Source organism: Solanum verrucosum, unplaced genomic scaffold, assembly GCF_900185275.1.
Source record: "Solanum verrucosum unplaced genomic scaffold, falcon-dt-bn FXZP01000199.1, whole genome shotgun sequence".
Lineage (NCBI taxonomy): Eukaryota > Viridiplantae > Streptophyta > Magnoliopsida > Solanales > Solanaceae > Solanum > Solanum verrucosum.
This window is the reverse complement of record NW_026020049.1, coordinates 1,714,909-1,786,997: the sequence shown is the minus strand read 5'-3', so window position 1 is coordinate 1,786,997 and position 72,089 is coordinate 1,714,909. Positions and strand designations below refer to the sequence as shown.

The following is a 72,089-nucleotide window of genomic DNA, read 5'->3' as shown; positions in this document are numbered from 1 at the left end:
AAAAGTATGTATTAGCTTCTTGACAGACCTTTTGCTTGGGTAAATAATTAAACCATGTAGTCTGAGAAACTATGTTAAAATTCTTGTGTATTTCGATTCTTATGTAGTTGGACTACCTCTAAGGATATTGACTTGCTTGATCTATGACTGGGCGGACCACCGCCAAGTCAGTGATCCTGTATCATTGGTATCAAAGCCCTACTTATCAAACTCAATTTCGGGCTAAAAACCACGGCTCATCAGACAGAGTCATAAAGATAAAGCCAATAAAAGTAGTACTAGATCTAACTGTACCTCAATCTCAGAACCAAGTCGAGAAGCATACTAAAATACTTCTATATTTAAATAAAGCTTAGATCCGTTCATGGTCTATATAAAAGAGAATTTAGTTATCCGGCATAGATATAAATTTTTAGCCGAACATAGTCACAACTTCCAGATCAGAGATATAAAAAGATTTAAAATTAAAAGATGAGAATTAAATTACCTTGTAACAATGGCCAACAGGGCCGATGAGAAATATCAACAACTTTATTTACTTCCGGCGAACATCCGGCAAACCAAGAGCTTTACAAACTAAGATAAACAAACAACTTAAAAAAAACTTTAATGAAGAGAGAGTGTTTTTCCCGACCCCCTCCTTCACACTACAAAAGACCTTATTTATAGAAGAAAAATGGATCTATCTACAGTGACCGATCTACAGTGACCATGGGTCCCAAATGTACAGTAACAGTTTTTCTACTGTGGTTTAACAGTGTATCTACTGTTAATCAATAGTGGTCATCTTGTCTTTCTTTTTCAACTCCCTAAGTAAACCTTCTGTTTTAGACAACATATCTTCTGTCACGGGTTTCGCCGATTCACAAGGCTGGGCCTCTTGAGCATCATCTGCGATATCATCACTTGTTTCACTTCTCATTGAAGTGTCTGATTTTTCATAGTGAGTAATATTGAGGAGTAGATTCCTCCTAATTTCATCCAAATACTCCTTTATCATTTCTTCTTTATTTCCATCTTGAATGAAAATTCTTCTGACAATATGTTTGACGGAGTTGTCAACAATTATTCCCTTTGTGAGGAATAGTACCATAATCTTGGATTCTTTGAGAAAATAGAATCCAATAATTCTTGGCCATATAATGATTTAGTCATGGGATCCTTCTTCATTAATTTATCCCAGAAATTATTATAATAAATCCGATATAAGCATGGAATTTGTTCTTCAGTAAAACCTACTTCCGGGGTCCATTTATGGATCCATGGAATCGAGAATTCTATGAAGAAATAAATTTGTTCAATTTGTTCTATATAACAAACATGATCTGAGTGGTATAAATCATTAAGGTCTGGTGAAACCTTAAACCAGTTTTTGTATAACTTTAAAAAAGGATCAGGTAAAATCTTTACCGTCGATCTGTGGTATGACCACCAGTTCAAGAACCAGTTAGGAATTGGGTCAACAAATATCTTTGCACACACCTTGATAAACCAAGTATGTTTATGCCTTTCATTGTTATAATAAAGGATTTTGCTGAAAGCGTTAATATAATCTCAATAAGTGAAATTGGTAGGGATAAAAATAATAGACCTATTTAATTCATCAAACTTATGTCTCTACAAAACAAATTTATAAATTACATGAAAATTTATAAAGATTATAAAAAAACATTTGAAAATCTAATTCCTTTATATATTTTTACCAAACAAAACTCAATGAAAAAAACCTCTATGCGCAATTATTACCTGGTAATTTTTAAAATTCCTAAGTATATTATTTAAAAAATTTAAGCAATTCTTTTTTATAAAAGTACTCATATAAATTTGTAAGGTTGACAAAAAAAGTTGGTAAGAAAAAGAAAATTATTATTTAAAATTTTTTAATTTAATTTTTTGTTTTTATTCTTTTATTCTATATTATACTATATTATATTATATTATATTTTAACTTCTCATACAATTAAGCACCAATATATGTTCTTATCTCATCCCAAATTCATGAAATACAAGTAATAATTAATTGAATTTCCTATTTTAATTCAATAATATACATATTATATGAGATTAATATACTGATAAATAAAGATCAAAATTTATTTTCTAACATAAATATTATTCACTTACTACTTTCTTTTCAGAAAAAAGAAAAGACATTGCAAGTATATATGTATTTCAAAGCACCCAATTAATTAATTTTTTAATAGTTAATTGACCTTTAATATTATTGATCCATTATATAATATATGATTAATTGATGTAAGTTGATATTCATAAGTGATTTTATATATCAATATTTTTTGAATATATGTGTTTATAATTATTCAAAATTTATGGCATTATGGTAAGTTTTAAAAAACTATTCTTCATGGCATTAAAAAAATAAAAAATTTAATTATGATAAAAATTCTTAAGTATGAAAATTTCTTCTTAATAAACTAATATATATTTTTAGAAAATAATAAAATCATTATTTTAGTTAAATGGGTTTGATAAATTAAATAAGTCTATTATTAAAAAAAAAAGTATCAATGACATGGCATGATAACTAGGAGAGAGTGAACTTTTGAAGTGCTAAGTATATTTGGAAGAAAATAATAATAGTTGAATGATATTTTGGTCCTAAATGAAACATAGATGATATTTCAAGGCAATTCTCTGAACTTTGGTGCTCATTTGGGGAATTGACCCAAGAAATAAACAGTTTTTAGCAGCAATGCAAACATGCTCTTAATATGCCGATTAATGTTTATGGATTATTTTCTAAAATTTTACCACAATTTTTTCATCAATCCGGAAAATCTCATTTCAAGAAAGTTGAAATTTGTTTTCTTTTCGAAAATAAACTTTTTCTTCCTAATGTAGCCCAACAGAGAGAATATTGAAAAAAAGGCTCACATTATTTAATTTTTTATGTATATTTTAATTATTATAGGTTGTATGCTAGTTCATAAACCTTAATTATTTTGTGATAATTGATATTGAGTCGTGACTTTATGTTTGGTGGGTCTAGTGAGGTGGTGAGTGTTGGCTTAACCTAATAAGTCTCATAACATAAAGGGTCACTAGAATTTCACTATTTACAGCTAGGTCACCTCTCTAATCCTACATAAGATACTTTTATCTTCTCTTATGGTCATATCAAGAGAGAGATAAACAAGTGTGTGATAGCTATCACATTGACGCCATCATCTTGAAAATGGATACTAAAAAGGAATGTCTAGCATGTTTTATAATTCGTTATAATTCAAACAAGTACATCATTCAATACAATTTATTTTATAACTTATAATGTTCATCTAGGAAATTATTATGTTAAGAATCTAACATGGTAAACAATAATAAGTAATTCAAAATCAGTGCTTGATTATTCGTTGAAAACTGGAGTGAGTGCTTCTGGTGCTAAATTTATTTTGTACATTTGTATTAGTTGATTCGTTGGAGGAAATTTGAAAGGTACTACTACTATAGTTCTTCAGTTTTGGAAGCTTGAAATTTTAGTTTGGTCATGTATATGCCTAGCAAGGGCCGGCCACACGTTATAGCAAGGGGTGTTATCCGACACCGCTTGGTCGAAAATTTATATATATATATATATAAGAATTACAAATGTAATTGAAAAAACAAAAAAAATTGACAAAAAAGTAAGTCAAAAATACATAAATGAATTACTAGCAAATAAAAATTGCGAGTAAAAACACCTATCAAAAAGGAAGTATGGATGAAATATCAATCCAAAAATTCTTAGAAAAACAAAATACTGATAAAACAGAAGAACATCTAGATGAAAATATATAGAAACCAAACTTTATTTCATATGATTATTTTTACAATCAAACCATACTATATCTTACAAATACTCACGACATAAAGAAATACTTTTTCCTGACGGAAGAAGTTACTACTCACTCATACTCTTAGAAGTACCTAACATTTTTCCTTGATTGGTGTTTTCTCAGAAAATGTAGTCTACCTCTCTAGTCTGAAGTTTCTCTCATTTTATAGATGGAAGGAGGGACTTATTACAAAATATATATTTTTAGGGACTTCCCTAAACTTCTACACATTTTCTCTTCTAGTCCTTCACTGATTGCCGACAGGCTAATGTGATAGCTTTGAAGATTCTTTGTTGATAAGATGATTGTTGTCTGTCTTATTTTGTAATTGGCCGACAAATTGTGACCTTTCTTTTTTACTTTTAGAAAAGGAAAAGATTCCTTTCTTCGTTGATATCTTCATGACGTAAGTGCTTGCGTCTTCTGTTTTGTCTCCTTTTGACAATTACATTATTCTGCTCTTGGATGATTATGGTCTAACGCTAGCTTTCATGTTTCTTCTGTTGCTCCTAATCTATGAAGCTCTATGTCAAGAATTCTATTTTTTAATTCTTTTGATTTGGATTTTCCCTTGGTTATCAAAACCCAATCATGGTCTTGATCTAAGACTTTGCAGTCTTCATTATAAAATTGTTTAAGAATAAAATATAATGTTTTTATTCCTCATGCTCTCCTGATTTGAATCAACTTCTTATTAAGATGAAGAAGTTTCTTGTCCACTCCTGTGGCTTTGACATTAAAATCTTTTATTTTTTCAACTGATATGTAGTTGAGTGTTGGATAATAAGCTTGCAAATCCTTGCATTCCATAGAAATGCTGTAAAATCTGTAATAAACGCCTTCCCCTTGGGTATAATTTTTAATTGAATTGAACAGTTTTGGTGGTAATTGTGATATTTCATTTAGATCTGGTTTGGCATATACTCGATCTAAATATCCAAATTCAAATAATTGAGCTGTAAAGCCCGGTGATCCATTTGAAATATTGATATTCTCGAAAACAAACTTGTTGTTCCTAAAACAACAAATGTTTCTCCACTTTCTTCAGGGAGGTTGTAAATGTATCTTGTAAAGGCCAGATACTCTTTTTCCTTAGGGTGTTGTTTTCCAACCTGAAAAGAAGAAAACACTTTTACTCCTGACGAAACTTTGTTAGTACTGCTTTCCCAGAGATAATTTTTCCAGCTTTTGCTGAAGACATGCTTATTTCTTCTTTCGAAGTAGAAGCGTCAATTATTGCTCGACTTTTTCCTTCATCTTTCGATTTAGGATTAGACATATCCGTGCTTACCTTTGAGATGTTTTGGCACTAGGTGTTAGTGGGACATCTCCTGCCATTTTGTTGGGATTAACATTCCCCTTTAGAATTGAATTCTGTTTTGGATATGTATCCAAATGTTCAAACAAGAGTAAAAATTCTCTCATATTTTCAGCTTGTGTTGTGCTGAGCTAATTTATTTCAGATTGTAAAATCCTTGCTTGTTCAGATAGCTTTGACAGCTCATCTCTGATTTTGAATAGCCTTTGACTTTTATTATCTATGGACTCATCCACAGTTTCCATTTTTTCATATATCATGTTATAGAAATTAGGAAAAATGCATAAGTAGCCCCCCAGCCTATGCCCGAAATCCCAGAGACACACCTAACCTTTACTAATGTCCTATTACCCCCCCCCCCGAACTTATTTTATATGTAATATTCTACCCCTTTTTGGCCTACGTGGCACTATCTTGTGGGTCCAACGCATGTTGATAAATTTTTCAAGGATAGTGCCACGTAGGTCGAAAAGGGGTAGAATATTATAGATAAATTAAGTTCGGGGGGTAATAGGACCTTAGTAAATGTTAGGTGTGTCTCTAGAATTTCGGGTATAGGCTGAGGGGTACTTATGCATTTTCTCTAAAAATTACACAAACAACAAGAAAACATATATTAAACATGTTAACCAAACAAATGATAGATCTAATCCTTAGAAAAATTCTGGAAAAGAAAAGAAAGAAAATGAATTATGTTCATTTAGGAGGAATCCAATTATTAGTCAAATCGACTTTTAAAGAAGGAATTAATTGTCCAATAGTCACAAATCTATCAGACGAAAGATTTATGAAAACAAGAGAAGGAAATCTTGGTATAGTAGAGGGAAACCTAGCCTATACAAACCTCCTCTCTACATACTACCCAATGTATTGTATTTCACTCAAAGATGTTGATTTTAATGATGCATTGAGTCTATATTTTCAGATCAAAAGAAAAGATCTATTTAAACCAGGTAATCATATAATGAGTATTTATTACCAGACCTTGTATACAGTTACAAACTCCAATTATGGAAAGGTCTATAAGAATAAAGAAATGATCGAAATCGATCAAGAATGCACAGGAATTGCAGGAATTGTTGAAGCAGAAATTCAAAATGCTCAAATTCCAGAAGAATATGAAATCTAATTTGGAAAAACACAAGAAATCGGAAGTTCTATTAATATTAATCCTAGAGTTTCTATAGATTATGAAAGAAATTCCATTAGGAAAAAGTATATCAAATAGATATTCAAAAGAGAATTTTAGAAAATCCTAATATCACCAAAATCATGGGGAGAATCTATAATGGGACAGAATGGAAATCCCAAGAAATCCTAATCCAAATAGGAGCTACAGCAAACCATATAAAAGGAATTCTAATAGAAGGATTACAAATCTACGAAGGAAATCCTTATAATTACAAAAATTTTAAAGGTAATAATTTTAGTTGTAAAAATATGGTAGACCTACCAATACAACTAAACACAATAAAAACAACAGTTCCATGCTATATTACGAATCACGAAGGTGATCAAAATCCTATCCTAGGAAATCTTTTCCTGAATAGTCTAGAAGACTATAACATAGGAAAAAATGGATAGAAATTAATAAAAATGAAACCTGCTTTATACTAAAAAGATAAAATGCCAAAAGAGACATCTTTTAAGGTTTCAGTTTTTTCATAGAAATCACTATCTATGATACAAAATTAACAACTTGTTGTCAGATAGACAATGGATCTGAAGCAAGTCCAGCAAAATCTTTTTTAATAAAAGATTGGGACATAAATATAAACAACATATCAATGATTGGAATCACAGGTGATAAAGAAAGACTTTCAAAGTCTAAAGAAAAAGTAGAAATAATTTTAGGATAAAAAATTGTTTCTATAAATAAATTATTTGCTTATGATAAACTGAAAACAGATTTATTATTAGGAAATGATTTTCTATAACAATTTCAGAATTATCATCAAACTTTATACATGATAAGCCATAAAATACCTTGCGGATACATTATCAAAGTCCCAAGAAAAGAAAATTCATATAATCTTGAAAAAGATAATGGAAATTTCAAAAGAAAATACTTAGAAAATCTAAGAAAAATTACTTGTAAGTGTCTTAATCTTGAAAGGATTAAAGAAAATTTACAAAAATTATATGGAGAAAATCCATTAGAAAAATGGGAACAAAATCATAAAAGGGCCAATTTAACCTTAAAAGACCCTAGCGTTATTATTAGAGTCAAACTCATGCTCTATAACAAAGACGACCAAATTGAATTTAAAATTCAAATCAAAGAATTACTCAACTTAAAATTAATAAGAATGAGTAAAAGTCTTCATAGTAGCCCAGCTTTCATGGTAAGAAACCATGCAGAAATAAAAAGAGGAAAAACTCGAATGGTAATAAACTATAAAGAGCTAAATAAAAATTGTATTTTTGATGAATATTTTATCCCAAATAAGAATAATCTGATTAACCTTGCAAAAGGAAAAACTTATTTCTCACAATTTGACTGTAAAAGTGAATTTTGGCAAATAAAATTATCAGAAAACTCCATTTCGTTAACAGCATTCAGTACTCCTAACGGACATTATGAGTGGTTGGTAATGCCTTTTGGGCTAAAAATGCCCCACAAATATTTCAAAGAAAAATGGATAAAATATTCTCAGAAAAAGAATTTTTAATTATCTATATAAATGATATACTAATATGTTCTAAAACATATGAAGAACATTTGAAACATCTAAAAGAATTTTCAGAAATTTGCCTTAAAAATGGAATTGTTTTAAGCCAAAAAAAGGCTAAATAAAAATGAAATATAATTCTTAGGAATGATTATTTCAAAAAATGGGATAGAACTTCAAGCACATATATCAAAAAAAATTATAGAATTTCTTGATAAATTAATAATAAAATTGGAAATACAAATTTTTTTAGGATGTCTAAATTATGCAGGAGAATTTATTTCAGATTTTGCAAAAAAAAGGAATATACTGCAAAAATTAATAAGAAAATCCAACAGGCTTGAATGGACAGAAGAACACACTCAGTGTATGAAAAGTTTAAAAGAAGAATGTTCTAAATTACCAAAACTTAGATTGCCCGAAGATAATGACAATATGCTATTACAAACATATGCATTTGATTATCATTGGGAAGCATTATTGCAAACCAATTTAAATGAAATTTGCAGGTACACAAGTGACACCTTTAATAATGCAGAAACAAGATATTCAACAAATGAAAAAAAAATTATTAGCCATTGTTAGAGGAATTAGAAAGTTTTCTACTTTACTTTTACCAAAACAATTTGTTATTAAGACTGATAACACGTATGTGTGAAGATTAATATTTAACAAGCTTCCTTCTGAACCTCAATACAGAAGATTGCATCAATGGCAAGTGTTATTATCCTTTTATTCATTCATAATAGAATATATTAAAGGAAGTGACAATTTTCTTGCAGATTTTATCTCCAAAAATGTCCAATATGGACAATCGGACGAAAATCCTAATAAACAGGATATATGAAAAAATGAAAATTGTGGATGAGTCCATAGATAATAAAACTCAAAGGCTATTCAAAATCAGAGATGAGCTGTCAAAACTATCTGAACAAGCAATGATTTTACAATCTGAAATAAATCAGCTTAGCACAACACAAGCTGAAAACATGAGAGAATTTTTATTCTTGTGTGAACATTTGGATACATATCCAAAACAGAATTCAATTCTAAAGGGGCATGTTAATGCCAACAAAGTGGCAGGAGATGTCCCACTAGCACCTAGTGTCCAAAACATCTCAAAGGTAAATACGGATATGACTAATCCTAAATAGAAAGATGAAGGAAAAAGCCGAGCAATAATTGAAGTTTCTACTTCGAAAGAAGAAATAAGCATGTCTTCAGCAAAAGCTGGAAAAAATATCTCTGGGAAACCAGAAAGCAGTACTAACAAAGTTCCGTCAAGAGCAAAAGTGTTTTCTTCTTTTCAGGTTGGAAAACAACACCCTAAGGAAGAAGAGTATCTGGCCTTTACAAGATACATTTACAACCTCCCTGAAGAAAGTGGAGAACCATTTGGTGTTTTAGGAACAAGAAGTTTGTTTCCGAGAATATCAATATTTCCAAATGGATCACCAGGCTTTACACCTCAATTATTTGAATTTGGATATTTAGATCGAGTATATGTCAAACCAAATCTAAATGAAATATCACAATTACCACAAAAACTGTTCAATTCAATTAAAAATTATGCCCAAGGGAAACACGTTTATTGCAAATTTTACAGCATTTCTATAGAATGCAAGCTTATTATCCAACACTTAACTACATATCAGTTGAAAAAATAAAAGATTTTAATGCCAAATCCACATGAGTGGACAAGAAACTTGATCATCTTAATAAGAAGTGAATTCAAACCAGGAGAGCTTTAGAAATAAAAACATTATATTTTATTCTTAAACGATTTTATAGTGAAGACTGCAAAGTCTTAGATCAAGACAATGATCGGGTTTTGATAACCAAGGGAAAATCCAAATCAAAAGAATTAAAAGACAGAATTCTTAACATAAAGCTTCATAGATTAGGAGCAACAGAAGAACCATGGAAACTAGCATGCAAAATGTTAGACCATAATCATCCAGGAGCAGAATAATGTAATTGTCAAAAGGAGACAAAACAGAAGATGTAAGCACTTGCGTCATGCAGATATCAACTAAGAAAGGAATCTTTTCCTTTTCTAAAAGTAAAAAAGAAAGGTCACAATTTGTCGACCAATTACAAAATAAGACAGACAACAGTCATCTTATCAACAAAGAATCTTCAATATATACATAATAATGGCTCTGATACCATTATTTTCGGGCTGTTTTTTAAACAGGGTGGCGGATAATTTTATTGCTATGCAGTAAATACTATATAATTTTTTAAAATTGATTGAGCAATTTGATATTCAAAACATTCTTGTCTTCTATATATCTTCATTTCATTTATTGAAAATATTAGGGTTTCATAAAGATGACTAGCACTTGAATATACTAGTTTCATTTCTTTGATCGTCCTATTCATATGAAATAAAGTTTTTTTATGCTTCCAAGCTCTGTTTCTTATGCTATGCAAAAATCTTTATAAGAATTTCATTTTTATGCTAATATGAGCATGAAAATATGCAAATAGCATGATTGATTTTATAACACGAATTATTTTAATTCCCTATAGGTACTAAGCATATTTTTGATGTTTTAATTAGCATAATATTATATGTGTATTTTGTAAAAATATACTATGTTAACAGAAGTTTGCGTGTATACCTTCCTTCTCTTTAGTCGATGAATAGTCCTATCACCGCCTCAACAGCTCTACTTTCAGGCCATGAACAGTTTTCGCCCTAACGACCTCAGTCTTTGGCTACTCTTTACTGTTCCTCCTTTAGGCTGAAGATCGCAACCTTCACTTAAGACTACTATTGAAATTTTGAGAAAGAGGGTAAACAAACCAACTTTTATTTCATAATATAATTTTTACATACATATAAACATATACTTAATCAAAACATAAAATATACTTTTCCCTGGCGGGAGAAGCTACTACTCACTCAAACTCATACTCTCGAAGGTACCTAACAATTTTCTTAGATGGATGTTTCTTCGGAAAATGTAGTTTGTCTCTCAAATATGAAGTACCTCTCCTTTTATAGATAGAAGGAGAGACTTATTACAAAAGAAATTATTTTAGGGACTTTCCTAAAATATTACATAATTATCTTCAAGTCCTTCTGCTTTTTGAGTGCTAATGGCTGAAGATTCCTTGTGATAAGATAATGGACGCTCCATTGTCTTCTTTTGAATAATTGGTCGCTGAGGTGACCCTTCTTGTTTTTTAGGAAAAGAAAAGGATTCCTTTTCTTTATTGCTTCATGACGTCACTGCTTACGTCATCCTTTTTGTCTTTTATCTTTATGCTACATCAGGCATGATCATGATCTAGCATTTTGCATGCTAATTTCCATGTTTCTTCAGTTGCTCCTAGCCTATAGAGCTCTATGTCGAGTATTCTCTCTTTTAGTTCTTTGGATTTAGTTCTTCCTTTAGTAAACAAAACCCAATCATAGTCTTGATCGATGACTCTGCAATCTTCTTTATAAAATCTTGTAAGAATTGCGTATAAGACTTTTATTCCCAACGCTCTTTTGGTTTGGATCCATTTTTTATTAAGGTAGGGAAGTTTTTTATCAACTCCGGTGGCCTAACATTAAATTCCTTAATTTTCTCAACTAAAATGTAGTTGAGTGTAGGATAATATGCTTGCAAATCTTGACATTCCATTGATATGCTAAAAAATCTACAATAGACTCCATTGCATTGAGCAAAATTCCTAATTGCTTCGAACAATTTTGGGGGTAGTTGGGACAGTTCTTTTAGATCTAATTTTGTATACACACGATCTAAATAACCAAATTCAAATAATTGAGCCGTAAAACTCGGTATTCCATTAGGGAAAATTGATATTCTAGGAAACTAGCTAGTTGTTCCTAAAACACCGTATGTTTCTCCACTTTCTTCTGAAAGATTATAGATGTATCCGATAAAGGTAAGATATTCTTCTTCCTTTGGATGTTGTTTTCTAACCTGAAAAGAAGAAAAAACTTTTGTTCCAGATGGAACTTGGGGGTTAGTTTTACTTTCTGGTTTCCCAGATATAATTCTTTCAGCTTTCGCCGAGGAAGAGCTCGAAGTTTCATTTGCTCGGCTTTTTTGTTCATCTTTCGATAAAGAAATAGGCATATCCGTACTTACCACTGCGATGTTTTTGGCATCAGGTGCTAGTGGAACATCTCCTGCCACTTTGTTGGGATTAATATTCCCTTTCAGATTTGAATTATGAAATGGACGTGTGTCCAGATGCTCACATAAGAGTAAAAATTCTCTCATGTTCTCAGCTTGAGTAGTGCTAAGCTGATTTAATTCAGATTGTAACATCCGAGATTGTTCAGACAGCTTAGATAGCTCGTCTCTAATTTTGAATAGCCTTTGGCTTTTATCATCAATGGATTCATCCACTATCTTCATTTTTTCATATTACTATTTTTCTTTTTAGATTTTCATCTAAGCTTTTTATTACTTGTAAAATTGTTACAAGAGTATTTATTTCTATATACCATATAAGGTTTATAGATGTAAAATCTGTGTACATTATTTTAGTTACTTGGAATCTTCAGCCATCAGCACTCAAAAAGCAGAAAGACTTGAAGATAATTATGTAATATTTTAGGGAAGTCCCTAAAATAATTTCTTTTGTAATAAGTCCCTCCTTCTATCTATAAAAGGAGAGGTACTTCATACTTGAGAGGCAGACTACATTTTCCGAAGAAACATCCATCTAAGAAAATTGTTAGGCACCTTCGAGAGTATGAGTTTGAGTGAGTAGTAGCTTCTCCCGCCTGGGAAAAATATATTTTATGTTTTGATTAAGTATATGTTTATATGTGTGTATGTAAAAATTATATTATGAAATAAAAAAGACGAAGAAAGATATAATATTATAAATTATAATTTCTTTGATACTTCTGATTATTACTTCTCAGAATAAAATGAGCTTAAAAGAAGTCTCAGAACTTTTAAAAGACTTAATAGAAAGTCAAAAGCAATTAACCTTACGGTTGAAAATGATAGAAATAGAAATAATTTATATAAAAGAAAATCTTCCAGGAAGAATAACAAACATTATTGAAAAAACAGAAAATTTTGACAAAAAAGTAAGTCAAAAATACATAAAAGAATTAGTAGCAAAGAAAGTTGCGAGTAAAACTACCTACCAAAAAGGAAGTATGGACGAAATGTTAATTCAAAAATTTTTAGAAAAACAAAAAATTAATGAAGAAGAAAATCTAGAAACAACAGAAAATTCTGAAAAGAAAAATGATGAATGAACTAGATGAACTAGTTTATGCTATGGAAAATCTCAATCATTCAGAGCAAGAATTAAAGGTTTTCATGAATAAAGGGGAAACAGGAGGACCTCAAGGAAAATTTGAAGCATCAACTTCTTCAATTAAAGAAGAATTAGAAGGGCAAGAGCCAGAAAAGGATGATAAAAATTTTGCAAATAAAGCAAAAAAGAATAATGATTTCGTAAAACAATATCATAATAGTAATAGGTCAAAATTTATGTCAAATCGACTCCCAACAGGAGATATTGGAACGCAATTCTTAGATCTCGATTGTAAAAAGAGATCCAGAAAATAATCTAGACCTTTGGTCCCAAAACATGCTTCTCTATTTCCTACTAGGAAAAGGGAATTATACAGATGAAGAAAAATATATCATTATGATAAATACTTTCATAGGAAAGGTAAACGACTAGTTCATTGGATTAACTGAAGATTCAGAAAAAATAAAAAAAAATGATACCATAGAAGGACTGAAAAGATCCTTACAAGAAGGTATTTCAAATCTAAAGCAATATGTTGCTAATGAATTCTTTGGCGGACAAGGAAGTTCCCCAGCCAACAAAGAAAAAACAAGAATAATTGCTAAAGAGCAATTAGAAAAATTACAAATTTGTAAAATGAGTCATATTTAAGAATATACTTGTGAATTCGAAGAATATTATTACAAAGTCTTTGATAGTGGTAAAGAAATGACTTCATAACTAGAAAAATACTATCAAAAATTACCAGGCTTCTGGGCAAAATACTTTAGAGAAGAGTATGAAAAAGAAAATAAAATAGGAGACACTTTAGGTCAAAGAATCAGTTTCCTTAAAACAGACTTGGTCAGCTATGTATGTCCCACAACATACAAAGAAAGGCTAAAAGAATTAACACACAGATTTATTGTCTGGATACAAATGCTGCTTCCCAATGGGGATATAATGATAAACCTTATAAGAAAAGAAAACTTAAAAAGAGTTTAATAAAAAAGAAAAAAAATTCTAGAAAAGATTATGTATCCAGAAAAAAATATTACAAAAAGAAAAAAGATTTTTCAAAAACAAAATCTGCAGATAAATGCAAGTGTTACAATTGCGGCGAAAAAGGCCATAAAAGTTACGAATGTAACAAAAGATGAGTAAAAATCTCAAAGATTGATAGAAATAGAAATTGATTCTGATCTCGAGTCAATAAAATCAATTAATAGTGAAGATTTCTTTGAAGTAATCTATGAAGAATATTCAACCAGTTCAGAAGAATCTGACTAGATGAATAAGAATAAAGAAATTCAGGAAAGAGAATCTGTTCAGATACTTGAAACAGAAGAAGATCATCGAGGTTATGCTTTAAAAACGACTTTCGATGGAAAAACATTCAGAAAAATCCAAGGATTAAAACTAAATCTTAAAGTAGAAGACAATCTACTAAGCAGAATGCAAAGAATGTTTGCAAGAGATAAAATTTCTTATCATGAATATCAAGAAATTGAAAAGTTAATAGAAATTACCCAAACAACAGGAAAATATAAACTAAACTTATTAACAAAACCTATGATAGATCAAATTCTTAAAAAATTCCTGAAAGAAAAAGAAAGAAAATGAATTATGTTCATTTAGAAGGAATCCAAATATTAATAAAAGAAGGAATCAATTGTCCAATAGTAATAAATCTATCAGATGAAAGATTCATAAATGCAAGAGAAGGAAATCTTGGTATAGTAGAGAGAAACCTAGCCTATACAAAACTCTTATTTACGTACTATCCAAAATATTGTATATCACTCAAAGATGCTGATTTTAATGACGCATTAAGTTTACATTTTCAGATCAAAAGAAATGATATATTTAAACCAGGTAATCATATAATGAGTATATATTACCAGGCACTATACACAGTTACAAATTCAAATTATGGTAAAATATACAAAAATAAAGGAATGATCGAAATAGATCAAGAATGTGCAGGAATCGCAAGGATAGTTGAAGCAGAAATTCAACAGGCCCAAATTCCAGATGAATATGAAATTCGAGTTGGAAAAACACAAGTAATAGAAAGTACTAGTAACCCTAGACTTTCAACAGAATATGGATGAAATTCCATTAGAAAAAGTATATCTAATAGATATTCTCTGAAAAACTTAGAAGTTTCAAATATCACCAAAATAAAAGGAAGAATCTTCAATGGAGTTGAATGGAAAAATCAAGAAATCTTGATACAAACTGGAGCAACAGCTAACCATATAAAAGGAATTTTACTTAATGGAATATCAATATACGAAGGTAAGCAATACACCTACCAAACCTTCGAAGGAAATAACTTTAGTTGTAAAAACATGGTAGATTTACCTATACAACTAGATACAATAAGAATAACGGTTCCTTGTTATATTACAAATCATGAAAGTGATCAAGATTTAATCTTAGGAAATCTTTTCCTAAATAAATTAGAAGATTATAGCATAGGAAAAAATGGAATAGAAATGCTATATAAAGGTGAGACTTGTTTCATACAAAAAATAAAAATGCCAAAGGAAACAATTTTCAAAATATCGGTTTTCATAGAAATAACATTCTATGATACAAAACTAACAACCTGTTGTCAAATAGACAATGGATCTGAAGCAAGTCTAGCAAAATCTTTTTTAATAAAAAATTGGGACATAAACAAAAACAACATATCAATGATTGGTATTACAGGAGATAAAGAAAAACTTACAAAGTCTAAAGAAAAGTAGAAATAATTTTAGGATCAAAAATTGTTTCTATAAATAAGTTATTTGCTTATGATAAACTGGAAACAGATTTATTATTAGGAAATGATTTTATACAACAGTTTCAGGACTATCATCAGACACTATACATGATAAGCCTAAAAACTCCCTGTCGACATTTCATAAAAGTCCCGAGAAAACAAAATCCATATGGTCTTGAAAAAGAAGATGAAAATTTTAAAAGAAAATACTTAGAAAATCTAAGAAAAACTACTTGTAAGTGTCTTAATCTAGAAAAGATTAAAGAAAATTTACAAAAATCTTATGGAGAAAATCCATTAGAAAAATGGGAACAATATCATGAAAAGGCAACTTTAACTTTAAAAGACCCTAGTATAATCATCAGAGTTAGACTCATGCTCTACAATGAAGAGGATAAGGTTGAATTTAAAATTCAAATTAAAGAATTACTCAACTTAAAATTAATAAGAATGAGTAAAAATTTTCATACTAACCCAACATTTATGGTAAGAAATCATGCTGAAATAAAAAGAGGAAAAGCTCGTATGGTAATAAACTATAAAGAGCTAAATAAAAATTGCTTATTTGATGGATATTTTATCCCAAATAAAAATAATCTAATTAACCTTGCAAAAGGAAAAACATATTTTTCAAAATTTGACTGTAAAAGTGGATTTTGGCAGATAAAATTAGCAGAAAACTCAATTCAGTTAACTGCTTTCAGCACTCCTAATGGACATTATGAGTGGTTAGTTATGCTTTTTGGGTTAAAAAATGCACCACAAATATTTCAAAGAAAAATGGATAAAATATTCTCGAAAAAAGAATTTTTAATTGTCTATATAGATGACATTCTAATATGTTCTAAAACATATGAAGAACATTTAAAACATCTGAAAGAATTTTCAGAAATTTGTTTAAAAAATGAAATTGTGTTAAGCCAGAAAAAGGCTGACATCAATAAAAATGAAATAAAATTCTTAGGAATGATTATTTCAAAAAATGGAATTGAACTCCAATCACATATATAAAAAAAGATAATAGAATTTCCTGATAAATTAACAACGAAACAAGAAATTCAAAGATTTCTAGGTTGTTTAAATTACGCAAGAGAATTTATTCCAGACTTAGCAAAAAAAGGGAATATACTACAAAAATTAATAAGAAAATCCAATAGACTTGGATGGACAGAAGAGCACACACAGTGTATCAAAAGTCTAAAAGAAGAATGTGCTAAGTTACCAAAACTCAGATTACCAGAAGATAGTGATAATCTAGTTTTACAAACTAATGCGTCTGACTATCATTGGGGAACACTATTGCAAACTTATTTAAATAAAATTTGCAAGTACACAAGTGGTACTTTTAATGATGCGAAAACAAGATATTCCACAAACGAAAAAGAATTACTAGCCATTGTTAAAGGAATTAGAAAATTTTCTGCTTTCCTTTTACCAAAACAATTTGTTATTAGAACTGATAATACACAGGTGTCAGAACTAATATTTAACAAGCTTCCTTTTAAACCACAATACAGAAGATTGCATCGATGGCAAGTACTATTGTCTTTTTATTCATTCTCTATAGAATACATTAAAGGAAATGACAATTTTCTTGCAGATTTTATCTCCAGAAACGTCCAATATGAACAATCAGACGAAAATCCTGGTAAACAGGATATATGAAAAAATGAAGATAGTGGATGAATCCATTGATGATAAAAGCCAAAGGCTATTCAAAATTAGAGACGAGCTATCTAAGTTGTCTGAACAATCTCGGATGTTACAATCTGAATTAAATCAACTTAGCACTACTCAAGCTGAGAACATAAGAGAATTTTTACTCTTATGTGAGCATCTGGACACACGTCCATCACAGAATTCAAATCTGAAAGGAAATATTAATCCCAGCAAAGTGGCAGGAGATGATCCACTAGCACCTGATGCCAAAAACATCTCAGTGGTAAGCACGAATATGCCTATTTCTTTATCGAAAGATGAAAAAAAAAGCCGAGCAAATGAAGCTTCGAGCTCTTCCTCAGCGAAAGCTGAAAGAATTATATCTGGGAAACCAGAAAGTAAAACTAACCCCCAAGTTCCATCTGGAACAAAAGTTTTTTCTTCTTTTCAGGTTAGAAAACAACATCCAAAGGAAGAAGAGTATCTTACCTTTACCAGATACATCTATAATCTTTCGAAAGAAAGTGGAGAAACATACGGTGTTTTAGGAACAACTAGCTTGTTTCCTAGAATATCAATTTTCCCTAATGGAATACCGAGTTTTACGGCTCAATTATTTGAATTTGGTTATTTAGATCGTATGTATACAAAACCAGATCTAAAAGAACTGTGCCAACTACCCCCAAAATTGTTCGAAGCAATTAGGAATTTTGCTCAACGCAATGGAGTCTATTGCAGATTTTTTAGCATATCAATGGAATGTCAAGATTTGCAAGCATATTATCCTACACTCAACTACATTTCAGTTGAGAAAATTAAGGAATTTAATGTTAAGGCCACTGGAGTTGATAAAAAACTTCCCCACCCTAATAAAAAATGGATCCAAACCAGAAAAGCGTTGGGAATAAAAGTCTTATACGCAATTCTTACAAGATTTTATAAAGAAGATTGCAGAGTCATCGATCAAGACTATGATTGGGTTTTGTTTACTAAAGGAAGAACAAAATCCAAAGAACTAAAAGAGAGAATATTCGACATAGAGCTCCATAGGCTAGGAGCAACTGAAGAAACATGGAAATTAGCATGCAAAATGCTAGATCATGATCATGTCTGATGTAGCATAAAGATAAAAGACAAAAAGGATGACGTAAGCAGAGACGTCATGAAGCAATAAAGAAAAGGAATCCTTTTCTTTTCCTCAAAGACAAGAAGGGTCACCTCAGCGACCAATTATTCAAAAGAAGACAATGGAGCGTCCATTATCTTATCACAAGGAATCTTCAGCCATCAGCACTCAAAAAGCAGAAGGACTTGAAGATAATTATGTAATATTTTAGGGAAGTCCCTAAAATAATTTCTTTTGTAATAAGTCTCTCATTCTATTTATAAAAGGAGAGATACTTCATACTTGAGAGACAAACTACATTTTCCGAAGAAACATCCATCTAAGAAAATTGTTAGGTACCTTCGAGAGTATGAGTTTGAGTGAGTAGTAGCTTCTCCCGCCAGGAAAAAGTATATTTTATGTTTTGATTAAGTATATGTTTATATGTGTGTATGTAAAAATTATATTATGAAATAAAAGTTGATTTGTTTACCCTCTTTCTCAAAATTCCATTAGTAGTCTTAAGTGAAGGTTGCGATCTTCAGCCTAAAGGAGGAACAGTAAAGAGTAGCCAAAGACTGAGGTCGTTAGGGCGAAAACTGTTCATGGCCTGAAAGGAGAGCTGCTGAGGCGGTGATAGGACTATTCATCGACTAAAGAGAAGGAAGGTATACACGTAAACTTCTGTTTACATGGTATATTTTTACAAAATACACATAATATTATGCTAATTAAAATATCAAAAATATGCTTAGTACCTATAGGGAATTAAAATAATTCGTGTTATAAAATCAATCATGCTATTTGCATATTTTCATGCTCATATTAGCATAAAAATGAAATTCTTATAAAGATCTTTGCATAGCATAAGAAACAGAGCTTGGAAGCATAAAAAGGCTTTATTTCATATGAATAGGGCGATCAAAGAAATGAAACTAGTATATTCAAGTGCTAGTCATCCTTATGAAACCCTAATATTTTCAATAAATGAAATGAAGATATATAGAAGACAAGAGTGTTTTGAATATCAAATTACTCAATCAATTTTAAAAAATTATATAGTATTTACTGCATAGCAATAAAATTATCTGCCACCCTGTTTGAAAATTATCCGCCACCCTGTTTAAAAAACAGTCCTATATATATATATATATATATATATATATATATATATGATATGTTAAAGATGAATAGATAAATAAAATAAAAATAACTAATCGATTGAGCTTCTTAGTTCGGTAGTCAAGTGCTCTACCAATGAATTGTGCGTCGCAAGTTTCGAACCTTCACAGTGTTGGATTTTATTTTATTTTTTGTTTCTTATAAAATGACCCCTTTATCTTAAAAAATAAATATGATTTTAAGTTAGGCTCGATCTGATAACCTATTTAAATATGGACACCATTTACATCTTATTTAAATGTCGACACCACTTACAAAAATGTGTATGTACGCCATTCTGCCTATCTGTAATGTATGTGTGTATATATATATACTAGGCATGGCCCGTGCGGCTACAGGCCCAATATATAATTTGGTGTATTTTTTAAAATATTTATTCAAAATGATGAAACATCATAAAGAAAATTTGAGTTTTGATAAGATGAATACTTGGATCAAATTAAATTATTTAGAAGTGACAGTTTAAGCAGACATCACTACATTCACTAATTGTAAAATATGTAATGAAGTTAAGAGAATATTGATTTTTCAATTTAATTAGATGAATATAGTATAAAATGATCAAACTTGAAGTGTAAATTTCTAAAATCCACTTAAAAGTAAAACAAATAAATTATGTTATCAAAGTATTCAGAAACCTTCACCAAATAGAGAGTATATCACACTTTTCAGTCAATTTTTTTCTGTCGAAATCTGAAATAGTCGCTTTCCAGAAGAAAAGAACGTGAGGAAAATTGATGTACATTATTAGATTAATAGAGGAACAATTCAACTCAGCAATTTTCATGATTTCTACTTCCTCAACAACCATGAGAATAAGAGGCACAATAGAACTTAATTTCGTCCTACAACACACTCTTAAAGTTAACAACTTCTCCAGAAACTATGTGAAGATGATTTTGATGCAAGTTTCTTTTGCTTCAGGCCATTATTTTTGCTTCTGAAGGTATCATTCTCAGAATAATCATCACTCTTATCGACATGTTTTTTGCTACATTTTTTACTCACCTCCCCACATAATACCATCTTTTTTCTTCTCTAGGTTGTGCCGTGTCTAGCTTCTTAGGCCTCAAAATGAAAAGAGACCTGAAGTACATTTAGTGCTAACTCTAGGATTATTTTTTTTACCTTTTGAAATTTTCTCAGTTATTGTAACAAACAAATTTCATTATCTATCAATTATCATACTATATTTTCACGAAAATATACACAGAGAGGAATCATAAAGGTACGGACAACATTTCTATCAACAATAATAAGAAAATCCACTAGGACTTGGGACCCTCGACAAATCAACTTTTGTGAACTTCCACTTTCATGCTTGGCTATAAGATCAGAGTATCTTGAGCAACAAATTTGTATTTCTGAAAGTATCATGTATTTAAGAAATGTAATCATAAATTAAGTTTTGAAGCATCTTTTACTACGATGTTTCAAATTTTCAAAAATATCATGTATTTGAGAAATGTTGTGAAAAATTGAAATAAGTTCAATGTGACGTTGTTACAAATTAGAAAGGATCCATGAATATGTAAGAAGTGGTACAAATATATCGGATAAAAATAAAGTTCAAATCGATATCCAACTTCAGAGAACAAAAAAAATATTCATGGCAGTAATAAACATTTTATTTTATTTTTACACTCCACACTAGGTGGTTTTTTGGGATTTAGGCATGAGTCATGACCCTGTTGGGATATATACTATTAACCATATGTTAAGATATAATATTTATTATAGAATACATATTTGCTCAGTTTTAATAGATCATATATTCGTTTATGGTGTCTATTTACTTATATAGTAGATGATTTAGTGTGTAGAGTTTTAGCTTATACACAGAGGATTAAATCATCGGTTCTTATAAGTATAAAGTTTTTTGTTCACAATCTAGAATGAAAATTGGACATGCTATTGTAGCACAAGATTATATGTAATTTATCTTGATTATGGGAACAGTATAGTTTCAACTTCTTGTGCTAGTGCATTTTGTATGTATGAAACGGGATCGAGTAGAGATAGTTGTTTTAGACTGACTGACAAAACATATTCTCTAAACTATTAAATGTACTTATATTCTTAATCCTGATATAACTATTATGATCAGTATATATTAATTATCGTTTTGATTTATTAAAAGGTGAGATTCTGAGATTGGTCCATATGCCTGATAAGTTGGATGATAACAATATATATTGATGAAATAATAAGTTGGTTGATGAAATTCATGTCTCGTTATAGAGATTGATTGATATGCCTTTTTGAGAAACTTATAGTTTTCATCGTGTCAAGCTTTGCAAGTGGATTTATGAATCCGACACATGAAATAAGTTAAGTAGTGATCTAAAGGAAATTAATCATTAAGTTAAATTCGTTAGTAATTTAATTTATTGATTAGTATCTGAAATCTTAACATGGTGAATTACATAAGTTTTAATGGGGAATTACGAAATATAAATAGAGGAGTGCAATTACGAATTTCTAGTGGAATGATTTGTAATTTATTATGGTAAGAATAATTCAAATTAATTATTTAGAATTATTTCCATAATAAGAAGCATCAGTAATTAATTATGTGGTCCCTCCAGTGCCTATATTTAACTAGAACTCAGAATCCTATTTCTTAGGGAAAAAAGGAGTAGGCGTGTGTTTTCTTGTTTTTCAAGAAAACTGGGTTTTCTTCTCCTTTTTGGATTGGGGAAGAAATCTCTATAAATAGAGATTCTCCTAACCTAGAAAAAGATTGCTTAGTTTTCTATTTGATACTTGCCCACCCAAGTATTGAGAGAGTTCAGATGTGAATTTGGGATCACTGTAGAAGATCATAATTGTTGTCTATCTTGTGGATTTGCTTGAAGGTCCGTCTAACTTGGAAATTCGCTTGAAAGTATCTGCTCACGCTTCAAGAGGTATTTATCGAATTAAATTCAACAAGTTTATGTGTTCTAGCATGATTATGTGTTCTAGTGTAAACGATTTGGTTATCTATTATTCAGGTAAGCAGTAAGATTTTGGTATGCTTCCACTATGCATATATGTTTTCCAACAAACCCTAACTTGTAGATATATCAAACAAAAGTAGTACAGTGATGAGTGTTAGAACGTGATTTTCTCCAAAAGCAATAACCAAAGGATATATTATTTATATTGCTCTCTTACAATGTGTTATGTCTATTCTCGTATTTATATACAATGATAGTAGTATGAGTTATATGTGACTTAGAAGATCTAATTATACTAAACTAAGTTATCCCTTGTCATTAGGATTACTAGTTGACGTAGGAGTCGAACTCTTCAAAGGAGTCATAACAGTAGTTCCAATACTCCACTTGCAAGCTGAAGGTGGAGGAATGACATTCAGCTTGGAGCAAAGAAACTCAAATCGGGCTGAAGTAAGAGGCTTGGTAAGAACATCGGCAAGTTGATCTTTTGTGGATAGAAATTGAACAGAGAGATCCTTGCAAGCTACCTTGTCACGGACAAAGTGAAAATCTATCTCCACATGCTTGGTGCGGGCATAAAAAAATAGATTGATGGACAGATAGGTTGCACCAAGATTGTCACACCACAACATAGGAGATGTGCGAAGCGGAATGTTGAGCTCAAAGAGCAAGGACTGCAACCACGTGAGCTCAGATGCAGCATCAGCAAGAGCTTTATATTCAGATTCGGTTAACGAGCGAGCAACAGTCCGTTGCTTCTAAGATGACAAGAGATCAATGCATTTCCAAGAAAGATTGCGTAACCACCCGTGGACTTTCTGTCATCCAAAGAGCCTGCCCAATCCGAATCGGTGAAAGCTTGTAGCACTAAGTTGGATGAACGAGGAATGACAAATCGATGATGCATAGTGAGCTTGAGATATCGAAGGACACGTTTTATAGCAGACCATTGATTTTGTCTTGGAGAGTGCATAAATTGACAAACCTTGTTAACAACAAATGCAAAATCCAGCCGAGTCAAGGTGACATATTGCAACGCTCCAACAATAGTTCGATACAAAGTTAGGTCATCAAATAAAGGACTATCACCGGCATGGAGCTTAGTATTTGGTGCCATATGAGTGCGCACTGGTTTGCAATAGTGCATTGCGGCCCGGGTGAGCAAGTTTGCAATATATTGTTGTTGAGAAAGATAAAGTTTGGTGGCAATATGCTTCACTTCAATACCTAAAAAGAAACTTAGGCAACCTAAGTCACGAATAGAAAATTCATCTCCTAACTTGGATATGATTGATTCCAAAAATGAGGGATGGCTACTGGTGACGATAATATCGTCAACATAAACAAGCAAATAAGTTGTGACACCATGAGCTTGATAGACCAATAGAGATGTGTCTGTTTTGGAAGGAGAAAATCCGACAACCATGAAAAATTGATGAAGGCGCATGTACCATGCTCTCGGTGCCTGTTTGAGACCATATAGGGATTTCTGTTTCAAACATACATGATTAAGGAGGGATGGGTGAACAAATCCAATCAATTGAGCGATGTATACACGTTCTTGTAGGTGTCCATGTAAGAATGCATTTTGGTCATCTAACTGACGCAATTGCCATCCTCTAGACGCAGCAACAGTGAGGACAACTCGAATGGTTGCAGGCTTGACAACTGGGCTAAAAGTCTCAAAATAATCTTTGACCTTCTAGTTGGTGAAATCCTTTGGCAACTAAACGAGTTTTGTAACGCTCGATATTTCCCAATGAATTTTTCTTGATTCGAAAAATCCACTTATTGCCTAGAACATTCATGGATGAGTTAAAAGGGACAAGTGTCCAAGTTCCATTGCGTAGAAGAGCATTCATCTCTGCAGACATAACATCTCACCAAACTTTATGTTTATTTGCTTCAGTGAAGCTAGTAGGTTCGGTAGATGGAGGGGATGATAACTTGGAAGATGGAACTATGGATAAATAGGAAGAGGGAGTCATATGTCTAAGACGTATGTGGTGAGTGTGTTGTGGAGGTTCTACGGGCTGAGATGTATGTTGCATCGATAACGAAGTAGATTGGTGTAGCAGGGAGAAGTCTGTAAGATCGACAACCTAAGGAATGATCGGCTGGGACGATGGAGCATTGGTGTTGCTAGATGACTGATCGATTACAGGGCTTCGAAGAGTAGATGATGGACTAGGCAAATTTGAGGTAGGTGGTGATGCAACTGGATTAGCTAGTCGATGGGGAATTGTGATAGGGGAAGATGCCCAAGGGATTGAATATGCTAGAATATAGGGATGAGGACCTAGAATTGAGTCTGAAGTAAATGGAAATATGGTTTCGTCGAAGCGAACATGCCTGGCTATATAGAAACGGCTAGAGACTCTATCAAGACAACGATACCCGAGGTGTTTGGGGCTGTAACCAAGGAATACACAAGGCGCACTACGAAAATCAAATTTGTGTTTGTTATAAGGTCAAAGATAGGGAAAACAAAGGCATCTGAAGGCTCTTAGGAGAGAGTAATCTGGTGATTTGTGAAATGCAAGTTTAAATGGAGACTTAACAATATTCAAGGGTGATGGAAGTCGATTTATTAGATATACAGCGGTGTCGAAGGCAAAGTGCCAGTAACAGGATAGGGTGGAACTATGAGCTAAGAGACTTAAGCCCGTTTCAACTATATGGCGATGTTTCCGTTCAACTTTGCCTTGTTGTTCATGGGTGTGAAGGCATGAGACTCTATGAGAGATTCCGAATTGCGAGATAGGGGAAAGAGCATGAAACTCGCTGCCCCAATTCGATTGAATTGACTTAATTTTGGTGTGAAATTTATTTTTAGCCAGAAGCTTAAACTGATGAAAAGTTGAAGTGACTTCTGATTTTAATTTCATTGGAAATCCCCATGAAAAAATTGAAAAATCATCAACAAACACGAGAAAACATTTATGACCATCGGAAGATAAGTGAGGAGCAAGACCCCAAACATCGACACAAAATAAAGGAGCTTTTATTAATTGAAGGTGGAAGATGCAACTTTTGTGACTTGCCGAGTTGGCAAGCACTACAAATATAATTAAAATTAAACCTAGAACAAGGTAAACTATGCGTCTGGATGACTTGATGGAGCACTCGTTTGTAGGGATGACCTAGACGAAGATGCCAACACGTGGACGACATTCTGGAAGATATAAAAGCGAATGGTGACTTGGAGATTGCTCGTGGTTGGGAAGGTTGAAGCTTGAGTGAGTACAGACCATCATTACTCTGCCCTGAAAGAAAAGGCATCTAGGATGCTCGATCCTTAACAATAAAATGAGAGGGATGAAATTCAAAAAAGACATCATTATCACGAGCAAATCTCTGAACAGAAAGTAAACGTTTTATAATTGAAGGGACATGAAGAATATTAGTAAGAGCTAAGGATTTGGAAGGGAGAGAGAGCGTGGAATCACCAGTGTGATGAATAGGAAGCCCTTGCCCGTTCCCAACTTGAACTTTATCCATACCGTTGTAGTCCTCCACATGATGCAAGTTAACAAGATCGGGTGTGATGTTATGGTTGGCACCTCTGTCCGGATACCAATTTTAGGGTGCGATATGAGGTGATTGATGAGTCAAATAAGCTGACGGATTAGCAAGATGATTTACACCATTACAAATTTGACAACGCGAGCGAGAGTCCGATGAGGACCACTGATTTTCAGTGGACGAATTGTTGCGATAACCTTGTCTGCCACCACGATTTCCTCTTGTACCTCTCTTGTTGTTGCGACCTCGTCCTCTGTGATTTTGCTGGTTGTATTGGCTCTCGTTCTAGGAAGCACATTGGTTCAAATTTGCAGAAGGATTGACAGGCAAGTTCGACATAGTAGATGGTGAAATAGATAAGGACGAGAGTGCCTGACCGTAAATAAATTCATGGCTTAACAAAAGGTTGTGTAGCTCACTAAAGGTGACAGGTTCTTGTCGAGCAAAGAGAGCAGTTACAATATCTTTGAATTCACTTTGAAGTCCGTTGAACATGTAAATATTTTGATCAGGAAGGCAAACTGGACGACCAGCAACTGCTAGTTCATCGATAAGTAGTTTGACCTTGTGAAGATATTGAGTGACACTCAAATCCTCTTGTTTAAGATTCTGAAGTTGCATACGAAGGTTTAGAATTCGAGTATTCGATGGTGACGAGAAGGCTGCCTCTAGAGCATCCCAAATAGATTTTGTCGTGGGTAGCCCTATAACAATTGGAATAGTCTCCTCCGAGAGAGATGAGATTATTAGATTCATAATCAATTGATCTTGTTTGATCCACCGAATATATGTCGGATTGACAACATCTTGTTCGCCATTTTTGCCTGCCATATGAGAGGGCGGGCATACATAACTTCCATCTACATAACCAAAAAGCTCTTGTCCTCTAAGAAACGAACAAACCTGTGTTTTCCAAAAAAGATAATTTGAAGATGTTAGTTTTATGGAAATAAAGTGATGAGCATTGTTGAGAGGAGAAGGAGATGGGTTGCTTGCTTGAGCCATGGCTGTTGTTTGAGAAGTGGACGATGAGTCCGAAGTATGGTCTGATATCATGTTAGAACGTGACATTCTCCAGAATCAATAACCAAAGGATATATTATTTATATCGCTCTCTTACAATGTGTTGTGTCTATTCCGGTATTTATATACAACGATAGTAGTATAAGTTAATGTGACTTAGGAGATCTAATTATACTAAACTAAGTTATCCCTTGTCTTTAGGATTACTAGTTGACATAGGAATCGAACTCTTCGAAGGAGTCATAACAGTAGTTCCAATAATGAGGACATAAACCATAGCCTCACTACGACAAGGAAGAATGTAACTAATCATTCTTAGGTGTATAGAAGATAAATGAGAGTTGTTAGAATGAATATAAATATCCATATTAGAATGAGAGTATTCATCTATACAAAATGAGGCTAAAATAAGTAGTTAAGACTAGTGGAAGTACATTCTCATCTATCATTAATAACAAATTGATTCCTTCTAAGTTTGACCCTGAAGTTTGGTGTGCCTTCTCTATCCATTGTGATAAGAGCCTTAACCATACAAAGCAGAGAATCAACTAATTGAACTTCATGAACATTTGGTTTCTTTTCCCAATGTTGGCAAGATAATCTGTAACCATGTTACCTTCTCAATAAATATGGACAAAAGAGCAATTGAGATTCTTAGAGAATTTTTTTTTATATTAGTAATAATTTGTTGCATCTGTCAAAACATCTTCATTTTGTGGTTAATCATGTTGATGATAACTTAGAGTCAGACTCAACAATCACAAAACTATAACCTTTATCAAAACATATATATATCTAGTTAACTAAATAAGAAATAAAAATCATTTTTATACTAAAAGAAGTGCTTCTCAAGTATCCCTAAAAAACAGAGGGAATAAAATGAAAAACATTATTTGACATTCTAGTTTTAATTTTGAGTACCAATTTCACTCCTAATAGTCTCACGCAAGGAACCATTTACTTTCAAAATACTTTCTCCCACTTATATGAATTTTGTTGTACTAATTGAAAATAAAGACCCAACAACTATACTTTTTTCAAATTATATAACAGAGAATAACAAAATAAAATTTAGTTATCCACTGAAATAGAAATCCAATTTGAATATTGAACTTCAAGCATAAAGAAGACAAAGGAATTTGAGAAATCTTAATAGGCCGATTAATGTTTATAAATTATTTTCTAAAAATGTGACCACAATTCTTTTATCTATCCGAAAAAATCTCTTTTCAAGAAAGTTAAAAATTGTTTTGTTTTCAAAAATAAATGTTTTTATACTAATGTAACCCAAGTGAGAGAATATTGAAAATGGGATTATATTATTTAAAATATTTTATTTATAATAAGTTGTATGCTTGTCCGTAAACCCCATTTACAATGTGATAATTAATTTTGAGTCATGACTTTATGTGTTTGGTAGGTCTAGTGAAGTGATAAGTGTAGACGAAAAAGATTACTAGAATTTTACTATTATATCTAGGTCCCCTCTCTAATCCTACATAAAATATTTTTGTTTTCTCTTGTAGTCATATCAAGAGAGTGATAGACAAGTATATGTTAGTTATTTCATTGACGCCGTCATCTTGAAAAAGAATACCAGAAATGAGGCCTAATCTATTCTATAAATCGTTAAAATTTAGATAAATACATCATTCAATACAACTAATTTTATCCTTTTTGTATCTTATCATGTTCGTCTAGAAAATTATTAAGTTAAAAATCTAGTATGATAAACAATGATAACTAATTCAAAATCAGTGCTTGGTTATTGGCTGAAAACTGGAGTGTAGTTGTTTCTCTTGCTAAATTTATTTTTCACGTTTGTGTTTGTTGATTGGTTGGAGAAAATTTGAAGGGTGCTATACTTCTTCATGAGTTTTGGAAGCTCGAAATTTTAGTTTGGTCTTGTATATGCCTAGTTGTAGTGTGTGTATATTACTTAAGTCAAATTTCCTCCAACCAATCAACCAACACAAATTTATAAATTAAATTTAGCACCAGAAACAACTACACTCTAGTTTTCAATTAGTAACCAAGCACTGATTTTGAATTACTTATCATTGTTTATCATTCTAGATTCTTAACATAATAATTCACTAGATGAACATGCTAAGTTACAAAATAGATAAAATTAGTTGTATTGAATTATAACGAATTATAGAACAGACTAGACCTTTCTTTCTAGTATCCTTTCTCAAAATGATGGCATCAATGTGATAGCTATCACGATCTATCACTCTCTTGATATGACCACAAGAGAAGACAAAAGTATCTTATATAGGACTAAAGGGGAGACCTAGCTGTAAATAGTGAAATTCTAGTGACCCCTTTCGTTATGGGACTTATTAGATTGAGCCTACATCAACCATCTCACTAGACCCACCAAACACATAAAGTCACGACTCAATATCAGTTATCACACTATAACTGAGGTTTATCGACTAGCATACAACCTACGATAATATTTAAAATATAAATAAAATATTTTAAATAATGTTAGCTCATTTTTTAATATTCTCTCACTTGACCGGGGCTACATTAGTAAAAAAAATTATTTTCGAAAACAAAATAAATTTAACTTTCATGAAAAGAAATTTTCCAATTTGATGAAAGAAAATATTTGTAGTCACATTTTTAGAACATAATTCATAAACATTAATCGGCCCGAAAACGTAATATGCCTTTTTTTAGTGGACAAAAAGTGTTATTATTCAGTGTCTTACAAAGCATAGCTATACATGTTTTATTTGTTATTGTTCCTCCTAAATGTGTGGTGAAAGAGCTCCATAGAATATTTACAAAGTTCTTTTGGAGTAACAAGCTAACAGGAAGGACCAAACATTAGGCTCCTTGGGAAATTGTTTGCCTACCAAGAACTGAAGGTGGATTGGTTTTTTGGTCTATGATTGGTGTGTCTAAAGCTATGTATGCTAAGCTATGAGTTTATTATAGTTTTATCTTAAGCCTGAAACAATTTCATTTGGTTGACATTACTTGCACCTGGTGAGAGAATGGAGGTGTTCAAAGGGTACTAAATTAGGGCTTAAAGAGATCAAATAATTTTTCACTTAAACAAGGGTGGGTAATTCAATTCTTTAACTCAAAACAATTTCATAAGCAATAAACAATTAAAATATCTAATCTTTTTATGGTGGTATAGTTCTGTTGCCGGATTCAATCCATTGGAGATTAGATAATGAAATTGCAAATTACCTGGATTGTTTCGGCTGCATAATTGATTACAACAAAAACAGGTGATTCGATACATGGTTTGAACAATCAGAAATAGTCGATTGGTTCAATCTTGTCCTCAATCACCATAAATGAAAATGTACTAATGCCCCAATGGAGATGTTAGTTACCTCATTAAAGTTAAATCAATCGGTTTAGCTACAAGGGACAACTCTCAAAGAGTGCAAATCAACTAAACAAGCGGTGGATTAAGGGTCTAGAAATAAAGATTTTCAAAAGACATTGAGTTAGTTCCAGCATAGATCTACTTCTTAGATGGTCCTTTTTGGAGATTCAATTCATTAAAAGATAGATTTAAAACCAGATTTAAGAGTTTACCTGATGAATGTCATTGTACAGCAGAACAAATAAGCTTCTTTTGGTAGTGATTGGAAATGATGTCCTCTGCGGCACCATTATTGTGATAACTTGAAGCTCTTGAGATGTCCAAAACTCGATCTAATCGGCGTCGAAGTTCCACCATCGTCTCCGACAAGCTTCAACTGAAGTGAAGATGAGGAATTGTGAGATTTCTAATTTGGTCTAGATGCTTCCCACTTTTCTTTTATTGATTTTTTTTTCTAGATTGGGTTGGGCCATTTGGGCTCAATTTTGGACGTTTATTTACCTTTAGTTAGAGGTTTATTTTGGTCTTTTTCTGTACAACTTCTATTATTTATAAAAGGGTCATCTTTAATTATTTTTTTAAAAGGGTCAAGATGGTTCAAAATTAAATCAAAAAAATGTTATTGGCTTAACATTTCGATAATAGTTTAAGATTGTTTTATAAAATTATTAGTATTATTATAATTTAAGGTTTTTTCAATGAATTAATTGATAATTCGATAGATATTAATAAATTATAATTTTAACCTTTGATATATAAATACCTTCTCTTGAGAATAATTTTATCTTTTTACTTCTCACTGTCTCAAACTTTTAGTTATACTATATCTCAAAATAAATAAACTATTTGAAATAGGACTCGCTCTAACATGCATAAGGAGTCACTAGTCATAACAAGATTCCAAAAAAAAAAAACAAAAAAACTACACAAGAATAACAATCTGAAAAAAAAATATAGTCAGTAGAGAAACAAGACAACTACCAAAAGGAGATCACCGAAAAAGACTATTTCATGGCATGGCAGCTAACTATTGAAGTTGTGTAGACCATTTCTTTTGATTCTTACCTGTGACATAGACATGAAAACAACTATCTTCTTACAATTTCTGTCAACTTGATACTTACTTCTTGGAAACCTGATCATATTCCTTTCTCTTTAAATAACAGTGATCCTAATGGCAAAGACACAACATCATGTGGTAACACCTTTTCTTGCTCTCTTTTTGCCCAGCTGGTGACCCAATCTACCTCATGTTGCCAAGTTCCTATAGGCCTCATAAAGCCTATCCATTTCAATATCATGTACCACAAAGTCCTTGTGATAAGGTAGTCAAAGAAAAGATGATCCTTTGTTTCCATAGCATTGTTGCAATAATGATGAGTTTATTTGCACCTCATATTTGACAAATCTATCAATAGTATTTAACCTCTTTAACAAGCCCAACCAATAGATGAATTTATGTCTAGAATGAATGTTGGCCTGAAGAATAATGCATTTTCATGATGCTTTTGGGAGTTGTGAAAACAAAGTTATGTAAAGTCTTTTATGAAAAATTTAGCTCCTACTGTCAACAGATCAAATCTAGCAAAGAGATGACCCTGAATTCTGGTGCCTACATGACAATTTTTTTGGATTCTATTATCTTCCTAATCACCCAGGTAGCATTTTTAGGAATGTTGCATGTATCCACAGTCTCCCGGTTCATATAGTAAATATTCACTCATTTGATCCATAGGATGTCCTCCTTTAATTTGTAGATAAAATTCATAATTGTATAGCTATTACAATCCTGTTTCAATTACATAGACTCAAAATATTTCAACCCCCCAATTATTTGGGGATGCAAAATCTTTCCCAGGTGACCGGTTCTCTCTTGGATGGGCATATAGAACTTGTCTATAAGAAGATCCTACAATGATTATTAATCAACTTTATGATTCTCTTTGGGATGATGAAAATTTGAGCCCAATATGTTTGGATACCAAACATTTTAGATTTTATCAATTGAAGCCTGCCAGAGTAAGCTAGTAAATTTGTTCACCAACATCTTATTCTTTCAAGTATTATATCAACTAGGGGTAAACATTGGTCTACTGTTATTTTTTTTATATAGACAGAGTCCCTTTACAATAGCTAAGTTATTGTAGTAACTGATGTTTTGCTACGTCTTGACCCCGACATAAAAATGAAACTATTGTCTATATTTTCCTATAATCCTGAAGCTGCAGAGAATTTTTGAAAGGCCCATTGCATCAACTCAATAGATGTACTATCAACTTTGAAAAACATCAATAAGTCATCAAAATATATGTGCAGTAAACCAAGCTTCTTACATTCGAGAAGAAATTGGAATTGTGGGTTCATAGTAAGTATACTTTGTTCTTTGTGGAGGTACTACATTATAATTACAAATAGGTAAGCTGACTTGAGTCACATTTGTCTAATTCATCTCATACCCAAAAATGATTTGGTTAATCCCTCATTGAGCACAAATGAATAAGAAATTGTAGTGATACACTCCATTATTCAGGTAATGAATTTCTGAGGGAATCCCAATTCTGCCATCATACTCTTTAGGAAACACCATTCAATAGAGTCATATTCTTTCATCAAATCAACTTTCAAGACACATCTAGGTGAGATTCTTTCATAAAGTACCACTTTATCAATTCATGACTAAATAAAATATTATCAATAATAGAGCTTCCTTCAATGAAAGCTGACTGGGATGGGCTAATATAGTAATATTCGTTACTATCCTCTATGTCCAGACCTCTACAATGATGATTTTTTAGACAATATTACAATAGGCAATAGGTCTATAGTCTTTGACCACAACAGGGGAAGACACCTTTGGAATACAACTAAATGACTTTAGGAATTTACCTGAGTGGAAAAATTCTTGTACACACAAGATCACATTTGCTTTAACAGTGTTTCATAGGCTAGTGTAGAATTCAATAAGGAAGTCATCCACTTCTGGTGCTTTATCAATAAACATATCCTTAATTCCTTCTCTGTGACCTTATAGATAAGAACAATTTTTTGTTGAGTAGATAGGCAAGGACCTCTTTGATCACCACTGAGTTTGGGCATGGAACTTTATTTGTTGCAGAGCCCAACAATTTGGAAAAGAATTTGACAAATGCTCAACTAGCCTTGGGTCTGATATCTTCACTCCTTGATCATCATAGACAAATTTGATAGCATTGCTATTAGCTCTAATCCTGCATTACCATAAAAATATTTAGAATTTGAATCACCAAAGACAACCTAAGTAGCTCTAGTTTTTGTGATAGTGCTTGCTCTTCTACTAAGCGCCACTAGTGTAGGTCATGTATGAGAACATTGTTCCTCCTCTATCAAAAACTGGTTTAGAGGACTAGTAGCCAACATGTCTTGTGTAACCTCTAGCTTTTGTCTAATTTGTTGCAGATTCCTAACATAGGAAGCTAGATGCGTATTGAGATCATTTAGGTTACTCTTCAATGTTTTGAGCTTGAGATTCAACTAATGCATCCTAGTGCCATTGTAACTTTGGGTGTATGTGCTAATGACAATCTCAACAAACTGGGGGTGATAATCTTAAATAACTTGAAAGGCTTTGTCCTAATGATCACAACTGGTGTGCAATGAAGCAATACTGGGGAATGACCAAACACATCTGGGCCAAATAATAAGCCTCAACATTCTCATAGTCTTGCATCCATTTATAGTTCCCCACAACCCAATCTATCCTTGAGTGCACCCTATGATTTAGCTCCTGCTTGTTACAAAAAGAGTAGAAACATCCTTTAGACATCAAGGGAGTAAGTTGCAGAGAATCAAGACAATCTCTAAAATTCTGAATTTCAGGCGATGCTACATGGATTCAATCTATATAAATTCATATTTAGTTTCATGGAGATTCATATTCAAGGATATTTTTTCTCTTCTTCATCATAATGGTTTGTGAATGTATTCCTCTATTTTACATGTATAAATTCATATTCAGTTTCATGAAGATTCACATTCAAGATTATTTTTGTTTTTCTTCATCATATTGATGATTTGTGAATGAACTAATATGTAATAAAAAAAAAAGTATATGAAGGTAAGAAATATTTTAATTCTCAAGTCTTTCTTTTCATTTTTATGTAGTTAGACGTGCTTTTTACGTATGTATTATCATCCTTCAATCCCCCAAACAAGCAAAATTAAGAAAATCTTCGTAAAAATGAACAATGTGTTGCCACTATGTGATTGTTCTCTTTAAAAGTCAATTTACGGGTGACACTAACTTTATAATCATATTAAACTACAATATTTGTTAGATTTCAAGAGATGATGATTATTTATTGTAAGTACAATTGAAAAAATAATGTACAGATATATTATATAGTTAAGATTTCTTTCTTTTTCAGATATAATTATTTTTTGATTGATATAATATTTTATTTATTCATAATTATGTTAAAAAAAATTATTCAATTGGTAGCATATGATGAGGAGTTTGACATAGGGAGCAAAATATGGTGACAAAGCGACTTGCAAAGTAAGATGTTTGAAGAAACACATTTTTGAAGTATAATTAAGAATTTTTTTTGCTAGAATTTCTTTTTACTTTGAATTGTATTAGTAACTTAGCTACTTTTGTTAGAATTTTTCCAAACTTTGCTTGTATTATTAACTTAACTACATGTATTGACAATGCTACTCATTTGGTCATCTACTATCCAACTCTTTTTGTTATGAAACACAATTAATATAATTATTTTATCTCAATCAAAAGAATTATGATGAGGAGTAAACCTAGAAAAAAAATGATGTGACACCTTCTTATTCATATTCTTTGGTACCCCCCCCCCCCCCCCTCTTTTTTTTTTAAATTATTAATATTGTACAAAAATAAATGTGTCAATTATTGCTCCTTCATTTATTCATATTTTTTAGTACCCCCTTCCCCCTCCCTATTTTTACCATTTATTTATTAATATTTTTATAAATAAAATTAATACATAATTATTAATATTTTTAATGACTAATAAAAATTACATATTCAATTATTTATAACTCATATCTCTTCATCTTACTTATAACTCATATCTTTTCATCTTACTTATAACTCATATAAAATAATATAATAACAAAGAAACAATGAAGAAATTCAACAATATTTTAAAAAGAAATTAGAATTTGTGTAGAATGAAGCACTCCTACAAAATATAGAGAAAATTAAAATATAAAATAACATTTTCAACGTACAATATATAATTATTTCAAAATATGACTTCTTATTATATTTACTTCACATCATAAATATTTTGTTTTACTATATACATATGAATAGTTTGTACTTAAAATAATGCACAAAATCTCTATTTTATATACCGAAAAATGATTTAAAAAAACATATCATATAGTATATGAAGAGAAATATCAATATTGTCTTATCTGACACTAAACCTGAATATAAAATATTACATATTATGTTATTAAATAAGAAATTATCTATTTATAAAATTAATATATTTTAATATATAAAAGTTAAAAATATATAAATTTATTAATTTCTTTTATTTCCGCGCAAAACATGGACAATTTCACTGTCCATGAAAACTCATTGGCCTATCAAAATTCTTAGCCCATTGGCCTATCAATATTCTTAGCCCATTGGCCTATCAATATTCTTAGCCCAGAGGAGAAATAGGAGAATTTTCTGTAATAATTCAATAAATCCGGGTTGAATCTGTCATTTCGCTAATAGGGTTAGCCGCAGAGCTTCTCCATATTAAAACCTAGAAACCCTAGCAGAAACTCTATAAATGGATAGTCACCGCCCACCTTCCTCCCATCATACACTCAGTGAGCAACATCAAACTTCTCTTCTTTTTCCTCTTTTACTGTATTTTCCATTAATTTTCTTTGCTTTGATGTAGAAGGAAGAGTCGCTATGAGGACTCTGTAAAAGATCAAGCTCAACAGACCGGATTGCCAGGGGCGTATGCCTTTGCATGTCGATCTCCTTCTTCCCTGAGCCATCTCTTCTTACATCTTTCATTTTTTGTATGGGCGTATGCCTTTGCATGTCGATCTCCTTCTTCCCTGAGCCATCTCTTCTTACATCTTTCATTTTTTGTATCTATTTATTTTTAGATTTTGTAAACAATTTTTGGGGAGGTTGATTTTGCTATGAGGATTCTTAAGCTCCCTCTTCTGAGTTAAAGTTGAGGACACTTGCTGGCAGAATCGAACCAATAATAACTAGCCACTACTGAGCAATTTCAATCCTCCCTCAGATTTACTTTTTTTTTTTAAAAGATCTGTTTGTACATTTGCCGTTTAATTTTCTTTGTTTTTGTGCTAATTTATTGTCACGGTGACGACTCCATAAAATTCAAGCTCAACAGACCGGATTGCAGGCTTCTCTATTCTTAGAGTAAGTTTGCGTGTCGAGTACCCCGCTGAACTGAGTGACATTTTTTAAAATTTATTTATTTGTGAAATTGAGATCGTGATGAGGATATCTAAGCTCCCTCTTCTGATATCGGTGAGGAAAATTGCTGGCAGAATCGAACCAATAAATTAATTTGCCATTACTGAATGATCTTTTAGTTTTTGTTGTTGTTTTTATGGTGATGATGATGAAGCAATTATTATTATTCCAACACTTGGACTGATTTTATACGAGTGATTACATTATTGCATCTGAATCACATACTGCCTAATATTCAATTTTTATTACTAATTTTATGGAAGTAGATATACTTTGTTCAAGTTTGAAGTGTCGCCAGAAATCAAATGATGATTTACATATCAATCTTAGGACACCTTTGGACACAACCAGCTATGGTTGTGAATGAAAATAATTGTTGTTCTGATGATGATGGCGACTTCAATTATACCTGTTGCTTTATATACATGTAAAATTACTCTGTTTTTCTTAATTTATTACACTACTATTTGGGTAAGAAGGATCACGATGACGACTCCATAATATTCAAGCTCAACAGACCGGATTGCAGGCTTCTCTATTTTTAGAGTTTGCTTGCGTGTCGAGTACCCCGCTGAACTGAGTGATTCTTCTTTTTATTTTTTTTTCTTTTATAATGTTTACAAATAATTTCTTTTATCTTGTTGACTGATATGATTTTACAACTGTTTTAAATTATTGTTACAATGATGATGAAGCAATTCATTTTATTTTAATGCATGGATTAGTTTTTATATACAAGTGGTATTTGTATTGCAGTTGAATTGTATACTACGTACAAATTAAAATTTAATTTGGAAGTAGATAACCTTTTTGCAATTACTAATTGATGTGTTTGGATTTTTTCATTGTTACTCTAAAAAGTGATTGAACACTACAATTATTATCCATATTCCAATTTGCTTTAGTAGTCAAGAATTGCTACTACTAAATAAGATGAAAAATGAAAATTAAGTTAATAGTAGAGTTTGGAGAGATTGAGGGTGAGCAAGATACAGAGTCAAGTGCGATAGTTGGTGTATTGCAATTACATGTGAATTATATTGTATGCAAGTATTTAGGATATTCTGGAGCGTAATGAGTGAAAATGTAAATTCATTTGAATACAATTAATTTGAAATAAATTACATGTAACTTTGATCTATTTGTACAGGATAAGTATATCTGCCCAAGCTATGTGTATTTGGAGATTGAAAACACTTGAAAAGAAAGATAATTAAATCTTAAATTAGTGGAATTTGTGTTTGCTTGTCCTTTACAAATTACTTTATTAGTTGCAAATTGCCTTTTAATTATAATGACTGTAAGTTTTTATTACTAAATAATTAACTTTAGAGTTGTCAACTAGGTTTGTTATACTTATTTGATCTAAATAATGATTTGATAAGATTAGACTAAGATTTTCGAAACTCATTTTAATTATTATTTTTTATCTCGGTTGAGTAAGTTTATTAATTTGAAGAGCTTAATCAATGTGAGTTGGCTTAACTCGTGATTAATATGGAATGGAGGGAGTAGAATACTAAAATAAGCCAATAACAAAAGAAATATTATGTTTTTAGAAGGGCTACAATAAATTTAGTCCAATTTTGTCAAATCATAATTTGTGTGCGGTAGGATCAACCGTCCATATAATTTGGCTCTACCCAATGGGTTAAAAACAATATAGACTGAAATATTGGTGAATGATGGTGTATTCAGTGATGAATTAAATAACTATCCAACTACACAAATAATTGTCACAAATTAATTTTTTTGGACTAATTTGGTCCCAAATATTGAATTGATAAGATTGAATTAAGATTTTTGAAACCCATTTAAAAATATTTTTCTTAGCTCGGGATCAATATGTTTGTTAATCCAAAAAACTTGAGCAATATGAATCAAGTTATTGTGGAGTAAATAATAAAATAAAATACTAAAAATAAGCAAGAAATAAAAGAAATATTATGTTTTTAAATGGCCCACAAAATTCTTAGTCCAGTTCTATCAAATCATAATTAGGGTGCGGTTGGATCAATTGTCTTAATCCATATTACTAACTCTACTCAATGGGTTATAGACGATAACAAACTTGAAATATTGATGAATGATAGACCTGGTGATTGAATACCAAATAATAATTTTAAAACAACTTAATTACACAAATATTCTTACATAAACCAGGTTTGTTGGATCAATTCGACTCAACTCATGATTTGATATGATTGAGTTATGATTTTTGAAATCTATTTAAGAAAAAGTTTTTTAGTCAGGCCTGAGTAAGTATGTTGTTCGTGGGGCACGAGCAATGTGGATCGGACCAACTAGTGAGCCAAATAAAAAAAATAAGGACAAACAACATAAATCTTAATAGTTTAGAAGCAAATAACTTCCCTTCACGTGAATTTTTATGAATCTAATCAAAATTTGGAATTCAAATACATGTATCTCGAATAGATGAGGTTAAAATTAGATGCAATTTATTCAGATACACTATGTTCATGTGAATTAACATATATGTGATTCTTTCTCGCCTCTCTCCTATCTCGCTCGCCTCTCTCCTCTCTCGCCCGTCTCACTCCCTCTCTCACTGCCCTATCTCCCTACGTATTTGCATTAGAATGTCGATACACAAATATTCCTATCTAGTATCCCAAATACATATATCTAATGCGATTTGCATGTATTTGGATACATAGACTATCTTGCTCGCCTCTCTTCCTATTTCAGTGTATCTTATAACAAAAATACATGTATCTAACAAGGGCGGCTGAACGAAATATGTGGCCTAAAGCTAATTCTTAAAAACGGCCTGATCAATATATTTTACTCATTTTATTTTATATGTTTTGATTTGACTCAACATGAAATTTCAGACATATAAAAACATATATAATACAATTGTCTAAAATTAAAAGTGTGTATAACATACAAAAAATATTTTTTTGAATTGAACATAATATTTATTTAGTAAAATTTTAAATTCATGAGTGTGTGTGTATGGCCTTAAAAATCTCGGGTCCTAAAATAAGTACTTTACTTGCTTTAGGCCTCAGCCGACCCTAGTAACTATTGGGAGATTAGTAAATATGATAGAAATATTTGTGTAATTAGATAACTTTTGGATTAATTATTAAGAAAATTTTATTAAAGCTAATAGTATAGGTGTATATTATATCGTTCAACGGGGCTTTCGTTGTTTACATAACATTGCTACTATTTTTTTTTTCTGTATTGAAGTTATGAAGCAATTGTATATGTTATCACATATACAATTAGATTGTTGTCATTAAATGCTCAATTCTTTAACTGATGTGAGTAGTTAATTACATTACTTTACGAAATTTATTTATCGTAGATTGTAAATGAGATGGCACTAATAACCTATCCTAAAAAGTTTTAAAAACAAAATTTGCTATTTTCTATTTATCTCATTGACTTCGTTTTCTTTTTGATAGAGTTGCCTGGAAAAAGGCTAGATATACCCTTCAACTTTGTTATTTATAACTGACATACCACTCGTTGTAAAAGTGACTCACATATACTCCTATCATTACAAAAATTATACGCATATATCATTTTCATCTAAAGAATGTGAAAAAATAATTTTAAATTTATTCTTTGACTTTTAATATTTTAAAAATTCATGTAGGGAGATATATGATTTTTTCACATATGAATTATTTTTTGACTTCTTTAATTATCATTATTTAAGTTTCTTATTCTAATTCATTTTTTCTTTCATTCTTTAGTGTAGAAATATGAGAAATAAAAAGAAAGAAGTGTGAATGGAAAAGGAGAAAAAAATAACTAAAACTAATATTTTTTTTGCGGCTATATTGTAATTTAAAACTTTTTTTTGCGACTATATTTTAATTTAGTCTTGTATTTGTAAAAAACAAAAGATGGGCCAACTATGATAAATTTTACAAGAAAATAAGTGAAAAAAATAGTCAGATATAATTTCTAATTCCGCGTGAAATAGGAAATTGAATATAATTGTATAAATTTTCTATCAAAGTAATATTATAGCTTTGTTGGATAGTTATTTTAAAGTAGGAAGATATAGAACTTATGTTTGCCTAGTTATATAGATTTTCCAATTTTCAATTCCAAAATTGAAATTCAACCCATTAATGGGATATTTCGAACAAAACCTAAAATCACATATATATTTTTGTGTATAATATAATTGGCTTATTGATTTTCTATGTAATCAGTGGCATTGTAAATTAAAATTTGATGCAGAAACGTATGTTATTACGTACATCATAAGCATACTCATCTAGCAATTGCAATAAACAAAATGGAAATGATGAAAGAACAAAATAATTACACTTGGGAGAGTAAATTTCTCCCTCTCCAAAGGCGATTTCATTCTTTGGCATTAATTTAAAGTTTCTAATTAAGAATGAAGTGTTATTTATAAAATGCTAACCCCTACCTATAGATGGTATTAGTTCCAAAATATAAACTTTATCCGTTTGAGTTTCAAATTCGACCAATTTTTTATTTATTAAGTTTGAGATATAATATTTTTATTTAGTTAACAGATCTCTTAACATATGTATATATTGTTGGGTTCTGAAGAGTGATTAGGGCGTCATGCGGAAGCTTACAATTACAAATAATATGATTGATAAATTAGATGACAAAAACTTATATATACTAAAAACTAATATTATTATATGAAAACTAATATAAAGAAAAAATATTAAAATTGTTGAGAGATTAAATCTCCCCATAAACAAAACTCACTAAACGACTACATTGTGGATTCTATTGTATTATGCTATGAGAATATGGATCTTCAATTTATAGATCTCCAAACTATTCCTGTAAGGAAAGAATAAACCAAATATGGAAGAAAATTATATTTTTCTTTCAGAAAAAGTTCAAGCATTTATGGTAATACTTTGACTTTTCTTTAAGGAAAAAAAAATAAACTTCAAATAATAAAAGAAAATCTGGGCAAAACCCTAACATATATTGGGGTTAAATCAACACTACATAATCGAATAAATCTATAAATTGTACATTACGAAATGTTATGGACAAACAAATATGTGAAAGTTGGCTAAAATGGCTCTGAAATTTGTGTCCATTCAACATTGAGATATACTCACTTCTATTCAAATAAATGTATTTTTGAAGTTTTGACATATTCATTAAGAAATTTATTTAATAATATTAATTATATTAATTATTTAACTATATTATTCTTTATATTTCCTCAGAGTTATTAGATAATTTATTTTTAGATAGAGTAATAAAAAAGTAGTTTTGAGACAAAATAATTAACGTCTTCTTGGTTTTCTAAATTGTTTTTTTTATTATTAAATTGGTTTTAAAAGGAGGAAATTTAGAAATAGCGATACTTTGAGCCTTAATTAACGATGATTAGCGATAATTTGACTAATTATCAAACGTAGCATTAGTTTATTTTAAAAAACTCGCGATATAACATATCGATTCTCTCTGTATCAGTGTATTAATTCGCTATGTATTTATTATACATGTTCGCATTGTATAGATTCCCTTTGTCATATTGTATAGATTCCCTCTTGATCAAAGTGAACAAATACTTAACGAATTGACACTGATACCAAGCGTATCAATACATCTGAGCGAAAAAATACAACAAAAAATAGATTAAACTTAAAACTCTCGCTATGTATAATAATTTTTTTAAACTCGTATTTCAAATACATACAAGACATACATTTGCTATGTCAGGTAATTTATGTTTTCTAAAATGACTCTTTTTTTGGACCAGAGATTATTTTCCTAAATCATGATCTTTTATTGTTGTGTTATCTCTATTCAACGCTTCAAAATTGACAGGTTAGGTTAAAATTAGGAAAAGTAGGTCTCTATATTTAAAAATGATAAATTTTGTTGGATATCTAGGCCAGGAAGCATTGATATTTTGAATTGGTTTTTGACGGGAGGGATACAAAACACCCCACCAATATCTCAAATACTTTTTTTAAAAGGAAAATAATATAAATATACTGTATTAAGATTCAATATTACAAAATCTAACAGTAGTTTTTACTTTTCAAAATAAAAAGGGAAAACTACCTAATTATACCAATATTTCTATCATATTAATTTTTTTTATATAGTTTGAAATAATTACGTACATATCGTCTCACAATTAATAATTTCATACCATATTTCAAGTTAGATACAACTAGATACATGCATTTTTGCTACTAGATACACTAGGGGGAGAGGCGAACGACAAAGCGAAAGAGTGAGAGCGAGCGTGCTAAGAGGGAGGAGAGCGAGAGAGTCGATTTATCCCAAATACATGTATGCGAATCACACTAGATATATCAAGGATACCAAATACATTCTGAGAAACAGATACATAGGAAGATAGGTGCGCGAGAGAGGAAAGAGGCGAATGAGCGAGTAGTGTATCACATATACATACAAATCTACTTAAATACAGTGTGTCTGGAATAAATTATATCTAATTTTGACCTCATGTATCAGGACATGCTAGATGCATGTATTTGGGGACGACAATCTAACACGAATGTTAATTACAAAAACTCATGAAATAACACATAATTAAATCCTAAACTAGTGAAATTTGTATTGTTCGCCCAAATAAAAAAGGTATGATAACCATGATGGTTGGCTTCTTGGTATAAAAGGTGGAATGGACTAGCCCACCCCATTTGGGCCATATTGGAAGTTGGAAACTCAAGTTGTTCAGTTGACATATTGGGTCCATCCTACAAACAGCAACAGCTTCATCAACTTGGCCTCTTTACATTCATCAACGCTGCGCCAACAATTTCTAGATATTTTTTTGAGCTTTGCCACAAAGTTTCTTTGGTCGGCCACAACATTAGTTTCTTACTTTCTGTAGATTGATAACAATGTGTTTGAAAATATTGTGGGTAGATCTCCAATAATTCTTTTGGCACTACTTACTAGTATACATATGTGTAATTATTATGCATATATACCAAAGATTAAACATATAAAAAAATTCACCTAGCTCCACCGTGGTCTAGATTAAAGTTAACCTCGGCGCCCGCTCCGCTAGGCCAAACTTCTCGGGTCAACATTGGCTTTTCAAAACAAAAATTAGGTGAAACTAGGTAACTACACATATTTCACTATCATATATAGTATTATGGGGAATTATTCACAAATAACCACTATAATAAACTTAATTATGATTCATAACTATAGTTTGCATATTTACGGGTTGTAGCTACAGTTTAAGTTGTCTCGTCGTTTGTATAACTCACGGATTTGTATAATTCGTGGGGGGGGGGGGGAGTGGGGTTTATATATTCACGGATAGTATAATTAAGTTATTTTTTGTATAAATTCGAAATAACGAATTTATAAAAACACAAAGATCTGAACTTTAAACATTTATACAAATTATATTATACAAAATTACATTATACAAAAGTTATACAAATTATATTATACAAATTCTGAATCATATAAACGTGCGAATTCTACAAACTCGAAACCTCAGTCCACGTTATTATCACTGAGTGTTGGTCACGAGTGGTAATTAACTAAAACTATAACTATGATGACTAATTAATTAGTATATGTTTGCTTAACCATGTAATTTTCTCTATTATTAGTGCCTATACTTTCAAAATATTATGTATCTTACCATTAACTAGGAGTTTCCTATCATGTATTGAGAAAAATACACTTAGATACATGTATTTTTACTATCAGATATACTAAAATAGGGAGAGAAGCGAGCAAGATTTTGTTATGTATTTCATATACATGGGAATTATACCAGATACATGTATCTGGTGTGATTCACATGTATATAGAATACTAGATACATAGAAAAGTGACGAGCGAAATGGGAGAGATGGGAGCGAGATTTGTTATATATCCCATAAACATATGAATCCATGTGGATATAATATACATGCATCTGAACATATTTGGATTCACTAAAATCTGATAAGATACGTAATATAGTCTAGAGTGTATCTAAGTAATTAACTCCTAAATTAGTGAAATTTATGTATGTTTTCCAAAAATTATATACTCGGGTCGTTTTGCTTTTGTCTTAGTTCAATCATGAATTATAAAGTCCAAAAGTAGAATAAGATGTAATTTTCAGAAGCATTAATGGAGATAAATTAGTTGAAAACTTTTCTGGTTTTGGAAGCAATACGACAATAATAGGAAAAAATGGATATTTGTTAACAAGATCATGGGATATTATGAAAAAAAAATGTACACGTGTTAGGTCCCACATCTTTTTCAACAAAAACTTTTTTAGATATTTTTGAATTTTCTTTGGTCTGGTAGTGGCAAGATTTGCATTTGAGGCCAGAAATTTTATCCACTATACAAAGTAGTTGTAGCTGTAGTAGTACCAAGAATACAGGTAGAAGGGCATAAAGTTTTGGCCCTTAATTCCATTTCTTAAAATTATCTAAGTGAGTGCTGCTATGATTGCACCATAGAAAGCGATGTACTTATTGATTAGCCATCATCTGTTTTATTAGTTCACAATAAAAAATTTGAAATTCAAAATAATTAGTTATAATTATGAAAGATGTACTGAAAATATCTTTGAACTTGACTCAAATTATTAGTTTCGTCTTTAAATTACTGACAGTCTTAAAAATACTCATCTACTTGATTAACTAAACTTAAGATACACCTCCGATCTGTCACATGATATAGCAAATGGTTTTAAACTCTTATAGAAGCATGAAACTCTTAATAAAAAGTCGAGAGAAGTGTTAAAAACACCTCTAAACTTAGCTTGAAGAGAATTTAGGAGTGTATTTCACTGATGTTGTAAGATGCATGGGGGTATGTCAATAGTTCAGAGATGTTAATTAATACTTTGTGCCGAGTTTAGACGTGTTTTTAGTACTTCTTGAAAGATGAGCTTATTTAAATTTCAAAATCTAAAAGATGCTACATAAATTAAAACAAAGATTACGTCAAATGGAAATTTGCTTCAGTTACGCATTTGAATTACCTGATTTAGGATTCATCATCCTCCACTATGGGAAGGTAACATAGAGGAATTTGCTTCAATTACGCATTTGAATTGTGGACTCAAGTAATATACGATTACGACATATTTTTATTTTATATTATCAGTATAGTTTGGTTTAGTTTATTATGGCAGGTTTGTTTCCATTTATCAAATTACTGATGGATATTAACTAATATAAAACTCAAGAACTATTTAAAATGGGCTCAAAGTGGGAAATTGGTGTAATTGGTTTATTTTGGTATTAAACATGAGAGACTATATTATATACGTTGTTATACATTTCCCTTGATCAATTTTCATACAATCTGTCTTTTTTGGGATGAAATAAAATGCAAATTAGTCATTAGCTTATTTCCTTTACAAAGAACATTTGGCTTAAGGAACGCTTGAAATTTTATTAGCTACATAATAGTAGTACTGTCTATTGCAATTTGAGATTGGGGGCCCGTTTGGCCATGCGATATGGTATCATGATATGGAATCATGAGATGAAATTGAAGATTTGTTTGGACATGCGATATGAAATTTTTGTGTTGTATATTTTCTCATAAACATAAAAATCTCATAAGTTCTAAAACTATTAAAATAGCCCCAATTGTTTATTCAATCTTATCAAATAAATAAAAAATTATAAAATCGCATAATAAATTATTACAAAGTTATTTGTTCTCCACTTAAGTAATTGTTTCATCTAACTTTAATTTAATAAAAAAAATTGAACATAAATTGTAGTGTACTAGTCTTTAATATAATCCTCCCATCGTACGGACAATTTCTTCACGTTGAACTTGCATTTCTCGATCATGTGACCGAGAAGACGAACCAACATTGTTACTTTGAGCCATTTGTTGGTCAATATCTTCCGCAACTATATCTTCATGTTCCCAACCAGCAGCAACAAAGGTAAATCGCATATCAAAATCACAAGCACATAAGACATTTTGTGATGTTCTTCCTTTGCGATTACGATATGCATGTTGCACTGCTTTTGGAACCTCACCTTCTATATATGTTCCATCAATCGCACCAACACAATCCTACCAAATAAAAAATACATCAATATTAGTTTTGTGAACATAAAATAAATTGGAAGCATTATAGAATGCACTTCATAAAAATAATGTTTGTAAGAGTAATAAAAATAGTGCTTCAAAGACAATGCTAAGTCATAAAATAAATATTATCTCTTTAAACAACGTTGATAGGAAATATGTAACTAAATACTAATAACTTACACATAAAATATAAATGTGCACTTAAATTTTATTTACATATGAAACAAATGGTTAGTAGATATAAATATGGGGTTGTTTTAACAAAATATAAACTCATGGATCAATTATTGTATTAAAATATCTCAAATCATGATATGGAATCACCATATGATTCCATATCATGGTTTTTGGAGAATATGGTATCACCTCTCATGATATGGAATCATGAGATGAAATCAGCGTAAAATCACATGTCCAAACGTTGATTCCATCTCACGAAACCATATCGTGATATGGTATCACATGGCCAAACGCCTACTTTTTCTTTGTTATTGACGTAATTGATAATGTTGGATTCTCATGAGTAAAAAATGACAATTTGATACATGAAATATCTCGCATTAGTAGGATTCAGGAAAGGGACGCGATCCATAAGTGTGATAATATAAACCGTCTATGATATTAATGGTTGTTTTCAGGACTCGAACCAGCAATCTACTAGACAACTAAATAAATAAGGTTACTATTGTCTCCTCGGATGGAGTACTAGTAACATCCACCTAGGTGCTCCATTTCTACGTATGTATTTTTATATTAATTTACTCATAGAAACCACACATTTGTTTATACTTTATAAGTAGTACATAACATAATACATTTGTGGATTTGGTAGCTAGTAAATAGTACTTAATTGTATAAAGACCATTGATAGGTAGCCATAATGATTCAAAGATACTCTCAGATATTTTCTAGGGGCCCAATTACTAGGCGCTACAAATTAGCTTCAATACTTTTTTCTTGGTTTAAAACATCATATTAGGTGTGCAAAATCATTAACTCCATTGATTTGAATTAGTGTCATAAAAGGTTTGTTTCTGTTTTTTTAGGTGCTCTTGATAAAGAGAACTTCATTAGTCTCAAACTCAAAATTTCTCATTTAAAAAAATAATTTTGTCATTTCACCATATTCTTGGGGTACCTCCAGTGCCAGTATATAAGTGCATGGTGGCAATTTATAATTCTACCTTTTCAAAATTAAGATCCAATGCATGTTTTTGAAAAAGTAAAGCACTTGGTCTTAGTATATATGCAGGGCCTTATGCCTTAGGCCCCAAAATTTGGGGGCCCCAAATTACTATCAAGAATAAATTATGTGTTAATTTTTTTTATAAAAAATTGATTAATTATGATAAAAAATATATTATTTTACCCACTTTAACATTTTTTATACTTTGTTAAAAATAAGAATTAATAGTGAAAAGTGTTGAACAAAGTGAATTACAAATTCTTTTTTATTTTTTTTTAAATTTTAGTTTCAAACATTACAACAAGCATATTAAAATGGTGTATACCAAGTCATCAACTTTTTGAATCAGATTCTGTGGTTCTACTCTTATTTTTATTTAATATTTGTCAACTTATTACTTATAAAATTATGTTAACAATTCATATAATAATTGTCTCACTGAAAGGATGTTTTCAATGTTGAGTTGATAAAATCTTACCTAAAAGCAATAACTGAAAAACAATATTAAAAACTAATAATTTTCATCTAAATAGTGTAAGAAAAATAAATTTTGAATAAATATGTATACAAAGTTTATTTATATTTTAGGCCTCAAATTAAAATTTCGCTTTAGGCCCCCAATTACGTTGAGCCGCCCTTGTATATATGTACTGTGTTTTATCATGATGATCCCAACTACAACTGGTCCTCTTGTTCTAAAGTCTAAGTTTAACTTTTTTTAGGAGGCATTAAAAGTCTTAATCCACTTGTTTTGCAATTTTTTTTTTTGAGGGGGTGGGTAGGGAAAGGGGAAATGGGAAGGGGATTACAATGTAGGGAGTCGAACCCTCACCAACAAGGTGGAAATTTAGATAGTCAATCAACTGAGCTACTAAGATTCTCGTTAAAGCAAAAGTTGGGTTTACACAATAATGTTAATATACAGTGCAAGTTCATGGAAATGATTATGATAACGTTGAAATTGTGCTCTTTCTTTTCATCCTAGACTAGTGATTTAACTTATGAAACTGTGGATAACACTTGCAACGAGTTAATATCTCATATGGTCACTCAACTTTAAATAATTCACTTAGAAAATCACTTAACTTTGAGTTGTTCACTTAGAAAGTCACTCAACTTTGTTTTATAACTCAAAAGTCATTCAATTATCACTACAAGAAAAGTGTGAATTACATGGGGATTTTCCTGGGGATTAGTATGAAAATTTACAGGAAAATTAGTTTCCTACGGATTTTCATACTAATCCCCAGGAAAATTTCCATGTAATTCATACTTTTCTTGTAGTGTATTAGTGTTTCACTTAGAAAGTCACTCAACTAGTTATATTTCACTTAGAAAGTCACTCAATCAATTTAAATAATTTTTCATTAAATTTTGTTAAAGGTAATTTTTTTTAAAAAAATTTAACATCAACTACATTTTTGAAAGAGCATATGTTGCCATTTTCTTTCTACCGTTTTTTTCCTTTGTTCTTAAGAATTTTTTTTTAAAAAAAAAACAGTAGTTTGTATTTTATATCTTATATGAGTGAAAGTGTTGAAAAATTTCTAATGCCCTCTGTTTTGGATATTTAAATGTTTGAACTTCTTTAAATATGTGTTCATCCGAAATGTATTCAAATACCTAATGATATGTATAATTAATTTAAAATACAAAAATTGTTGGTATTGATTTATGATGAATACAACTCTTTGGCATTCTAGTTCAAGTACAAAAATAAAGACAGTTGTGAAGTATATACCAAAATATAAATACAAATTAGTTGTAAATTGAAATGATATTGAAAAATACAATTGAGATGAATACATAATACATAGAATAAGTTGTATTCAAAATAAATTGTATTTATATTTCAATATCCAGTTTTGTTATATTATTATTTCACTTTAAATTTGCAGAAAGTATTTTTTGGCTCAGTTTTTATTTTCAAATATCAGGTTGTATTTCAATATCATTTTGTATATCAAACGCAAAATGAATACCAATAATTTTGTATTCTCCTTCTTGTGACGTATTCGTCGCAATTTTATATATTATGTATTCATAAAAAATATATTGCTTTAGACAAATAAAATACAAAATTATCTCTTACTAAGTTTGTATTTCAAATATCAGGTTGTATTTTAGTATGATTTTGTATTTTAAACGAAAAAATGAATACCGATAAATTTCTGATTGATTCAGTCATTATAGACAATCAGATGCTTTCCCCAAAATCTAAAACCCTAAAAGCAAATTTTGATACTATCAAAATATAAATGTATTAAATATCAAACAAAATAAACATATAAATGAATTTCTAGATTCTAAAAAATCTGAAAAATTAAAAGAAAATCACAAAAAAAATTGAAAAAACGAATAAAAATCTGAAATACATAAATATTTGATGAATATCTAAACAAAATCACATAAAAATAAAAAAAATTGATTGAAAATTCGTAATATATAGTATCCGAAATATACACCATAATCGGTGATTTTAAACAGCAAATTAAAATAAATCTAAATAAATAATGGAAATTACCTTGTCAATCGAGAAATCTTTTGAATTAATAAAGAGATTTCGTTTAACAATCGAGAAAATTTCTTGAATTAAAATATATATTTTGATGAACAATTTGTGAGCACCTTGAAGAAAGAGAATATGAAAACGTGAAAGGTGGGAGTAGAAACGCGAAAGGTGAAGAAGGAAGGTTAATGGGTATTGGCTTTTTTTTTTTTCTTTTCAAACGGTTATTGGTTTAGAATTTGGTCCAATATAGGACTGTTTTCATAAATAAAATTAATTTTTAAATAATAAAATCTGAATACATATTATTTTCTAAAAATATTGCCATTCTGACATTTTAAATAAATATTTTAAAGTGTTATTGTTTTGACTAATTATGTTAGATATTATGACTTAATTGCTAATTTTTTCCTATAAATTAAGTTAATTAATTAATAATAATAATAAAAGTAATTGAAAGTTGATATTAGGTATGAAAATGAAAGTAGAATTGTGAGTAAAAACTCATGAAGAGTTGGAAACAAAGTGACTTGTTGGTGTTAGCCAAGCTAGAAGTCCATATACGGATTCTACAACTCAGTAACTTTTGTTTAAAATTTAAATAGTGTATTCGTGTTAGAATGGTAAAAGTTCTACACTATTGGAGATGAGATCGACAATCTGCTATATAGATTTGGGCAATTCTTCTTCATTAACTAACTTTTGTGGTTGAGTTAGGCCCAGACACCATATCTTTACACGATATTAGAATCAGGTTCATCCCCATCTAGACTCCTGAACCACACTCCGATGGGACCTGAGCGTGAAGGAGAGTGTTAAAGTGAATAAAATTTTCATATTTCAATCGTCATTATAAAATAAAATTGAGAATCCATAAAATTAAACTTTTGACTTTCACCTATATCTTGTTGATCAGAATTCACAATGATGGACTTATCTAAGATATTTTAATTGCTTTAAAGGGCAAGACATGGTGAAATTTGTGGTGAATTTTAAATTGCAAAAGTAGGAAGGGGCGGTGGTGCAAATCATGTGGAGAGCATGCACATTATTGACAAGTGCTTCACTACGGCCCACGCCCTTCCTAGTGTCACGAGTGGATACCGGCCGGACCCCAATCAATCAATCAAATAATCTTTTTCTTTTTTTTGGTTACATTAAAAAAAACAAAAAAATCAATGAATAAATACCCATTTTCTTTACTATATATAAACCCCCATGCATATTGCTGAAGCATTCAAACAAAAAACATTTCCCTTTGTGCTAACATTATCATTACCTTGTACTATTAGCTTAAAAATGCATTCAAAATTCATCCATTTCGCTCTTTTTATCTTTATTATCTTTACTATCTCCGCCGGTTCTTTAGCCCTTAGCCCGGTCGGCGGAAGGAAGATGAGCTCGAATACCGAGATGGGATCACCTAGCTCAGGTAGTGGCGCGGCTCATGGGCCTAACTGGGATTACAATTGGGGTTGGGGTTCAAGCCCGAGCGGAGGATGGGGTTATGGTTCGGGCTCGGGTAGGTCTCCTAATGGATTTGCACGAGGCTGGGGCTTTGGTTCCGGGTCAGGGAGCGGGTCTGGTTCGGGCTATGGTTATGGTTACGGAAGCGGTGGGGCTCATGGTGGTGGTTATGGAGCTGGAAGTGGTTCGGGTGGTAGTGGAGGCGGTTTTGGTTCGGGAAGTGGTGGTTCACCATCAGTTCCCGAACGTCATGGTTAAATTAAAACTTTGTATGCGTAAAATATAACTATAGGAATGTATTGTGACTCGAACTACGTGCAATATTTAGTATTTTGTTAGTACTATGTTATATAGCTAATGTGGTGTATACGTATTATTAATTATATAAGATGAATGTTTTCATATGCTCAAAAACGTTTTAAAAAAAAGGCATGATGAGTAATTATATTTTTTTCGTGAAAGTTAAGTTCATTCATTCATGTTTTATTTTTAATTTGTTTTTCTTAGTTATAACTTATAATTTGGATTATTTAAGAATATCCTTTTCAAATATTTTGAATTTTTAACTTTTATACTTGCTCCAAATCAATGCAAATAGATTGAATTATAGAGGGAGTATCTGGTATGAGGGACTTACGGGTGCAGGTTCACATGAACCCATACTTCCCTTTCGAAATTATATATAATAGTGTTATATTTTTTAAATAGAAGTGTATGAATCGACACTCAAAGTATCACAATATCGTGCGGTAATGATTGGGTGCACCTCTCTAAGCAAGGTTAGAAATTTGAATATTTTATTTATCTTGTTTTTTTTTTTTTTCCTAAAATTGGGTAACACCTCTCTAAATGATTTGGTTAGATTAAAAAAAAAATTGAACCTATAATTTTAAATTTTTAATGATTTCCAATAGTAAAAACCTAATTAAATATCAAACTAATCAAATCTATATCTTAAATCTATCTTTTATTTTTATTTTTATAATAATGCACTCTATCATCTTAAAATCTTAAATACGTCTATATACTATACTAGGGAGAGCTACTTTCCATTTTTTAATTAGTGTGTGCTGATTATGAGCACGGGTAGTTTATGGTCTAAATAAGAATGAAAAAAAGTAACAAGTGGGAGTAGGTTTGTTTGTTGGGGAAAGGGCAATTTGAACAAGTATTTATGTGGTTGTAATTAACTATGTCTACGTGTACTTGTTTCACATGTTTGGCCAAGTCTCATATACAAAGTGAGTTCTCACAAGTCATATCCTTGACAATGCAAGCATATCTTCTGTTTGTTTGTTTAATTTGATACAAAATTTTAAAATATAAAAGTAGATTTTATATGGTGAAATTGTAAATTAAAGAATGTTATATTAAAAATTGGAAGATACTTAATAATGTTGTTTGGATTTTTTATTCTTTATTAAAATATTCGCTTTGCACATAATCGTTTATTTTACTATTTTTTAAAATTATTATTTCACTATCTTTATTAAATTCAATATTGACTATTATATAAATCCTTGGTATCCCAAAACAACAGGTAGTTTTAGTATTAAATATGGCTAAATTTGGATGGTTTTATTTCTGTTCGTTTAATTTATGAGAAACTGAAACCCTCATATGAATATAGTGTTAAGAAGGTTAAAATTTGTTAATTTATTTTTTCTTTTCTTTTTGATAAACTACTCCTTTTCTATTAATGTTACTTTCTTTTTATTTTAAAAAATTACATGGCTAGTTAAAGTTGGTGGCCTCCAATCAAATCACAGATACTCATGTATTTGCGGCTGGTAAAGTTTGAATCTTTATTTAATTTATCTTTTTAAAAATAAAATAAACTTTTGTTCATCTTTATTAGTATGATCTAAAAATTGATTTTTTTTTTTATAATTATATGAGACACTTGTGTATTCTTTATATAGATTTTTTGTGTACAAAGTGTTGATCATAGTAGACTTTGGGATGCTTTGAGCATATGCAATAGGAGATCAATAGAAATTGAAAAGTCTACAAAATATGATTAAAATGCATGCATTTATCACATCATGAATTACGTATTGTCTTTCTCTTTTTTTCCTAAAGAAGCATTAATACATGAAGATTGCACACTCCTATTCACATTCATATTTTCCCATAATTTAGCTTTAAACATAATCTTAACTCAACCTAAAAGATTAGTTTTAGAATTGAATATTGTTAAAGATCATATTATAGGAAAAATAATCATCTCAATCTCCGGTGAACACTTGATGGAATTCATTCGATCCTTCATATTAGCCAAATTTGTTAATAATTAGTGGTGTATTGTAGAGATGCAATCATATTTTTGAATTGATCTTTTGATCAAATTGTACAAAATCATGTATTGATTTCGACTGCTTGTTGATTAGTTTAGTCTAGAAATAGAATTATTATTTCACATTTTGTTTATTATGTTGGATTGTTTTGTTTAAATATAATTTTAACTCAACCCAAAAAATTAGTTATAGAATTGAATATTATTCAAAATTATATTATTGATTGTTGTGAGACGCACATGAAAAAAAATACGTACACTAAACTACTCTTTTAGAAATAGTCAAGCAAAATATTTAGAATATTTCATATCACACACTAAAAAGAAGCTCCAATAGGATTTTACAACCAAAACAAATATGGCTCATCTCTCTCTATTTATGCAGAAAACATTATTCTAACTCCATACTCTACCCGTTATTCTTTTTCTTCTCACATTTGCTCTTTTCCCGCCTTCTTAAAAAATAACAAGTTCTGATATCATGTTTTTGATTATTGAAATCATTTTTTTTTGTTTATTGTAATTCCAATATATCTGCGACTTATTACTCCTTGTGCTAGGAAATTGTTGTTAATTGATATGAATCATAATTTCTTTTATACTCGTTTTTACTTAGCATTTTCTTAAGTAGTTTTTACTTCGTTAAAGAAGATTGAAATAAAAATAAATTAAGTTTTGTTTTGCCTAACACATTTAAAAAAGTTAGTGTTGTCATTCTTTTTCGTAATCATTATTTATGATATAATATGCTTAAAGGACATAGAGTCTTTGTTTATATTAGCAATAGATAATTGAATAAATACAAAATGTTAAGCATGTATTTATAATATATTACCTTTGATGTTGTTGTAAGAAATGTATTTACTAATATGATAATTTAAATAATTAAATTTAAAGTTTAAAATATTTTATATTGTTGAAAAGTAGACAATGTTATTCTTTCTTCAAGTATTTTTGGACTTTTTAAAATTTCCTACGAACTTTAATATTGTTTAAATTAAGGATTAATTACAGAAATCCCACATTTTATTTTACTTATTACCATTATCCCCTATAAGTTTTACAAATCTTCAAAATCTCTCATTTTCACACATCAGATTAGTGTATCTCGCACATCAGATTAATGTATCAGCGCATCAAATTAGTGTATCTCGCGCATCAGATTAGTGTATCATGTATAAAATGTACATCAGATTAGTGTATCATGTATAAAATGTAATGTATCTTACTTAACGATTAATGTATCTCGCGCATCATATTAATGTATTAGCGCTTATATTATTGTATTCGTTTGAGGGATTTCTGTACTTATAAACTTTTAAGGGATATATTGTAATTTTTCCTTAAAAATATGTGATTTCTGTAATTTGCCCTTAAATTAAACTATTAAAAAATTGGGTCTCAAATTTTTGAGGGCCCAAATCAATATTTAGTGTAGTATATTAGGTGTAAAGAGTTATAATGAAATACAAAAAGTGACGTTTTTTTAAAATAAAAAGTAAAGCAAGATAAAGAAATTAAAATAGAAAGAATACTATATTTAATACTCTCTTTTTAAATTTTTGGTTTTAACTTTACATAAAATTTAAGAAGGTAAAGAAGGGTCCGTTTGACCACAAATATAGTTGGGGAAAAACTTGGGAAAAAATTGAAAACTACTCCCTCCGTCCCTCCGTCCATTTTTAATTGTCATGTTGCACTTTTCGAAAGTTAATTTGACTAATTTTCAAAGTTAAATTAGATTACATTATAATTCGATATTTTAAACAAAAAATTTAGATATTAAAAAAATATACGAAAAGTACTATAAATTGCAATTTTTTGCATATCAATACGATGAAAAATACATCATAAAATGTTATGTCACGCCCCAAACTCAAGGGGCACAACTGGCTCCTAATGCCAAAACTCAGGCTCGAACCGATCCTGCTGAACCATTTGCTACTAGCACATGACAGACAGACGCAATCAAGAAAACAAACTAGTATATCCCGGCTTAAAACTAAACCCTTGACCGGTAAGGCCCCTGTCAATATGTATATACATGAAATAGCTACTCCCAAGAGTTCATATAAAGAAATAGCCAACTAGCACAGAAGTCCTGACTGGGCCATCGAGGCCTCCATGATATCTATACAAAAACTGGAAGCAGGTATATATCAAGACAATACATCAAACAACTCACAAGCTTCAGCAAACCAACAAAACTAGGCCTGCCACGACCCGGGAGCACCCCTTAGTCGTAACCGGCGTACTCGACCTCGAAGAGATCTAATACAAGCCTCTTAGCATTCATTCATCGTATAGACACTAAAACCATAAGGAATTAAAAATTTTCTTTAACAAGAAAACATTTCATAAAAAAAAATTATAGCAAACGGAAGACTTCCTAGACTTTATACATGATGTCTCAAAACCATCTAATACTTTAGAATACAAAATTCGAGACTAATCCCATACACAACTTAAACAATACTAAAAAGATATAAAAGAACATATTGGGTATTGTCCTCGTATCTATGAGGACTCACCAAGTCTTCATCTTCAACACTTAGAAATCTATCAAATAGCCATGACATGTCATCATCTCCAAATCCCTACACTTTATTCCAAAAAGGGAAAGAAAAGGGTTAGCACAATTAAGTACTAAGTATGGAAACTATGCAAAAACATGCTAAAAAGGACATTTGGTTGAAAGTCATGCCTTATGCCATTTTAGTAAAACTTCATGAACATTGACATATTAGACATATTATAGAACATGACCAACATATAAGACATTAACCACATTATAGACATACTCAACATTTTCACCACGTAACTCATTTCATTGTCCAAGGACCCTTATCTAAAGTTACCCTAAGACACACTTGAGTGAGACATGAAATGGCCGCCCATACAACCTCTTCATACACACCTAAGTGTTCCTCAAGGCTACTATAGACAAGAACCATCATGCTTCAAGGTAACATACCAAGTAACTCACTTCATTAACATAAGCTATTCATTCAACAAATTATTTAGACAATAAGTCAACATTCTTCTTTAAAGTCATTTAGGACATATTCATGCATTTAAGGGACTTCACACTTTAGTCATATAGACTTAGAGAACTCACTTTAGCACTTTCAAAGGCTACTTGTGTCATGTGTAGATAACATCTCATACTACTACCTACACGGTGTAGAACCTATCAAGTAAACTAGAGTTCACATTAAGGGCATCAAGTTCTACACTTAAAGATCCAAGTGTCAAGAATGCTCATAGCACCAATTTCCAAGAGATTCAATAACAAGACTCGCCCAATATAGACATCATGTCGTCACACCAAGCACGAGCAAGTATCAAGAAGGGTCGACGCCCTGTATCAAGAAGGGTCAAAGCCCAATAATCAAGAGAACCAAGAACCATATTAAAAATGGCTTTCTAGTTCGTACTTAAAATGGACAAATTCCATTCATAAGACGGACTAAAAATCCAGAGTCAAGATGGCAAGTGATCCGAATCAAGAGGCATGCCAAGCGTGACAAAGTCACAGCCACAAGAAGGACAAGGTCCCAACAAGAGTGCTAGGTGATCAAACAATCTGTACAAGTGGGCGAGTTACCCAAGCATCTTTAATGCCTTAAGGGATACCAACATGACAATGTCAAGTGACAAAAGTAACCAAGGTATCAAGATAACCCTTCAAATATACAAGAAAATAACAAGAGTACAAGTACAAGTTTATACACAAACATCGGGCTTTAGCATAGAAACAGTCCGACAAAACATCAAGAATTCAAACCGTAGTCCAACCAACGTATCAAGGTTCTCAGCTTGTACACGAGTATATATAACCTTAAAAATATAATTACATAACCTATTTAACTTCTATTAGCTCAGTAATGTCGACGTAAAATAGGATCATCATCGCAAGTAAGTCTAGCATGTACAAATACAAATATGCTCCCAAAACAGTGAATCTGTCCAGCCTGGTACCCCAAGTCGCAAGTCAGATTTGAACAGGAAAACGGTAAAATTAGACTTTATAACCTTCATGAAAGATGTAACTACATCTCTTAAGGTTGCAAACAAACAAGAATCACCACAAAATACATTTTGTACAAAAATATATATTCAAAACACTACAGCTGAACATGCAGGATTTCAATTTCCGAAATCTGGGCAGAACTTGCCCTGTGTTGCGTCCCATATTTCGTATCCATAACAGTTAAATTAGCATTTTACATAAACATAAGAGTTGTAGGTATACGAGTTAGATTTCCAAATCATATTTGTTCATTGCAAACTAAGTTCTAGATCGAGAGATATGCATAAAATACCAAACACTACCCAGCTCGAAAACAGATTTTGTCATTTACCAAAAAGAAGTGTGTGTCTCGAATTCCAGCCAAAAGAACCAAGTTTTCTCTTGTGATTTTGAAGAACAATCTATTTAGATAAGTTTCTAAGGTTCTAAGGCTTAAGGAAAACGAAATTACTAAAGGAGGGGTGAAAATATATAGTCAAACAAGTGATGTTTATCCCTTGGGCAGCTGTCCTTCAAAGGTGCTGCCCAAAAATTTGTGTGCTGCCCAAAATGCATACATATACACCTATATATATATCCCTCATCTCATTTTAAAGTTATACGTAATTCCAATTAGAATATTACCTAAACACCTCATCACAATCCTTTGCATCACATTCACATATATGATATCATGTCAACACTTCAATTCCTCATATAATGCCTTCATGGCCATAATCATAATACACTCCATAAGTAGACACCTCCACCATAAGTGGATCACACATCAATCTATCAAAATTCTATATCAATTCTACATTAACAATGAAGTTAGGCCAACTTACCCTTTTCCAAAGCCACAATCATCATTCCTCAACTCTCCAATAATTCACAATAGATAAGCATAGATAATAATAGAAATCAACTATTCAACTCAATTCAAGCATAATTCTATCATCATTCAATCATAAACAATAACCCCACTTCATAAGCCAACTTTAGGAAATTTGCAAAGACATGGGTTCATGGAATTTCCTTTCTTAAAACCATCAATAATAACATAAATCATCATTAAAAACCATTAAATGCAAGAACCCATGCTAGAATCGAAATTAGGATTTTGAGTTTTTGAACAATTTTTGAAATCTTTTGGATTGACTCTTTGATTGAAGAAGGAATCAAAGATGAAGAGTCCCCATACCTTAATCTTCAAGAACCAAACGAAATTGGAGAAGAAATCAGTAGCCACCATCCACCTTAGCTCCATCTTTCACCTTGAGTTTCCATGGGGTTCTAGAGAGAACCTTTTTGAAAGAGGAAGGGTTTCTTTTTTTCTTCCTAATTGGAGTGATTTAAATGGAAGAATTTTGGTCAAAAAGGGTTTTATAATTGCTAGGAAAGTCAAAGAATAATAGGGACTAAACTTAGGAAAAGAATTAAGGACCCACAAAGTTAAATTTAAAAGTGTTCACTAAACCTGTCTAAACTCGTCCTTTTGGACAGTGCTTCACTATTTCAGCCATAACTTTTTACTCCAAAGTCGGAATTGGGCAAACTCGGTGGCGTTGGAAAGAGGACTCGGAGACCTTTAATTGGATAGGTAATGGTTCACCTAATTAGTTTTGAGCTAAAAGATATGACTATTTAAAGTTGACCCTTACAACTCACTAGCTCAAATGAATAGTTTCCGGACGTCACGGTCATTCCTTGACGTTTGACCTCAAATCTCTTTAAACTAAACTTCAAAAGCCATTTCTCATCATTTCATCAAGTTCTCAACTCCAAACTCACATGTGAGGCTCTAGTTTCACTAGTTTGTTTTTAGAGTCGTTACAAGGCCAGCATGGCCATAACCTAGTTGTACACCCCACACACTAATCTGCAAGCCTCAAAAAGTAGTAAAGATTTACGGGACAGGGCCCCAGCCTACCCATAAAAATATACACAACAAAAGCTAACAAACTTCCAAACTCTGGCAGCTCCGGAGGAAAGGGGCTAGCCAATCGGATAAAAGTCAATCCTGCTACTGAGGAGGTCTACTCGGTCGTCTGTCAGGACCTGCATGCATGAATGCAGCGCCCTCAGGCAATGGGGCGTCAGTATAAAATAATGTACATAGTATGAAAGGCTGTAGACTAAATGAACAAGTATCATAATATACCAAAAGCAATCAGGTAAGGAAATCAAATTTAGATAAGTGTGCCAACCCATTACTAAATCTAATAAAATACAATAATGATCAAACATAAACCTAACCAAGCCCCCATAAGCCCGATAGATACAAACAACATACCACCTACTTAGGCCCCCATAAGCCCAGAAGGTGCCAAATCAATCTACACAACCTTATCGGTAGCCCCTTGTCTTTGTAAGAAGTCACATAGCCCTTTTTGGCAATGATATAGCCTTGTAGGCAGCGCATAGCCCTCTTAGGCAACATCATAGCTCTGTGGGTTGCACATAGCCCTCTTTTGCATCATATAGCCCTGTAGGCAATACATAGTCCTCTTTGGCGTCAAAATAGCCCCGTAGGCAACACATAACACTCTTTGGCATCAATATAGCCCAGTGGGCAACACATAGCCCTCTTTGGTAATAACATAGTCCTATTAGACAACATCATAGCCCCCATAGACAGTTCATAGCTCAACAACTAACCACAATAGCCCCAAGGGCGACAACAAACAATTAAATAGGCTGAATGCGAACAATTTAACTATAAACAATATATATATGAATAATGTCCAAGTCGTTCCTAACTTAGGGTTGTTCTGAACAGATTATGAGTCCCTAAAATAAGGATTTATAACCACTCAATCAGCCAACCACTCACAATTACTTCTACAACATAACTAACATTAACTACCCTATTATATCACTCCCAAGCTCTAAGGAAACATGTCGAACGAAGGGAGTAGGCTTAACATACCTTTTCCTTTATAATTTATGTTGAAAATACGTTTGTCTACACCACTACAACACTAAAGAAAAAAGTAAAATCAATCAGTAATTAAGGATACAAATTACTACGACAATTCGACAATCGATACGGATTCCTATCGTAACTACAATCCAAGACCTAAGGTATCCGTAAACTGATAAAAAGTGATTCCTACCTTTCTTTAAATGACCAGAACACTTGAATCCAATCACTCCACTGGAAAACAAAACCATGCTGCCACAACCTCCACTGAGCTACACCGCTCAATTCACCGTGAAAATTATACCAAAACGACGAGCTCGCAAAGTAGGGCAATTTTCGATAAGAGGCCAAGAAGAGATCATGAACACACAATGATGATTTGAGGAGTATTTCTCTGATTTTCGTGGATTTCTCATGATTTTGAATGAAGAAAAATGAAGAAGACGCTATCTTATAAGCTTCCACTGACTTAGGGGACCCACCTCACGTGCCTTCTTGCTCAGTCTCGCAAAAACGCGAATATCTCACTATTTTGAAGTCGTATGAACAAACCGTTTGATGCGTTGGAAACTAGACTCATAGAACTTCGATTAATGGGTCGTGGGCCCCATAACTCGTTATAGATTGGGAGAAAATTTCCGAAACATTTGACCTAAATTTTTGAGAAATCTTTAAAAAGGAACTTACGATAACTTTCGCCCACTTTTATTTTGTGACTTATCTTACTTCAAAACTTGAGATACAACCCTTGAACACTTAAAATATGACATATCACATCATTCTTAATTTATTACTCACCTTCTTTGTCTTTCCACGAATGTACGAATTAATTTAGACGTTTAGAAATGTCGGGGTGTTACATGTTAGTCAAAGTTTTTATAGTTTGACTATAAAAAAAAGAAACCACGACAAATAAAAGTGGAAGGAGGGAGTAATGTTTGGCCATATAATTTGTCATTACTTTACAAATATATTTGGCAAACACCCCAAGTTCCCAAGTTCTAGGAAAAACCAGAATTTGGGCCAACTTTTTGTTGTAACAATACCGAACTTGGGAAAGGACCTTTTACCCCCCTGCACCATTTAATAGTGTATTTTAAAGGTATATATGTGCCCACGTGAACATCATAAATGTTGCATCATTATAAATAGTAACGTGTCCACGTGGGCACATATATACCTTTAAAATACACTATTAAATAGTGCAGGGGGTAAAAAGTCCTCCATAAAGTTTGGTATCGTAACAATAATTTCGGCCAAAGTTAGAGTATTTTTCAAACCCTTTTCCCTAAAAATTACTTCAAACTTTTATATTTTATTAAAACGCACATCATTTATAGTTTAAGACTAAATTTCATTTCTAGTTTGTTGTACATAATTTATACCAATATATACATATTTTATACAAATTTTATCCGAGCTTGCTATCCAAAGTCACTTCCAATTACAAGTAGTAATAGTAGCTTTTTGTATACGAATCAACAATATTTTCTTTTGTTTTCTTCCTCTTTTTTCAAAATCATATTAATTATGTTCATTGTCATAGCTTTCACGAACATTTTCATTATAAAACGATAATATAAACTTATGAGTATTTTTAATAATTTTTAGAACTTTTGGGTATAAATAATTTTTTTCTAAAGTTAAATATTTCTCCCAAAGTCTATGACCAAACACGTGGTGAAACTTCACCAAAAAAATGACTTGTCAAAAATATTTGGAATTTTGTGGCCATACACTAGCGATGTTTTGAATCTCGTAGTGTTAAACTAAATATATGTAAAATATGTTAAAATATCTTCTATTTTAAGAAAGTAAAGAAGACTTTTGAATTTCGTTATCCTAAATATGTCTCATGAAAAGTTGAAATTAAAGAGTTGCCAAAAACGAAAAAATGTTCTTTTTTAAAGGGACTAAAAAGAAAATAAAACAAACAAATTAATTAAAATGAATGAAGTAGTATATTTCTCTCTCCGTTCGCTTTTACTTGTCCACTATATACTTTACTCTCCTTTTATGAAATAACTAGTATATGTGCCCGCACGTTTGCGTGGTAAGTTGATAAATGTAATTTGGAGAAGCAATAATTAAAATTAAGCGTAAAATATAAATTTTATAAAAAAATTTAATATATTAAAAATAACAATAAAAATAAATAAAATAATTTCAAAATAATAGACATGTGTTATGTCCAGAAGGAGAATGGAGGGATAAAATTTCAAGCTTCTATTATAGAGGAGTCGTTTGTGAAATTGTTTGGAATTGTGTGCAAATAGCAGTAGTCGATATAATGAATTTTTAGAATTTAATGCTAAACTTATGTTGTATATTTTTTTTAGTGGGTGTAAAAGGAATGCTATTTTTCTATAAAGAAAAACAATTTAACTTTAATTATTTTTTTTATCCTAAATAAAGTAATTTATAGTCATAAAAATAGTAGTAATTTAGACCACAAATTTTAAATATATTTAGATTTTGCACAAACATATAAGAAGATTATTCACAAAATTTGTTATTTATTGGAGACTTAGATTGACTTGAACAAGTTAGATGTAGATGTATTACAGTGTATTAGATGTGTTTATATATCTACTACAAGAAAAGTATGAATTATATGGAAATTTTCCCGGGGATTAGTATGAAAATTTGCAGGAAAATAAGTTTCCTACAAATTTTCATACTAGTCCCCAAGAAAATCCCCATGTAATTCACACTTTTCTGGTAGTATCTATATATACCATTAAGCAGAATTATGCATTATTATACAAAATTTGACTCCGTCTTCTTCCTTGAGCTCGTTTGAAATTTATCTCAAATCTACTCCAAATCACTTCAGATTTAAGTTTTGATCTTCTCTTGATGTTTCCATTAGATTGGAATAACACTCAATTCAAACAACTAACAAATTCGAAAAATTCAAATTTAAGATTAACTCAAACCTAGTTTCAGTCACTTCAAATTTAAGTTTCAATTAAACTCTAATTTTCAATCGATGGAAAGATCACCTGATCCAACAAACTAACAAACTTGAATTTAAAATTTATATAATTAACTTGTGTTTTTTACTTTTAGATATGTATAACTATAAAGATGCAATTGATTTTGGTGTTACTCATCGTGTAAATATAAATTTTGAGTTTGTAATGCCTATTCGTGTACCTGGAAAAAGTTTGTGAAATTTTGACCAATCATCATTATTATTTAAAGGTTGGGCTAAAGAATGAGAAAACATGCTTAAATCATATATAAAGTGGGTTAAACTAGGTAAAAATATAAAATATAAATCAATTTTAATAGAATTGTTATCTCAACGGACCAAAAGAGTAATTTTTGAATGGTTGTGCAAGGGTTTGACTTGGTTATGCAGTAATATAAAAAAAAAAAAATTAATTGAAACGAGTTTTGTATTGTTATGATAGAACTACTAACTAGTGGTGATGCGCCAATGGATGGATATATGTATATCATTGTATGTTATGCGTATATCTTGTATATGCTCTGTGTATGTCATCTGCATCCGTATTATATACACATAATATATATGTGATATACATATTATATACAAGTTACATCATGAGATTGTTCAAAGTACATGCATTTATTTGTTCATGAATTACGCATTGTCTTTCTATTTTTTCAATAGAAGCATTAACCCATGAAGATTGCACACTCCTATTCACATTCATATTTTCCCCATTATTCAACTTTAAACATAATCTGAAGGAGAAACTAAGTAAATATCTCATAAAAATAAAATAATTATAAATATATACTCCTTTAGATTCATATCACATTATATAATTACACTATATATCCCCCAATTAATTTCGCTTAACTGATAGGAGTACTAAATAAGTATTATCTATTGTATTGGTATCATTAAGGATGATAATTTTGCTAAATTAATACTAAATCAATATATATATATACACACACATTACAATTTTATCAAGAGCTGTTGGTGGCTTCGGAAAGTGCTTTGGGTCGAGATCCATAGGTAACACCATTATTGAAAGTGAAAAACAACTACAAGAGTTGATGCAGAACAAAGGAGAAAGTGTGGAAAGATTTCTCATCATTTTATTTTTTTGCTTTTAGCTTTTTTTTTTGGTTGCTTTCAGCAGATATTTTAATGTATCTAGTTGATTTTGATTCTTAAATTAATGTATAATTTGATCGTTTCACCTTTATGATACATTACAATTTTATCATGTACAATATATCGTTTTCAAATATTAATTTTGATACATAACTCTAATTTATTGAAACTCAAATTAGTATTTATCATGTTCATAGTTATGTATTGGATACACAATTATTATAAATTTTGTTATCTTTTACTATCGATACATACACCCTGCCTTATTCAACTAGTAGAAAGCTATGTATCTGTAGACACTACCAAATGTTACTGTTGATACATAAACACTAATGTTTTATAACAAAATCAGTTGGCCAAACACATATACAACCCCTCAAACTTGCCCTCATTTTTCATTTTGGCACTCCAACTTAGCCTTGTTCCATTTTAACCCTTAAACTTCATTTTTTTTGTACCATTTAAACACTTATACTAATTTTTATGATTTGTTTTTATTTATGTTTTTCAATTGCAATTTCTTATTTTAAAAAAAATAGACGTGTGCCTGTTAATTAAAAAAATTAAACATTCGCGAACGAACATAAAATTTTCAAACAGTAATAATATTTTTTGATATTTCTCTGTATTTTTGCATGAAAATAAATTGACGAAAGTTATTTGATTTTCTTTCTTAAACATTCAATTAAATTAAATAACACTACTTATTTATTTTTTCTTATCATCTAGTTATTCTAGGCTATCTAAATTTAACGCAAATACTCACTTTTAATTTTTAATATAAATCAATACAAATAAAAAAACCCATCTTCAAAAAGACTCGACTGACTTTGTTAATAACACTACTAAAAAAAGACTCTTGTTCATTGCTAATAACACTACTAAACAATGTTAAAACTCGACTGACTTTGTTAGATTGTCGGTGATTTTAAAGAAAGAAAACCAACACAATTTCGTTGGTTATTTTTCACACAAAAATACATAACACTCTTAAAAAGAAATTATTATTTTTTAGAAAGAATTATTTTTTGTTAATTTTTAATTATTTAACTAAAATTAAATGACACATGTCGATTTAAAATAAGAAGTTGCAATTGAAGAATATATATAAAAATAAATAAATCATAAAAATAGTATTTCGTGTTAAAATGGAACATAAAAAATGGAGTTCAAGGGTTAAAATGGAACAAGGCTAAGATAAAGTGCCAAAATGAAAAATGTGGACAAGTTAGAGGGGTTGTATATGTGTTTGGCCAAATCAGTTTGTATCATATTCATAGTAATGTATGTGACACATAACTTTGCTATGTATATAACATAGTTATGTATCACATGTTGTTAAGTATCTACAACACAATTTTATAAATATCAGTGCATATGTTTTTTTATATGATATATAACTATATAAAATTGTCGACTTTTTTTTAATCTATTACGATTTGGGAGAGATTTGAGAGAAGAAAATTTGAATTGTTTGGAGCTGTTATTTGGGAGAGACTGACATTAATTGGATTTGCATTATTTGGGGAACTGACATTTAATTTTATATTTAATTTCCTTTTTAATCTCAACAAACTAGTTGTATAATGTATCAAATGTGAAGTATCCGGAAGAATGAGATGTATGCGGATGACAACAATTTTAGGGGATTTTTGTAAAAGATCTAGTAGGAATAGAATGTAATTTGCTTCTTACACTATGGGTTTCCTAAAATTTTTACAATAAATTAAATATTCGCTAATTAAAGGGTTTGACCCATTAACCACCAACTAAATAAATTAATTATTTTATAAATATTCGCCAATTAGCTAATCGTAGTTATTGAATAGTTCAAAATTTCAAACCAACTTCACTGACTGATCTAGAAATGAACTGAGGCAACTATCGGAAGGAGTAAAATGGAAATTTTACAAAAAAAATTTCCATAAGTTATGATTCGTTGTTTTAGTTGAATCCTTGGAGTTTATGGGGACTCCATTTTCATTGTCATTTAAACATGCTTCCGTATCTTTAAATGCCTTAGTTTTCATAAAATTTGTTAGTTTGAGTTGTAGTAATGGTTCTCCCACCGGAGGGTTAGTGTGGATGCCAATCACGATGGTCTGGACTCTGGATCGTGACAAATAATTAGATGAAGCACTTTATTGTTGGTCCGGCCTCAAAACGGACATCTTTTGAACTCTATATAGATCAAAAGGGACCCTCCTTTTACGGTTTAAAACACAACATGGACCTAAAAAGTGTCCCTTTTTATAGCGTCTAAAAAGTCGTAAATTTCAATGTCAAAGAGTATGTTACATGTCTTATGATATTTGAAGTTACTAACTCAATTATTCTAATGACTAATAAAAAGATTATTTACCCAAAATCTCAAATTAATTGAGGAAATTAAAGTCCGATTCTGCGGCAAAACTCATTAAGAAAACGTTCAAAAATGGAATATGAAGAATCCACAAAGTTGCAACATTAATTCTTGTTTACAACTTTATAAAGCCGGCCAAAGAGTAGTATAGAATCTTGACCTAGCTAGTGACAAAATTTAGTCCAATAATTTTTGTATTATTTGTGAAACGTCTAGCTCATGAGTGGAGGATTCGTCGTCGTTAACCCAACATTGTTGGTTGACAATTTTGAGAGGCATTGGGATTTCAAGCATCAACATCTCAGTGTGGAGATAAGAGCAATAGGTGTGGAACGTTGTGGGAGTCACATTTAATTGAAACCCTATTCCAAATAAGAAGTCCACTTCTAGCAAGTTCATCTCTCTTGTGCTTATTCCTCCTACTTTCCCATAGTAACCATTGTTGTAAAATCTGCCAAAACCAAAATATTTTTCAACTTTCAATACAATGCGTGCAATTAATTCATAACAATTGAAATATTTATCGTGAAAATCCAAACATTATGGTAAGTAACCTTTTATACATTTTTAATCAGATGTCTTAGATTTGAACTCGGGGAACAAAAATCATTTATGCATAGGGAGCATTAGTTTACCTCCTAAGGTTGAAATCTCCCAACGTGGATCCAAATTAGTTGAATTTCAAATTGGATACTCGACACAAAGTAAGAGATTAAAAAAAAATGATTGAAATATTTACTTTCCCAAACTTTTTGCTTATTGTGTTACCAAATAAATGAGAAATTTCAATATACATGTGAATATCTGATTAAACAACCTTCGAGCTAATTCAACTTTTTAGGTAAAAATATCATAATACTTAAAATCATAATTATGTCAAGATAACTATGACAGATAGATTGTTTAATATCTTTTAAGTATAATAATGTCATGTTAAATCGTCTTAATTAGAATATTGTTGGGGATGGTGGGGGCCTGTAGTGGAAGATCACTGATTATAAACTTCACATCAAGGAATTAAGTTGAAAGCAACTAAAAAAGCAAATTAATTGTAATTTAATTTGTGACAATAGCAAAGAGTTGAATGACAGCTAATAATGCCTTTCTAAAAATCAAGATTTCAGATCTACAATTGGATATTCCACTAATTACCAAAATCATTTTAAAAAAATAATAATAAAAACCAAAAATAGAAGGATCAACCGACGAAAAAAGGAAAATGTCAAAGCTACAGAGCTAGCATAGTTGCGTTACATTTTTTTTTTTTTATGTAGTATTCACTAAGCACTAAACCTATTAATATAGATTATAGAGCGCATTAAAGGGGAAAAAGTTACTTTATAGAATAAATTATTTTATTCTTAGAATTCAATCAGGATAGATTTCATTTATATTAGATATATATAGAGATCACATTTATTTCATCATTTTGACATTTAATATTAATGTTAATAAAAACTTTTAGTTATTAGTATAAGCAAGCAACATTTTACTTCTTTTTCACCCTTAATGAAATGATTTATAGCCACACAAAAACTTAATTAGCTTGCATTTCATAATTAGAGGCAAATTTAAACTAGAAAGGGAACCTATATATCATTATAAATTAATATTTAACTATAACAATACTAATAAATTTTACATAAATCATTACTATAGAGTCCAACTTAATTAATAACTTAAGTACACCACTTCAATATTTTCTCTCTCTCAATTTATGTGATAGAGATATTTTTTTTATTAGTCCGTTAAAAAAATATGTTTTTCTATAATTGAAAACAATCTAACTTTAAAATTTCGTCTTCACTCCTAATGAATTGATTTATAGCCACACAAAAACGTTGGGAGGGTCAGCAGACAAAAGACAGCACATCATATCTTAGGTGATTTTGTCTGGATTTGAAACATGGACATTTCACATGTTCTTATTTGATACCGCTTTTGCTTCAGGACGGCGTCGGCAGCTTGGTATTTAAATGCACCTTAGCCAATCAGTTCACGTGCTTCTCGATTATTTAACCAAATGTTTATTACGTTTTATTAGTATAGATACAAAAAATAACTTTATTTACTAAAGATACATATGTCTATCAAAACTTAAGCAGATGAGAGGATATTACTTAGTAATTGTTGGCCTTTCACATTTTTAGGTGCCCTTTAAAGATGATAAATGGAATTAGTTTTTATTTTAAAAAAACAAAGCAATTAAGTAATATTCTATTAGTATAGGTAAATAAGATAATTCCTTATGTTAGACACTACTAATTTGTTTAAGGAATTAATGATGTAAGGTCAAGGAAGTTGGATGAATTAGTAAGTTAACCAATTATGTCAAAGTCAGGAAACATGACGCTTACAAATTACTCTTTCACAAGAGCTTTCATACTGTGCACCACGAATTTCAAGGCAATGGTTTTTGATTTTTTGTAAGTCCAAAATAATTACAAAAATCATACTTTCACTAATTTGTACTAGTAATTTGGTAGATGTAAAAGGTTTTTTCAGAAACTAACAGCAACAATCTATCTGTCTATGTGGTGTGGTGTGAGAGATAAAAATAAATAATTCTGAGATAAAAATTAGTCTAGAAATAAAATTTTACTGTCTTATTTGGTTGTCAAGATTGGGATAACTTATCCGATCTAAATTTTCCCTTATACATGATGTGATAAGTTGTCTTAGGAATTAATCCTTAAATAACGTAGTTCCAACCAAAATCAAGTCATTATAATTAAGAAAGTTCTTTCTAAAGTATCTATTTTCTAAAAATCAAATCATTATAGTCATCATCCTATCTGGCAAATGACCTGTTATACTACTCACATTACAAGTAAACAATTACTCCAATCGTTTCAATTTATTTGACGATTATGTCTTATAGGCTACATACTTTAAAAAAAATAATCAAAATTCACGATCTTAAACATATCATGTCATAAGTCATAAAAAATAGTAAAATGAAAAATTTTCAGTAATTTTTTTCAAGTATAGAAAGTTGTGAAGCAAAACTCTGATTTTTTTTTTCCTATTAGCTCTGTTCTATGTTTTGTGCATATATATATATATGTGTGTGTGTGTGTACAATAATGTGATTGCTAAAACTTAGCTAAAATCATAAATCTATCATATTATGTTTAAGATTGATGTTAAATGTATGTACAATTTATATTATATAAGAAATCTGAAAACAAAGCGAAGTGAAAGAACTCACATATCATCCATGAATTTAGCAGAAACCAAGACACTCGTGATGAGTAAGCGATGAACATTGAAAGAATTGATGGGCAACAATGGCTGCATCTGCGAGAATCGATCAAGATAAATATACGCCACGATGAAACAAGAAGGGCTACAATTTGCATATTTGAATATCCTCTCCAAGTAACTTTGAACAGAAATTGTAGGCCTAGTAAGTCCATCAAATATCGAAATTTTTTGTGCACTATTGAGATCATTTGTTTCCGCCACTCTTTCAAGAACAGAAGCCATGAAATTTATAACTCTAGGCATCTCTTCATCAGACTTCTCTATTTCAGCCATTGATTTGAACAAAATTGTCTTCTTTGTTCTGCAGATATATAATGTGTTTTTTTGTTTTGTTTTGTGTGTGTGAGAGGAGAAGTTGGGTTGTAAATTAGCTGTTAGGATTGACTAAGGGAGTAAATGTGAACAATCTTCTCTTTTTGTAGTGTTCTTTTACTTCTATTTATAGTTGTAGGAATAAAATAAAACTAATGAGCGTCGGTTGTGATAAAAAAAAAGGAAGTCTAATAATGTAAATATGACGATGACATTATGAAAGTGCCAAGATATAGGGCTTTGTAATTTGCATTACTTATAAGTTATTTATCTAGCTTGTTCTTATTCCGTCTAGCGTCTTTCGATTGGGATCCATCTTGGGGATCAGGTTAGACCGCTTGGTGTTTTCAGTCTATCGAAAGTTATCTTTTATATCATGTCATAAGTGAGGAAGAAAGTGATGTAGAAATAAGAAATGGCCTTTGAGATGAAGGGGACATGAACAAGAGGGATCCACTAAAGAAGATCCTTCTCCTTCCCTCTTTTCAAAAGAAAGGTGGGAT

At 30.8% G+C, this 72,089-nt stretch overlaps 2 protein-coding genes and 5 non-coding genes across 7 annotated transcripts; 6 read left to right on the top strand and 1 right to left on the bottom strand.

The window, feature by feature from the left end:
• Positions 1-36,777: 36,777 nt before the first annotated feature.
• LOC125823195 (small nucleolar RNA R30/Z108) lies at positions 36,778-36,877 on the top strand. Its single transcript, XR_007442693.1, has one exon. It is a non-coding gene; the product is annotated as a small nucleolar RNA R30/Z108 (small nucleolar RNA).
• A 90-nt stretch (positions 36,878-36,967) lies between these two features.
• LOC125823191 (small nucleolar RNA Z107/R87) lies at positions 36,968-37,074 on the top strand. The gene has a single exon (XR_007442690.1). It is a non-coding gene; the product is annotated as a small nucleolar RNA Z107/R87 (small nucleolar RNA).
• Positions 37,075-37,102: 28 nt separating this feature from the next.
• On the top strand, positions 37,103-37,202 carry LOC125823196 (small nucleolar RNA R30/Z108). Its single transcript, XR_007442694.1, has one exon. It is a non-coding gene; the product is annotated as a small nucleolar RNA R30/Z108 (small nucleolar RNA).
• A 28-nt stretch (positions 37,203-37,230) lies between these two features.
• On the top strand, positions 37,231-37,313 carry LOC125823192 (small nucleolar RNA snoR31). Its single transcript, XR_007442691.1, has one exon. It is a non-coding gene; the product is annotated as a small nucleolar RNA snoR31 (small nucleolar RNA).
• A 257-nt stretch (positions 37,314-37,570) lies between these two features.
• LOC125823197 (small nucleolar RNA Z107/R87) lies at positions 37,571-37,677 on the top strand. The gene has a single exon (XR_007442695.1). It is a non-coding gene; the product is annotated as a small nucleolar RNA Z107/R87 (small nucleolar RNA).
• A 14,413-nt stretch (positions 37,678-52,090) lies between these two features.
• On the top strand, positions 52,091-52,588 carry LOC125823177 (glycine-rich cell wall structural protein 2-like). Its single transcript, XM_049502596.1, has one exon. The coding sequence runs from the start codon at positions 52,148-52,150 to the stop codon at positions 52,571-52,573; it is 426 nt and encodes a 141-aa protein (XP_049358553.1). The 5' UTR covers positions 52,091-52,147; the 3' UTR covers positions 52,574-52,588.
• A 15,459-nt stretch (positions 52,589-68,047) lies between these two features.
• On the bottom strand, positions 68,048-71,562 carry LOC125823171 (cyclin-U4-1-like). Its single transcript, XM_049502593.1, has 2 exons — positions 71,219-71,562; positions 68,048-68,458 (listed from the first exon to the last, which is right to left on the bottom strand). Exons 1-2 carry the CDS (start codon positions 71,545-71,547, stop codon positions 68,185-68,187), a joined length of 603 nt encoding a protein of 200 aa, XP_049358550.1. The 5' UTR covers positions 71,548-71,562; the 3' UTR covers positions 68,048-68,184.
• Positions 71,563-72,089: the final 527 nt, after the last annotated feature.

Bases quoted from the DNA above. Each gene is read 5' to 3' on its own strand.
- LOC125823177 (XM_049502596.1), top strand. From the start codon at position 52,148: ATGCATTCAAAATTCATCCATTTCGCTCTTTTTATCTTTATTATCTTT.
- LOC125823171 (XM_049502593.1), bottom strand. From the start codon at position 71,547: ATGGCTGAAATAGAGAAGTCTGATGAAGAGATGCCTAGAGTTATAAAT. The intron at 68,459-71,218 runs GTGAGTTCTTTC...TGGTTTTGGCAG, and splicing joins GCTAAATTCATGGATGATAT to ATTTTACAACAATGGTTACT.